The sequence below is a fragment of the Sinohyriopsis cumingii genome, unplaced genomic scaffold, assembly GCF_028554795.1.
Source record: "Sinohyriopsis cumingii isolate HCF-2022 unplaced genomic scaffold, ASM2855479v2 utg003322l, whole genome shotgun sequence".
NCBI classification, from domain to species: domain Eukaryota; kingdom Metazoa; phylum Mollusca; class Bivalvia; order Unionida; family Unionidae; genus Sinohyriopsis; species Sinohyriopsis cumingii.
Window position 1 is genome coordinate 293,325 of NW_028316456.1, and position 72,089 is coordinate 365,413.

At 36.9% G+C, this 72,089-nt stretch overlaps 1 protein-coding gene and 2 non-coding genes across 3 annotated transcripts; all 3 read left to right on the forward strand.

The window, feature by feature from the left end:
* Positions 1 to 8,083: 8,083 nt before the first annotated feature.
* On the forward strand, positions 8,084 to 8,155 carry Trnap-agg (transfer RNA proline (anticodon AGG)). The gene has a single exon. It is a non-coding gene; the product is annotated as a tRNA-Pro (tRNA).
* A 10,507-nt stretch (positions 8,156 to 18,662) lies between these two features.
* Trnap-agg (transfer RNA proline (anticodon AGG)) lies at positions 18,663 to 18,734 on the forward strand. Its single transcript has one exon. It is a non-coding gene; the product is annotated as a tRNA-Pro (tRNA).
* An 8,923-nt stretch (positions 18,735 to 27,657) lies between these two features.
* Positions 27,658 to 53,997, forward strand: LOC149769744 (density-regulated protein homolog). Its single transcript, XM_089949778.1, has 7 exons — positions 27,658 to 27,714; positions 36,781 to 36,903; positions 38,767 to 38,786; positions 39,925 to 40,015; positions 44,688 to 44,864; positions 51,264 to 51,403; positions 53,873 to 53,997. Exons 2-7 carry the CDS (start codon positions 36,801 to 36,803, stop codon positions 53,915 to 53,917), a joined length of 576 nt encoding a protein of 191 aa, XP_089805904.1. The 5' UTR covers positions 27,658 to 27,714; positions 36,781 to 36,800; the 3' UTR covers positions 53,918 to 53,997.
* The last annotated feature ends 18,092 nt before the right edge of the window (positions 53,998 to 72,089 follow it).

Below are 72,089 nucleotides of genomic sequence, written 5' to 3' on the forward strand. Positions count from 1 at the left end.
GGCTTATATCCAGCCCATCTTTTTAAACTCCGTGTATAGTTGGAATACAGTACTTAAATAACCCCAATGTATTAACATTTATTGCTATGCATATCTTTATTGAATTGGGATAAAGAGATGGTATTCTAATTGTTTTGAAAATATATGCTAAGGATAATAACCAGTTTGTTAATTGTTACGACGAAAATGTATTTATTTGTTCGATTGTATATTTGGATCATTATAATTTATATGTCTCGGCTATGATGAAAGCGTTTCGTGTTGGTCGAATTAAGCGGATATCTTCCGGCTTCTTAAAGTGGCTATATTTTGGTAGCTGACCCTGATGGAACTGAAAATCTACACAATGTTCATAATGGTTACGGACTGGTTCCTGAAACGTTAACTGTTAAGAAGGAATGTCTAAGCAACTTTCAAAAACAAATTAGTAAACGAACTAGTATGTTTTAACAGGATGAAGCTGGGATGGGGTTCTATTTAGCGAAGACACTGAAAGCAATTTCATGTATGATGTGTTTATTTATTATGGAATTGAGCGATAAATGAAATCAGACATAACCGTATGCATCACATCAAACAATGGAAATGATGCCCACCGAGTTAAAAAAACTCATATGATGGAATAAAATCGTTCCTAACTGAGCAAATCAGAACATGTAACTTCAACGAGTAATCAAACAGAAATCAACATATAGAACTTATAAATAAATATGATTGATATATATAGATTTATCACCATGGTTGATCAATGTTCAAGATGTAAATACATATGGACAATGTTTAATTGTACACAAAATATGCATAATGTTCCATTTATTACCAAAGGTATCAAAGTATGCAATTTCTATACAAGTATGAATACAGTTTCAACCACAGGTAGGATACATGTATTTTTTATTTCTACGCACATAGTCATTCTGAATTATTGATTTCACTCGTATAGTGATAATCAATTATTGATTCACTCGTATAGTGATAATGCATATTGATGTAACTCGTATAGGGATAATGGATATTGATTTAACGCTTATAGTGGTAAAGAATTATTGATTCACTCGTTTAGTGATACCGAAATGTTGATTTGACCCGTATAGTTATAATGAATATTGATTTCACTCTTATAGTAATATTGAATTATTGATTTCGCTCATATAGTGATAATGAATAGTGATTTCAGTCGTATAGTGATAATGAGCATTGATTTTAGACGTATAATGATAATGAATTATTGATTTTACACGTATGATAATAATGAATATTCATTTCACCCATACAGTGATAATGAATATTGATTTCTCTCGTATAGTGATAATTCATGTTGATTTAACCATAAAGTGATACTGAATTCTTTTTTCACTCACATAGTCATTATGAATATTGATTTCACTCTCATAGTGATAATGAAATATTGATTTCACTCATATAGTGATATTGAATATGATTTCACTTGTATAGTGAAATTAAATTATTGATTTCACTCGTATAATAATACTGAATTATTGATTTCACTCGTATAGTTATACTGAATATTGATTTCACTAGTATATTGATAATGCATATTGATTTCATTCTTATAGTGATACTGAAATATTGGTTTCACTCGTATAATGATAATGAATATTGATTTCACTCGTATAGATATATTGAATTATTGATCTCACTCGTATAGTGATAATGAATATTGATTTCACTCGTATAGTCATAATTCAAGTTATGAGGCTGCTTCTCCTCCTGCGTCTACAAAAGGAAAGTTGCTGGCCGCAAAAGCGGAAAGGAAGATCTGCGATATATTTTTCTTTAAAAGCGTGAAAGGCAGATAAATGCAACAAAATGTCATTAAAGGTTCGACGAGAACAACAAGACTAAAGATAAGTAGGATTTGACCTGTTTTTAGACATTTTGCTGACCGAAAACTCCATCAGTGTAATAACTTAATGAGAGTAAATATTCAATAATTAGATAATAACGATGGTGATGATCATTGTCGCCGATAGCACTAATTATTACAATAAAGAAATCTTATTAACAGTTGGCAACTTGAAATTTCTTGAGTGATATTATATTTTCTTGGGTTTATGACAGGACATTGCATATGGAGTCCAATTGTGGATGTTATGTTCAAATCATATATTGCACAATTATTTTACAATAAATTGTTAATTATCCAAATGAAGTTGGAAAAGGATAGAGAGAAGGATTCCATCGACTCATCAGTTTTATTTCTACAGTAAAAGTAAATAGTCGTTAAAAAAGCTGATTGTTTCATTTCTTTGTGGGGACAAGGAGGCCCGAGACTCTCATTCCACCTAGATTTTGTTTCCTCTACCTCAACATAATATGGCAAGATAAATTTTAATATGTTCAATTTATTTGGGGCTTGAACTTATTGTTCATAACCTTCCCCACCACCTTGATTGAATGGCCAGTGCCTACATGATTTATATCAAATTTGGTATGCAAATCATACTAGTGGACTATGTCTTCCATTTACTATTTTGAATTTTTAAGTTCGGTACTTTTAATACTTTTTCCAATCGTCTGCCTTCTCCTTCATTTATTTACTTTCATTTTTTCTACAAATCGTGCAAGCTTGAAGATATCTGTATGAAATTTTATTGACGTATGAAACAAACGCTGACTCTGTTATTTTTTTAGAATTTGTCATTTTTAATGGAAAATCCTTGAGAGAGTTTTCATTTCCTTTCTATACATTACTGGGAGAAATCGGGATACAAATGACGTTGTCTTCTTTATATCAAATATTGTTATTAACAACGGTTTGGAAAGGATATAGGTTTTCAAAGTACATCGCTTTATTTATTGGCAATGAAATAGAAGTTATCGTTTAATTTAACTAATTGGTCCATTGAAGATTGTTCGGCGTTTTATTTTAATTTCCTGTTGGATTGCACTCCTAATAGGCAGGTCCTTTCAGATTTTCTTATAATCGTTGCTAAAGTATTTTCATTCCTAATTACAAGTCCATGTGGATAGGTTTCCAGAATATGGGATGTTATGCTTTGTTTTTTTAAGATTTACGTTTATGTTGAGACATAAAATTTACAATTACTTTTCAATTGTTACACTCTGAAAATAACACGAACACAAGGTTATCAAACTTATTCAGTTTTTCAGCTAGTTGTAATTGAACTAATTTGTCACGCATCTTATAAAATAATGTATTGTTTGTTTTTGTTTCATTAAAATATGAAAACTATTTATGTGTTTTGTATATAATTAAGACAGTTGCAAATATTGAATTATTTATACGTCATTACACATATCATGTTTGGTCTTAAAATCATAAAGCAACATTGTATGTCGCATCAGTATTAAAACAACCCTATTAATTTAATAAATTAGTAACAGATCACAATACAAAACTAATGACTTTAGGAGAATTCACTAGTAAATATTTTTATATTTGAAGTTGACTTATATAAACATGAGATGTATTTCCACCATCATATTCTACGGTGTGACCACATAGTTTTACGTTTGTCCATCCACCATGTCAGTATTCACACTGCCATAATCTATGGCGAGGCTAAACAGTTTTACCCATGTGAATCCAACTTGTCACTATAACATTACATCATGCATTTTGTTCAGCTGCAGTACACATGCTGATATAACAAGATTACAAATCTTTTTGGCATCAGTACGGTGAAGTGCTTTCAAACATATAAATCGATCAATTAGGTACCAATGGTCCTTTCTACAGTTTGCCTGATTCCTGATATGACTCTGTTGTATCTCATTTGCTGAGCAGACAAGCGGCCACTATCCCGAAAAGGTGTTGGTAGCCAGGTATTTGGAGAATAAGCACTATATCCAACTTGAAACCCTTGCCTCATGATCTGGTTGTTTCCTTCTTTCACGTGCAAAGGCGCATTTCTGAGAACCCACGCATCATGCGTTGACCAAGGCCATTCATCAAATCCATCCATTATAAGTAATCTTTGGTCTACGACAATCGTGTAGCTCTGCTGATGGGAAGCCTTTTCTGTTAATATAGTCTCTTTCTCCAGCCATTCGATTGACTAATCTGATAGATACGCCATCAATAAACTCTGCAACATCGGGTATACCACTGACAGCCCGAAAAGGACGACAGACTTTATCGACGGCGGTCATGGTCAGGATATTTGAAAAATTTGTAGTCATTGTCTACAATAACCACGGCTGCAGTATCAACACAATAATGAAAAGTATTAGGGAAATACCAAATACCAAACAGATTCGCAGTCTCTTTAATACGTTCCAATTTACTAATACGAACCAGTATCTATTTAAGGGAGAAATTGCTTCCTGTTCACCGTCCTTTCTTAACGAAATATCCGCAAACTCTGGCAATAAGATGTTATAAACTGTTTAACCTATCAGCAAAGCCATTCACTTTGTCCATATCATCTGATCGAGCTAATATGCAAAGCAATATAATATCGTCAAATTTTTGCATTATCGCCGTTTCTTCTCTTTCTATGGCGAGAAGCCATTCACAGATTGGGAGTAAGACCTCGAAGTGCTCTGAGCCGGCATATTATAATGTACTCTACTAGTTTGAGAGCGTAATCTCGAATTGATCATATAAGTAACCTGGTTGTGGTGCAATCCACAACTGGATAGCTCAAAAGTAATCAGTTTTAACATTGCGAACACTTTGCTCGTGCAGCATTGATGTAATAAATACATCGAGGTATGCATCATTACAAAGTACAACCTGCAGCTTTAAACTTGACATTCATACAATTATCGGAACAGAGATTACTTTCATCACGGCTCGTTGGTCTAGGGGTATGATTCTCGCTTAGGGTTCAAATCCCGGACGAGCCCAGCATTTTATCATGTTTTACATTACCAGCTGTGTCGCTATCGATACAATAACGTATAATTATTGTTCAATAAAACTTATACGCCTACTTTCTTTTAATTCCTTCAAAGAGCACAAACGTCTAACAGCCAAGCCAGCTAAGCGTGCACTGATACATATATGCAATGAAATATACATTTCTTCACTAAGCTCTGAGTAAGACCTGTACACTATGACAATCTGGTATTGATAACAAAGACTTGATAAGGTGTTGTCATCGTAAATTGTCTGACTACATATATGGTATATTATTACACATGTGTCAGTGGAAAATAATTATGCGAATACGAGTTGGTGGTATACCACTTAGGGGACGTCCATTAATTATGTCAACAATTTTTAGGCAATTGTTACTCCCCCCTCCCCCATTTGTCAACAACTGTCAAACTTTCAGTGACCTCCCTAATAAATTTGTACCCCCTCCCCCACAAACTAACAATATTTCATACGGCTGGCTTTTATGCTAAAAATAGAATTATGGAAATTAAAAGGTCTACAAATAAATTTTAATACATTTTTTTTACTTGTTTAACAGATTTCTTGGAGGGATATCTCATGGACTTCAATATATATAGCACCTATACATATAAAATAGATGCTATTTAATAGACGTCCATGGATAGCTATACTATTTAGATGTCTATGGCTCAGTGCAGTCTTTTAATTTAGTAAGAGCTTCCCTTAAAAATCTGTCTACAGTCTACAATCTACATTGAATAAAAACAAAATATGATGATGAAAGACTATGACTTTCTTGGCAAGAACTCAACCGATTTAGGATTGAACTGGTGGGCTGTTGACGGGCGAGCAAATGTGTGCCATACCAACGCACCGACTAATTTCCTATTTTTTGATTTATTAAATTTATTGTTAAAAATAACATTGTTGACGTCAATTTATCCTGAATTCCCCCCTCCCCCATGTCAACAATTGTCACACTTGTTCAAACCCCCTCCCCCATTTTGTTGACATAATTAATGGACGACCCCTTATTTATAAAATAAAGGGTAACAACATATGCTTGAAAATTATCGTCCTCAATGTACATATAGCGGTTCCTATAATCAAGTATGCAAGCTAATATTTGTTAAAAGACATTAAAACTTGCATGCAGGAGATATAAAAACATTTCAATTGTATCAGAATTTACAGATGGTATGTCCATGGCCAACAACAAGAGTACACAGACAAGATGATAACTGATATAGCAGTTAGAAAACGAGAAGGTGTTGATTTCTAATCTATCTACTGTGCATGATTTTATCCCATGTATAACGTTATAAACAAGGAAATGTAGACAAAAAGGATGATCAGTGCTAATACTCAACGAGTTAAATATATGAATACCTATCCAAGATCATGCTACACGTATCTTCTTCCAAATATCTACAGCAATGATAGCCAAATACACGCCTCCAAATACAGACCCATAGTGTTTAATAAAGTCGTTAGGCACGTGGTAAAGATTATTTACACATATTGTCATGCGAAACCTATTGGTGCATATAACACCAGTGCACCATTCAAAGCATCGTTTATCTCCTCTGTTCCATTTGATACCACTCTTCTGGGACGTTGAATCGACAGCAACGAAAATCCTTCAGCGGCCTCAATTCTAGTTGGAGAGGTCATGCTTTGTCACTACTCGAAGGTTAATTCCAGCTTAGATATTTTTACTTGTTCCGAATGCCCGAGAGAATGACTCAAAGTTTCAATTTCCATGAAGGTAACTCTCTTTTGCCTTCATTGCACGACAAACGGACTTTCTCTTAATTAAAAGCGCTAAACAAAACGAAATGCCATTGTGTTTCAAAGTCCAAAAGCAACCACACCAAATCTTTTCAATTAGTTTCTTTAGTTTGAGAGGATAACGAAATACAAACGCTGGCTATCGTGCCAATCAAAGTTTCATCCCAATTAATGGAGGTATTATAGGATACGGCAATATGTATTTGAACTCTGTAGATCTGTGCAAACAATACAGCTATTCTGATAGAGAATGAAACTTGAAAAAACAAAAATACCAAGCAAAACGAGGAATTCAGTGCACTCCTATCAGCGACTCTTCCAGAAGCGAGTGCTATATAAACTTTAAGGAAACAATACCATTACCTTTTACCGTTTCATTTTACAGTGTGAACTTTTACGAACTTTTATTACTTTCCTTAAGAACTTTTAGAATGTTCACCTTAATTGGTATCTCTCTCGTGCTATATGGAAAACTCTGATGACTGTTAAAGTGATGTAAATGAAATGAAAACAAAATTTAGAAATTATAATAGAATTGCAAAGTAATAGCATACGGCTAACTTAGGTTCACTGACCCATGAATACATAATACTGAACCAAGTAAAATTACACAGAACACGAAATAGCTAAATTTCATTTCGTATTCAACAGCAAAGATTATGTGTAGCTGGAAGCAAAGACTGTGTAACTGTAAGCAAGGAGATAAGCAGCTGTAAGCCGGTGGATGAAGATGATATAATTCTGTTGATTTTGGAAATATAATATACAATATAATATAAATATGATTCATTAAAAAAGTACATATTTACCATTCGATATATATTATATTTATATTTTTTCCCAAAAATATGTATCAGTCTTTGTATGCAATTTAATCTAAAATTACTTTTACAAAATATCCATCCGCTCCTGTGCCCTATTGGTCAGAGCGTCCGCCTCGAATGCGAGAGGTCGTGGGTTCGATCCCCTGCCGAGTCATACCAAAGACTTACAAAACTGGTACTAACAGATGCCTCGCTTGGCTCTCATCATTAAGAGGTTAGAGTTAGGACTGGTCGGCCTGGTGTCAGGATAATGTGAATGGGAGTGACATCAAGCTACATGTCTGAGGCATAATGCCCCAGTGCTAGACATCACCATAAATTGTCATACTGCAGACATCGTAGCGACCTTAAAGCTAACTTAACAATCCAAATCACACACGCACAAACAAAATTTCCTTCATTAAACCTATCAGGTTAACTGACACGTTTATTGTGAGCACGTTTCATCAGTTCTTTCTTGACAGTTATCATCGGTTAGTGACAGTTATAAATTTTGCCAGGCTGTATCAGGACACAGGAGCGTAAGCTATTGAAGGACTACAGGGATGATGAAACCATGGAGGTATGATATATTACATTATATAATGTACAACCTACATTACCGAGCATGACATTCATTCAATTATCAGAGTAGAACGGCTCGTTGGTCTAGGGGTATGATTCTCGCTTAGGGTGCGAGAGGTCCCGGGTTCAAATCCCGGACGAGCCCAAATTTTATCGTTGTTTTTCGTCGCCCGAAATTTCTTTTACTGTTATTTTCAACTTCTATTTTAATTGCTTCAAACAGTAAAAATGTCTGACCGCTAAGGCAATTTTTGCAGTCACTGATAAATATATGACTTTTGTACTGAAATATATATTTCAACACTTGGTTCTGAGAAACACCAGTGTACGATACATATTCATATATATAAGAAAATAAATTATAAACGGAACAAGTTTATGCTAAAGTCTGACACGTATGTTTAACAAGTGTATCACAACACTTATTTATTATATTTTTCTGTAACAGAAATGCCTAATCATAACATTATTGAACTTCACTGACTGACATCGTAAATTGTGTGACTGCATATATGATATTTGGTACCACATTTTTCAGTATACGGAATTATGTCATCGTTAATGCGAATTTGTGTTATATCACTTATTTATAAACATATGAGTGACAACATACGCTAGAAACACGAGCTTCCTCAGTGTAGATGCATTGGGTATTACAAAACAGCCTGCAATAAAGCATTTTTCAAAAGACGTGAAGAACTATATACAAGAGGTATATTGACATTTGAATCGCATCAGACTTTATAGATGGCATGACTGTGGCCAATAACTAGAGTACAAAAAATGCCCCTGATTTTGTAAAAGGATGGGGATCTTGACTGAAACTGATTGAAAATTTCTTTTGGAACAACAAATGAACGGAAAACAAAACAACAACAAAAGACACAGCGATTCATTATATCGATTATACGTGATAACACCTTTTGTCTAGAAAAAGGGGGAAGATATTAATAAATTAAAAAATGATGGAAAAATATATTATGGATCCTTTTATAAATGTATACTGACTTTGAAACCTAAAAGGAAGAAAGTCAGTGTAAAACTGTGTGATACTATTCAACAAGTTACAGATCCGCCGACAAGTGGTTATTCCTATGTTGTTTCATGATAAGATGGAAAGTTTATGTTCATGGATTTATATCGTGAGGAACATGTGGTTGCAAACTTCCTTTATGAATGGTTCACGACATGAAAAAGATTTGTCATGTTTTCAAATCGAAACATTAGATGAAGACAAGATTAACTTTGAAAATGCAACTTTTATCCACATGTATAGTCAATAAATCAACGATGACGAAGTCAATGACCATTGTCACGTCAGTGGTCAATTTAGGGGTGCCGCACAGTGCCTATACTTTATTCTTAAAATATCTCCTTTTAAAACTCGATTTCAGTATTATTTTATAAACCTGAAGATTATGATCGACATTTGATAATGGCGGCTGCTGGGAAAACAAACTTAGGTTATGCATACATATTAATATAGATAAATGCAGTTCCTTTATTTTTGTGTAATTACGATTTTTTTTGATCGTTTGTAATTTCTTAATAGCAGATTGGATAAGCCATCGTCTAATCTACTTGAAAATTTTTTAAAGAAAATCCAGTGATTTTCCTGATGAATATAAAAATTGAACTGTTAGCTGAAAATGGGATTTAACCATTATGATTATATTGATAGGTTTTATTAATGAACCTACACTTAACTATCCCCACCCCATTAAGACACGGATGAATTTCATTATAGGATTAAAGGATCATGGTTGGGTATGTATCGATGTTTAAATTTTACCCAATCACTTACAATGTAAATTATGTCCGAAGGATTTCTTTCACACGAAAAAGTGTTTGTCGATGTGTAGAAAGTACCACATCAGTATCACGTTATTTTTACGTTCAATTCTATTGTAGAAAAAGCAGTCATTTTATAAAAATTGGAATGTTTCATGTTTAATTAAATATGTGACATCAGATGAAGATTATGCTCATTTTAAAAATGTATGAATTATATGTCAAATATACCTCTTAGGTGAATATCACGATCTATACTTAAAAACGACCGTCTTGTTGCCTGCTGGCGACTTTGATAATGTGAGGAATACAGACATGACACATTATGGCTTATATCCAGCCCATCTTTTTAAACTCCGTGTATAGTTGGAATACAGTACTTAAATAACCCCAATGTATTAACATTTATTGCTATGCATATCTTTATTGAATTGGGATAAAGAGATGGTATTCTAATTGTTTTGAAAATATATGCTGAGGATAATAACCAGTTTGTTAATTGTTACGACGAAAATGTATTTATTTGTTCGATTGTATATTTGGATCATTATAATTTATATGTCTCGGCTATGATGAAAGCGTTTCGTGTTGGTCGAATTAAGCGGATATCTTCCGGCTTCTTAAAGTGGCTATATTTTGGTAGCTGACCCTGATGGAACTGAAAATCTACACAATGTTCATAATGGTTACGGACTGGTTCCTGAAACGTTAACTGTTAAGAAGGAATGTCTAAGCAACTTTCAAAAACAAATTAGTAAACGAACTAGTATGTTTTAACAGGATGAAGCTGGGATGGGGTTCTATTTAGCGAAGACACTGAAAGCAATTTCATGTATGATGTGTTTATTTATTATGGAATTGAGCGATAAATGAAATCAGACATAACCGTATGCATCACATCAAACAATGGAAATGATGCCCACCGAGTTAAAAAAACTCATATGATGGAATAAAATCGTTCCTAACTGAGCAAATCAGAACATGTAACTTCAACGAGTAATCAAACAGAAATCAACATATAGAACTTATAAATAAATATGATTGATATATATAGATTTATCACCATGGTTGATCAATGTTCAAGATGTAAATACATATGGACAATGTTTAATTGTACACAAAATATGCATAATGTTCCATTTATTACCAAAGGTATCAAAGTATGCAATTTCTATACAAGTATGAATACAGTTTCAACCACAGGTAGGATACATGTATTTTTTATTTCTACGCACATAGTCATTCTGAATTATTGATTTCACTCGTATAGTGATAATCAATTATTGATTCACTCGTATAGTGATAATGCATATTGATGTAACTCGTATAGGGATAATGGATATTGATTTAACGCTTATAGTGGTAAAGAATTATTGATTCACTCGTTTAGTGATACCGAAATGTTGATTTGACCCGTATAGTTATAATGAATATTGATTTCACTCTTATAGTAATATTGAATTATTGATTTCGCTCATATAGTGATAATGAATAGTGATTTCAGTCGTATAGTGATAATGAGCATTGATTTTAGACGTATAATGATAATGAATTATTGATTTTACACGTATGATAATAATGAATATTCATTTCACCCATACAGTGATAATGAATATTGATTTCTCTCGTATAGTGATAATTCATGTTGATTTAACCATAAAGTGATACTGAATTCTTTTTTCACTCACATAGTCATTATGAATATTGATTTCACTCTCATAGTGATAATGAAATATTGATTTCACTCATATAGTGATATTGAATATGATTTCACTTGTATAGTGAAAATGAATTATTGATTTCACTCGTATAATAATACTGAATTATTGATTTCACTCGTATAGTTATACTGAATATTGATTTCACTAGTATATTGATAATGCATATTGATTTCATTCTTATAGTGATACTGAAATATTGGTTTCACTCGTATAATGATAATGAATATTGATTTCACTCGTATAGATATATTGAATTATTGATCTCACTCGTATAGTGATAATGAATATTGATTTCACTCGTATAGTCATAATTCAAGTTATGAGGCTGCTTCTCCTCCTGCGTCTACAAAAGGAAAGTTGCTGGCCGCAAAAGCGGAAAGGAAGATCTGCGATATATTTTTCTTTAAAAGCGTGAAAGGCAGATAAATGCAACAAAATGTCATTAAAGGTTCGACGAGAGCAACAAGACTAAAGATAAGTAGGATTTGACCTGTTTTTAGACATTTTGCTGACCGAAAACTCCATCAGTGTAATAACTTAATGAGAGTAAATATTCAATAATTAGATAATAACGATGGTGATGATCATTGTCGCCGATAGCACTAATTAGTACAATAAAGAAATCTTATTAACAGTTGGCAACTTGAAATTTCTTGAGTGATATTATATTTTCTTTGGGTTTATGACAGGACATTGCATATGGAGTCCAATTGTGGATGTTATGTTCAAATCATATATTGCACAATTATTTTACAATAAATTGTTAATTATCCAAATGAAGTTGGAAAAGGATAGAGAGAAGGATTCCATCGACTCATCAGTTTTATTTCTACAGTAAAAGTAAATAGTCGTTAAAAAAGCTGATTGTTTCATTTCTTTGTGGGGACAAGGAGGCCCGAGACTCTCATTCCACCTAGATTTTGTTTCCTCTACCTCAACATAATATGGCAAGATAAATTTTAATATGTTCAATTTATTTGGGGCTTGAACTTATTGTTCATAACCTTCCCCACCACCTTGATTGAATGGCCAGTGCCTACATGATTTATATCAAATTTGGTATGCAAATCATACTAGTGGACTATGTCTTCCATTTACTATTTTGAATTTTTAAGTTCGGTACTTTTAATACTTTTTCCAATCGTCTGCCTTCTCCTTCATTTATTTACTTTCATTTTTTCTACAAATCGTGCAAGCTTGAAGATATCTGTATGAAATTTTATTGACGTATGAAACAAACGCTGACTCTGTTATTTTTTTAGAATTTGTCATTTTTAATGGAAAATCCTTGAGAGAGTTTTCATTTCCTTTCTATACACTACTGGGAGAGATCGGGATACAAATGACGTTGTCTTCTTTATATCAAATATTGTTATTAACAACGGTTTGGAAAGGATATAGGTTTTCAAAGTACATCGCTTTATTTATTGGCAATGAAATAGAAGTTATCGTTTAATTTAACTAATTGGTCCATTGAAGATTGTTCGGCGTTTTATTTTAATTTCCTGTTGGATTGCACTCCTAATAGGCAGGTCCTTTCAGATTTTCTTATAATCGTTGCTAAAGTATTTTCATTCCTAATTACAAGTCCATGTGGATAGGTTTCCAGAATATGGGATGTTATGCTTTGTTTTTTTAAGATTTACGTTTATGTTGAGACATAAAATTTACAATTACTTTTCAATTGTTACACTCTGAAAATAACACGAACACAAGGTTATCAAACTTATTCAGTTTTTCAGCTAGTTGTAATTGAACTAATTTGTCACGCATCTTATAAAATAATGTATTGTTTGTTTTTGTTTCATTAAAATATGAAAACTATTTATGTGTTTTGTATATAATTAAGACAGTTGCAAATATTGAATTATTTATACGTCATTACACATATCATGTTTGGTCTTAAAATCATAAAGCAACATTGTATGTCGCATCAGTATTAAAACAACCCTATTAATTTAATAAATTAGTAACAGATCACAATACAAAACTAATGACTTTAGGAGAATTCACTAGTAAATATTTTTATATTTGAAGTTGACTTATATAAACATGAGATGTATTTCCACCATCATATTCTACGGTGTGACCACATAGTTTTACGTTTGTCCATCCACCATGTCAGTATTCACACTGCCATAATCTATGGCGAGGCTAAACAGTTTTACCCATGTGAATCCAACTTGTCACTATAACATTACATCATGCATTTTGTTCAGCTCGAACACTGCTGCATGACGTTATGGCTTGAAATCAGTTTGCAGAAGAAGCAAAGCCCATAACTGCTGAGTGACCGAGGCAATGCGGTGACCCTCAATTCTCATCAAACACCATTTATGGGAGGTGGTTCCTGTCTTAAGTTTCTTGCTGAGGATGCAAGAGGCCAGAATATCTTGCTCGCCAACGGAGCGTGATAGGGTACTAAAGAAGAAACATTCTCGTGAATTTATAAAACGACTTTATATGACCTAATATATATATATATATATATATATATATATATATATATATATATATATATATCATTGTTCTCCAATTACTGAAGTAAATGTTATGGCGCTGGTTGGCATCCTCTTAATCTTAAGTGTTGAACAAAATGTCCATATAATGATCTGTCGAAATATACAAGTTATGCAGTACACATGCTGATATAACAAGATTACAAATCTTTTTGGCATCAGTACGGTGAAGTGCTTTCAAACATATAAATCGATCAATTAGGTACCAATGGTCCTTTCTACAGTTTGCCTGATTCCTGATATGACTCTGTTGTATCTCATTTGCTGAGCAGTCAAGCGGTCACTATCCCGAAAAGGTGTTGGTAGCCAGGTATTTGGAGAATAAGCACTATATCCAACTTGAAACCCTTGCCTCATGATCTGGTTGTTTCCTTCTTTCACGTGCAAAGGCGCATTTCTGAGAACCCACGCATCATGCGTTGACCAAGGCCATTCATCAAATCCATCCATTATAAGTAATCTTTGGTCTACGACAATCGTGTAGCTCTGCTGATGGGAAGCCTTTTCTGTTAATATAGTCTCTTTCTCCAGCCATTCGATTGACTAATCTGATAGGTACGCCATCAATAAACTCTGCAACATCGGGTATACCACTGACAGCCCGAAAAGGACGACAGACTTTATTGACGGCGGTCATGGTCAGGACATTTGAAAAATTTGTAGTCATTGTCTACAATAACCACGTCTGCAGAATCAACACAATCATGAAAAGTATTAGGGAAATACCAAATACCAAACAGATTCGCAGTCTCTTTAATACGTTCCAATTTACTAATACGAACCAGTATCTATTTAAGGGAGAAATTGCTTCCTGTTCACCGTCCTTTCTTAACGAAATATCCGCAAACTCTGGCAATAAGATGTTATAAACTGTTGAACCTATCAGCAAAGCCATTCACTTTGTCCATATTATCTGATCGAGCTAATATGCAAAGCAATATAATATCGTCAAATTTTTGCATTATCGCCGTTTCTTCTCTTTCTATGGCGAAAAGCCATTCACAAATTGGGAGTAAGACCTCGAAGTGCTCTGAGCCGGCATATTATAATGTACTCTACTAGTTTGAGAGCGTAATCTCGAATTGATCATATAAGTAACCTGGTTGTGGTGCAATCCACAACTGGATAGCTCAAAAGTAATCAGTTTTAACATTGCGAACACTTTGCTCGTGCAGCATTGATGTAATAAATACATCGAGGTATGCATCATTACAAAGTACAACCTGCAGCTTTAAACTTGACATTCATACAATTATCGGAACAGAGATTACTTTCATCACGGCTCGTTGGTCTAGGGGTATGATTCTCGCTTAGGGTTCAAATCCCGGACGAGCCCAGCATTTTATCATGTTTTACATTACCAGCTGTGTCGCTATCGATACAATAACGTATAATTATTGTTCAATAAAACTTATACGCCTACTTTCTTTTAATTCCTTCAAAGAGCACAAACGTCTAACAGCCAAGCCAGCTAAGCGTGCACTGATACATATATGCAATGAAATATGCATTTCTTCACTAAGCTCTGAGTAAGACCTGTACACTATGACAATCTGGTATTGATAACAAAGACTTGATAAGGTGTTGTCATCGTAAATTATCTGACTACATATATGGTATATTATTACACATGTGTCAGTGGAAAGTAATTATGTGAATATGAGTTGGTGCTATACGACTTAGGGGACGTCCATTAATTATGTCAACAATTTTTAGGCAATTTTTACTCCCCCCTCCCCCCTTTGTCAACAACTGTCAAACTTTCAGTGACCTCCCTAATAAATTTGTACCCCCTCCCCCACAAACTAACAATATTTTATACGGCTGGCTTTTATGCTAAAAATAGAATTATGGAAATTAAAAGGTCTACAAATAAATTTTAATACATTTTTTTTTACTTGTTTAACAGATTTCTTGGAGGGATATCTCATGGACTTCAATATATATAGCACCTATACATATAAAATAGATGCTATTTAATAGACGTCCATGGATAGCTATACTATTTAGATGTCTATGGCTCAGTGCAGTCTTTGAATTTAGTAACAGCTTCCCTTAAAAAGCTGTCTACAGTCTACAATCTACATTGAATAAAAACAAAATATGATGATCAAAGACTATGACTTCCTTGGCAAGAGCTCAACCGGTTTAGGATTGAACTGGTGGGCTATTGACGGGCGAGCAAATGTGTGCCATACCAACGCACCGACTAATTTCCTATTTTTTGATTTATTAAATTTATTGTTAAAAATAACATTGTTGACGTCAATTTATCCTGAATTCCCCCCTCCCCCATGTCAACAATTGTCAAACTTGTTCAAACCCCCTCCCCCATTTTGTTGACATAATTAATGGACGACCCCTTATTTATAAAATAAAGGGTAACAACATATGCTCAATGTACATATAGCGGTTCCTATAATCAAGTATGCAAGCTAATATTTGTTAAAAGACATTAAAACTTGCATGCAGGAGATATAAAAACATTTCAATTGTATCAGAATTTACAGATGGTATGTCCATGGCCAACAACAAGAGTACACAGACAAGATGATAACTGATATAGCAGTTAGAAAACGAGAAGGTGTTCATTTCTAATCTATCTACTGTGCACGATTTTATCCCATGTATAACGTTATAAACAAGGAAATGTAGACAAAAAGGATGATCAGTGCTAATACTCAACGAGTTAAATATATGAATACCTATCCAAGATCATGCTACACGTATCTTCTTCCAAATATCTACAGCAATGATAGCCAAATACACGCCTCCAAATACAGACCCATAGTGTTTAATAAAGTCGTTAGGCACGTGGTAAAGATTATTTACACATATTGTCATGCGAAACCTATTGGTGCATACAACACCAGTGCACCATTCAAAGCATCGGTTATCTCTTCTCTTCCATTTGATACCACTCTTCTAGGACGTTGAATCGACAGCAACTAAAATCCTTCAGCGGCCTCAATTCTAGTTGGAGAGGTCATGCTTTGTCACTACTCGAAGGTTAATTCCAGCTTAGATATTTTTATTTGCTCCGAATGCCCGAGAGAATGACTCAAAGTTTCAATTTCCATGAAGGTAACTCTCTTTTGCCTTCATTGCACGACAAACGGACTTTCTCTTGCGAGTCATAAATCGGAATTAAAAGCGCTAAACAAAAAGAAATGCCAATGTGTTTCAAAGTCCAAAAGCAACCACACCAAATCTTTTCAATTAGTTTCTTTAGTTTGAGAGGATAACGAAGTACAAACGCTGGATATCGTGCCAATCAAAGTTTCATTCCACTTAATGGAGGTATTATAGGATACGGCAATGTGTATTTGAACTCTGTAGATCTGTGCAAACAATACAGCTATTCTGACAGAGAATGAAACTTGAAAAAACAAAAATACCAAGCAAAACGAGGAATTCAGTGCACTCCTATCAGCGACTCTTCCAGAAGCGAGTGCTATATAAACTTTAAGGAAACAATACCATTACCTTTTACCGTTTCATTTTACAGTGTGAACTTTTACGAACTTTTATTACTTTCCTTAAGAACTTTCAGAATGTTCACCTTAATTGGTATCTCTCTCGTGCTATATGGAAAACTCTGATGACTGTTAAAGTGATGTAAATGAAATGAAAACAAAATTTAGAAATTATAATAGAATTGCAAATTAATAGCATACGGCTAACTTAGGTTCACTGACTCATGAATACATAATACTGAAGCAAGTAAAATTACACAGAACACGAAATAGCTAAATTTCATTTCGTATTCAACAGCAAAGACTATGTGTAGCTGGAAGCAAAGACTGTGTAACTGTAAGCAAGGAGATAAGCAGCTGTAAGCCGGCGGATGGAAACTTATGTCAATGTAGAGATGAAGATGATATAATTCTGTTGATTTTGGAAAAATAATATACAATATAATATAAATATGATTCTTTAAAAAGGTACATATTTACCATTCGATATATATTCTATTTATAAATTTTTCTAAAACATATATTTCAGTCTTTGCATGTAATTTAATCTAAAATTACTTTTACTAATTTTCCAACCGCTCCGGTGCCCTAGTGGTTAGAGCGTCCGCCTCGAATGCGGGAGGTCGTGGGTTCGATCCCGACTGAGTCATACCAAAGACTTACAAAACTGCTACTAACAGCTGCCTCGCTTGGCGCTCAGCACTAAGAAGTTAGAGTTAGGACTGGTCAGTCTGGTGTCAGGAGAATGGGACTGGGTGTGACATCATGCTAAATGTCTACGGCATGATGCCCCAGTGCTAGACATCACTATAAACTGTCACACTGCAGACATTGTAGCGACATGACTGATAAATTGTTAAAGCTACCTTAAAAATCCAAATCACAAACACACAAATTAAATATCCTTAATTAAACCTATGAGGTTGTCTGACACGTTCATTGTGAGCACGTTTCATCGGTACTTTCTTGACAGTTATCATCGGTTAGTGACAGTTATACATTTCGCCAGGTGTATCAGGACACAGGAGCGTAAGCTATTGAAGGAATACAGCGATGATGAAACCATGGAGGTATGATATATTACATAATATAATGTACAACCTACATTACTGAGCCTTACATTCATACAATTATCAGAACAGAACGGCTCGTTGGTCTAGGGGTATGATTCTCGCTTAGGGTGCGAGAGGTCCCGGGTTCAAATCCCGGACGAGCCCAAATTTTTTCGTTTGTTTCGTCGCTCGAGATTTCTTTTACTGTTATTTTCAACTTCTATTTCAGTTGCTTCAAACTGCAAAAATGTCTGACCTCTATGTCAGTCTCTGCAGTCACTGATAAATATATAACTTTTGTACTGAAATATATATTTCAACACTTGGTTCTGAGAAACACCTCTGTACGATACAGATTTATATATAAAAGAAAATAAATTAAATAGGGAACACGTTTATGCTAAAGTTTGACACGTTTGTTTAACAAGTGTATCAGAACACATATTTATTATATTTTTCTGTAACAGAGATGCCTAAACATAACATTGCTGACCTTTACCGACTTACATCGTAAATTGTGTGACTGCTTATATCATATTTTGTAGCAGAGTTTTCAATAAATCGAATTATGTCATCGATAATGAGAGTTTGTGTTATATCACTTTTTTTATAAACATATGAGTGACAAGAAACGCTTGAAACACTAGCGGCCTCAGTGTAGATGCATGGGGTATTACAAAACAGCCTGCAATAAAGCATTTTTTGAAAGGACATGAAGAACTATATACAAGAGGTATATTGGCTTTTGAATCGTATCAGACTTTATAGATGGCAAGACTGAGCCCAATAAATGGAGTACAAATAAGGCCCCTGCATTTATAAAACGATGTGGATCTTGACTGAAACTGACTAATAATTTCTTTTGGAACAACAAATGAACGGAAAACAAAACACCAACAAAAGACACAGCGATTCATTATATTGATTATGAGGGACAAATTATTTTGTCTTGAAAAAGGGGGAAGATATTACTAAATTAAGAAACGATGGAAAATGATATTATGAATAATTTCATACATTTATACTGACTTTCAAACCTAAAAATAAGAAATCAGTTTAAAAATGCGAGATACTACTCAACATGCTAGAGATCCGCCGACAAGTGATTATTCCTATGTTGTTTCATGATAAGATGGAAAGTTTATGTACATGGATTTGTATCGTGAGGAACATGTGGCTGCAAACTTCCTTTATGAATGGTTGACGAATTAGAAAAGATTTGTCATGTTTTCAAACGTTCCATGGAATTGGAAACTTTAGATGAAGACAAAATTAACTTTGAAAATGCATCTGTCAACCACATGTATAGTCCAAAAATAGACGATGACGAAGTCAATGACCATTTTCGCATCACTGGTTATATTGGCGGTGCTGCACAGTGCCTATAATTTACGTCTTAAAATATCTCCATTTAAAACTCGATTTCAGTATAATTTTATAAACCTGAAAGTTATGATGGACATTTGACAATGGCGGCTGCTGGGAAAACAAACTTGGTTATGCATACATATTAATATAGTTAATTGCAGTTCCTTTATTGCTGTGTAATTACGATTTATTGATCATTTGTAATTTCTTAATAGCAGTTTGTATACGCTATCGTCTAATCTATTTGTAGATTATATAAGAAAAACCAGTGAGTTTCTGACGCATACAAAAATTGAACTCTTAACTGAAAATGGCATTTAACCAATATGATTATCTTGATAGATTTTAGAAATGAACCTAATCTTAATTATCCCCACCACCTTAAGAAATGGATGAATTTCATTATAGGATTAAATGATCATGTTTGGGTATTTATCGATGTTTAAATTTTACACAATCACTTACAATGTAAATAAAGTCTGAAGGATTTCTTTCACACGAAACAGATTTTGTCGATGTGTAGAAAGTACCACATCAGTATCACGTTATTTTTACATTCAATTTTATTGTAGAAAAAGCAGTCATTTCATAAAAATTGGAATGTTTCACTATTAATTAAATATGTAACATCAGACGAAGATTATGCTCATTTTAAAACTGTATGAATTATATGTCAAATATACCTCTTAGGTCAATATCACGATCTATACTTAAAAACGATAGTCTTGTTGCTTGCTGACGACTTTGATAACGTGAGAATACAGACATGACACATTATGGCTTATATCCAGTCTATTTTTTAACACTCCATGTATTATTGGAATACAGTACTTAAACAACCCCAAAGTTGAATTACAAGTATTAACATATATTGGTACGCATCTCTTTATTGAATTGGGATAAAGAGATGGTATTCTAATTGTATTGAAGAGAAATGCTAAGGATAATTATCTATTTGTTAATTGTTATGACGAAAATGCATTTATTTGTTCGATTGAATATTTAAATCATAATAATTTATATGACTCGGCTATGATGAAAGCATTTACTGTTTGTCGAACTGAATGAATATCTTCATGTGTCTTAAAAATGGCTATATTTTGGTAGCTGACCCTGATGGAACTGAAAATCTACACAATCCTCATTATGGTTACTGACTGGTTCCTGAGACGTTAACTGTTAAGAAGGAATGTCTAAGCAACTTTAAAAAACAAATTAGTAAACGGACTAGTATGTTTTATCAGGATGAAGCTAGGATGGGGTTGTATTTAGCGAAGACACTGAAAGCAATTTCATGTATGATATGTTTATTTATTATGCAATTGAGCGATGAATGAAATCAGTCATAAACGCATACATGACATCAAACAATGGAAATTACAGAATGATGCCCACCGAGTTAAACAACTCATATGATGAAATGACATCGTTCCTAACTGAGCAAATCAGAACATGCAACTTCAACGAGTAATCAAACAAGAATCAACATATGGAACTTATAAACAAATATGATTGATATATATAGACTTATCGCCATGGTTGATCAATGTTCAGGAAGTAAGCACATATGGACAATGTTTAATTGTACAAAAAATATGCATAATGTTCCATTTATTACCAAGGGTATCAAAGTATGCAATTTACATAAATGTATGAATAAAGTTTCAACCACAGGTAGGATAAATGTATTTTTTATTTGTACTCACATACTGGTGCTGAATTATTGACTTCACTCGTATTGTGATACTGAATTATTGATTTTACTCGTACAGTGAAAATGAATTACTGATTTCACTAGTATAGTGAAAGTGAATTATTGATTTTACTCGCATAGTGATACTGCATATTAATTTAACTCGTATAGGGATAATGGATATTGATTTCATTCTTATAGTGATAAAGAATTATTGATTTCACTCGTATAGTGATACTGAATATTGATTTCACTCGTATTGTGATAAAGAATTATTGATTTCACTCGTATAGTGAAAATGAATTATTGATTTCACTCGTATATTGATAATGCATATTGATTTAACTCGTATAGGGATAATGGATATTGATTTCGCTCTTATAGTGATAAAGAATTATTGATTTCACTCGTATAGTGATACTGAAATATTGATTTCGCTCGTATAGTTATAATGAAAATTGATTTCACTCTTATAGTAATAATGAATTATTGATTTGACTCATATAGTGATAATGAATAGTGATTTCAGTCGTATAGTGATAATAAATATTGATTTCACTCGTATAGTGATATTTGATATTGATTTAACCGATATAGTGATACTGAATTATTGATTTCACTCGTATAGTGATAACGAATTGATTTCACTCGTATAGTGATAATGAATATTGATTTCACTCGTATAGTGATACTGAATATCGATTTCACTCGCATGGTGATACTGAATATTGATTTCACTGGTATAGTGATAATGAATATTGATTTAAATATCAAACCCTTATATGTCATGGCGTCTAACTGACCATCAAGACGCATTTCCCGTCCAATAGCTCTTGTGGAATAGCGATAGAGCCACCAAGCATGACCCTCCCGCCATTCTGCTGAAGAATCCCTCAAGAGCCTTCCTATTCCCTGCAGACGTGCCTGTCCCAAAGTTTTGATCCATCATTGCGAGAAAACCAATAACGTCCTCCAAGCCAACTCCACCATCGAATGCAACGTTCGCATTAGCAGTTGCGTCGCCTGGGAGGGGGAGGGGCCAGACCACAACGAGCTACAGCATCTGAGGGGGTGACACCAAAATGACTGTCTATAACAAAATTTAATTTGTGTGCAGGAAGTAGGTCTTCGGGGGTGACACCATGAGTTACCGCACATGACTGTCTATAAAATGTTTGAATTTTTATGCAGGAACGAGGTCCATGGGGGTGACACCAACTCTAGTGACGCCACTGCGCATTACGTGAAACTCCAAAAGAGTTTTACTACTCCCCAACAAATATCAGCTATAAATATAATGACTAGAGCGTGTAGCCTACACAAGACACTGTCCAGTACGATTTGCAAGGATATAGGTTATGCATGCGGAAAAATAAATTTTCTTCGTTACATATTATACCATTCGTTCATACGCTACAACTGAAGATTACTCTCGTAAAGGATTTTGGTGCACGTATTTTTTAACGACTAACCAATACCTGGTTTGGTTGGACAGAGCCCGTTTTTTTTTTCTTTGTTTTTTGTTCAGGAAGCCATTCGTAAAGGTTATGGGTGGATATGTTTTTTACAATACACCATCCACACCTAGTTTGGTTGGGCACAGTAAAGTGGACTGCTTCTAGACAAATCTCGTGTTGTGATAATAAAGTCAGACTTTATTGTACCTTAGTTATGTAATCGGGTTTCTCACTGCAAGCACTTTGATCATGCAACATTGGCTTATCTTACCTCAGTATTATGAGACAGTTAAAGCCTCTTGCCGCCGTCATGTGCAGAACGTCGAGTATACCAAATCATCTGTATAATACTGAATTTTGAAAGATATTGGTCCTAAACATAGTTCGTTCTGTTAATACACGATAACATCGACGTTTCATCACATTGAAAGTCGTGCAATTACTCCCTCGAACTGAGAAACACAGACATTTTTCATCAGATTTCGGTCGAAAGCTGATACACAAGAAATGATGGCGTCACCGTTGTAAACATAAGAAGTCAACATCACACCATGTCGGATTGTCTTCACACCAGGTTCGCTTTAAAGTATTTCAGCGCCACAGCTGATCACCAATATTCATCTGAGTCTTACTTTTATCTAATGCACGTTTTTTTTTTTGTTTGTTTTTTTTTTCTTCTCTTTCTTCTCAGATTCTGTCACCTCTTTGTATACCCTCTCTAATCAATTTGTGCAAATATTGTTGTTATTAGACTATAGTCTGACTATACCAACCCGTTTCTTTTTACCCCCTACCGATTTCAATAATGGAAACCTTTGATGTGATAAAAAATGCAAGGAACTTAGTCAATTCATTCACTGATTTATAATGTCTAACCTGACTGTGAGTAGATTGGCCCTAACACTGTATTCATCTGCGCGTTTCATGCTTAACGGAAGACAAACATGCAATTACAGATGTACATACACATGTCGTCTGCCTCCGATATTTACAATATTGAATCAAGCAAAGGAAAAGAATGACAACAACAAATTTGCCTCTCACGTGGATTTAACAAGCGGTTTAATTTTTATGTTCATGCGTGCAAAGGTATGTAATTACAAACTCTCAACGTTATGTAATTTACGGAATATTTCCGGCAGTTACCGAATAGAATAAACTACGTCATTATGTTGTCTGATCAAAATAAACTAGCCTATAGTGTACGCAGTATGGCGCCGTGTTAATATGGAAAGTCCGTTAAGCATGAATGGTGCAGGGGATGCCAGTATTAGTGCCATTCTGATCACAGGTTAATGATTCAGTTGACTTAGTTCTGAGCATTTTCTTTCAAACCACATTAAATTTTTTCGTTATTGAAATCGACAGAGGGTACAAACAAACGGGGATGTATAGTCAGACTACTGTCGGAATTTGTCGAATGTTTCACATCAATACTTTTGAAGCTTTCCCGAAAAAGAACGGATTTACGAGCGACTTCAGTGGCTGTATTAAGGGGTGACACCTCTGATTTTAAACTGAATATATGAAAGTCATTTAAACCTAACATCTTGATTATTTCAAAGAACATTTATGTCAGCTTTTATAACAAATAATTTCCTTCCTTCCTAGCTTTAGTTAGAATGGCGAAATTTATGATAAACAGCGGTATTGGGGCTTTGGTGACGAAATTAAGCCACCCACGGGCAACTTGTACACGGTAACGAAACCCGAGTGAATATTTGTTCATATATAATGTATAAACTTTAAATACACACAATTCCGTGACACGCATAACTTTATTAATTGTGACGAATGGGTTCCTATTATAGTGAACCAAGAAAAGGTATGCAGTGCACTGCCTCAATCTACAGTTATTTTTAGATTTGGCTCTGAAAGTAACAAAGATGCATACAACAATACCATTTAATCAAGAAAAACGCTGGTTGTCTTTGATTTTCAATATTAGTTTTATGAATCAAGATAGAAATGTGTTACAAAAAGATTTACTCAGGTTAATGAATCATTTAGTATTAGGTAAAATAAACCAAAGCCTAAGAAAAGGTGTTAATGTTGAAGTAGATAGGGCTCATTAGACTGTTAAAAGCGGATGATTAGTATCAAAACCTGAAATTAAAACAAGAAAATATATTCGGTGGTTGGCTATCCACAGCGTTAAAACACAATTAGTGTTAAACATTCCTATTTATTCAGGCTATTCCAGATTGCATCTTTCATATTACTCATGGGCCCTGGGTGGCCGCGTGTCCAAGGCACTTGCCTTTAACGATCATTGCCATCTTACCTCTGTCCACGTGGGGTCGAGCCTCGTGCTCAGCCAATGCTGGTATGTGAGAAACCTTGCCAGAATCTTCCATTGGGTCTGTTGTTCTTACCGGGGTTTCCCTCCACCAGTTGTCCTGGTCGCCATTTATAGCCATTCTTGCGATGAGAAATGGCGTTTAACCCAAAAACAACAACAACAACAACAAAATTACTCATGCACGACTTATAAAAACTTGTGATTGAAACAATGTTGATTATTATTTGCTGATACTGATAGATGGAGAATACAAGAACAACATCTAAGACGATATGAAAAATGATAGTACGCTATATGGTACAAATGAGCATCCTTATTTTTTACAAGCAAGTATCTTTATGATACAAGTGAGTATCCTTACGTGATACGAGTATCCTTATTTGATGCAAGTAAGCATCCTTTTTTATACAAGTAAGTATCTTTACGTGATACGAGTATTCTTATTTGATACAAGTAAGCATCTTTTTTTGATACAAGTGAGTATCCTTATGTGATACAAGTGAGTATCCTTACGATATACAAGTGAGTATCTTTACGTGATACAAGTGAGTATCCTTTCGTAATACAAGTGAGTATCCTTACGTGATACAATCGAGGATCCTTATTTAATAGAAGTAAGCATCCTTTTTTGATACAAGTGAGTATCCTTTTGATAATCCTTAAAAAAGTTGTAGGAAAATTTACAGATGAATGAAATGGCCAACCTATACAAGAATTTGATGGTTTAAGACTTACAATTTATACGCGTATAATTCTTGAATATGACTTGATCAATCAAAGTGTGTTTCACAACCAATTGTTAAAAAATTTGAACAATGAACTTTTTATAAAGAAGTCATTTTTTTTAAAGTGGAGATGAAAAAAACCTTTGTAATATAATAATTGTCATATGCGTTGACACAACAATAAAAGTTGTTTTTCACCACTGGAAAATATTTTAAATGATGGAATAAATACACTAGCAGATGCTTATAAAGATAATCTAAACTAAAGATTATTTGGCACAACTATTATGGGCATCAGTCCATTTTTTAATTTTACTTGATATGATTAATCGTTTTTTACATTTATAAAGTGCATCAATTTCATTTCATTTACATTTTAATGTATTGGATTGTCTTTCGTTATTCTAAAATTTTAAAGATATTAAAAAACATCATTAGTTTTGTTAATATGAGAGAAGTTATACAAACGCCAAATTCAAATTTCAGTAAGTTCTTTTCCCGTACATTGTACTCCTGTCTTATTTAGAAAAACATGAACGAGTTTTCAAAAATAATCTAAACAACTTCTGAAGAAAGTTGTAATTACAACACCGATGGCATCTCTTTCTGTAATCTTTCACTATTTTGTTTTACAAAATGCGATACTTTGAAAACTCCAAAAGTACAGTCTTTTAAATTTTTACCTATGAAAACGAGACCTGCTCCATTCGATCTTCAAATGATCTTCGACTGGAGTGTGTAGAACGACCCTGTCCTATAATTCATTCTACCTTCTACATTTAAAATACGGAACTCGCTACCCGTTGAAATACGAAACAAAAACAACTTGTTCATACATAATGTCTCAGGTTATGCATAGTAGGCTAAGAACAATTTGCAGGAACTTCAGTTACGATTTATATACGAATCACAGATCTAATAATATGAATTGCTCCTGTGGTGAAATTGAAAGTGCAAATCACTTTCTTCTAGACTGTTCCGAATATTCAATCCTTAGAGATCAAATCATATACACAATCCCCTTTGCTCTTACGATTGAAACATTATTATTTGTCACCCCTACCTTAAATGTAGAAAATAGTATACAAATATTTTTAATTGTACACAACCATATTAGGATTACTAAGATATTTAATTATTTGAACTGAACCTTTTGAATCGCAATTAATTTATTCTTATTCATTGTTATACCTTGAACGTACGTTCATGCAAATTATTCTGTATAACCGTTTGTACATGCATCAAAATCACTGATGTTATAAATTTTTTTTGACTGTTGGGGAGACAATGCTAATAATATTTTTTATATTGAATTCTTAAAAATCATGTTTGTAATCGCATTTAACAAAGTTTCTCAAATAAATATGGTTTAAACTAAACAACGTTCACGCATTCATACCCCGATATTATCAACTACTTATGATATTTGAATATGCTCGCTATGACCATTTTTGAATACATTTCAAATATTTTACTACAATGGGACCTTTCTTAATAATTATTTCATCATCCGTACCGCAGTGTCGTGGTCCTCTATGAAATACGGATCCACTCGTAGTAGGAAATACGTAATTTCGGGAACTGCCTATAACAACTTCCGGTAGGTATTGCAAGAGAATGGTTTATCGTATTTCTTTCATAGTAAACCAGCAATTTATGTACATTTTACATTTGAAATAATAAAAGTAATTATCAGCAGTATATCTGATTGCAAATCTTTGGTGGAAGTTGCGGGTTAGTGCCATTGTTTCCACATTCTCAGTAACCATATTGTACAGTCATCTATTTTCGATACGTATACACTCGATCCAAACATCATGTTAAGCCTTTAGTAGAGACTGGTATAGGGCAGCTTTTGAATTTTATATTTTGAGTTATCTCCCAGTTGCAAAGGCGTTATCCATCATGAACTGATCAACTTATTCAGAAGTACACACTGTATTAACGAGATAGCTCAGTCAGTGAGATGGGATAGCATAGCACAATACACCATCATCTTGTTTTCATAGTTCATTTGCCTCTGAATAAATAGAGTTAGCAGGTCAAACATGAGTAGTCATTTTTGTTAAGGTTGTCCACGTAATAGTGATATTGTTTTAATTTAAAATCATGGAATCAAGGGACCTGAGTTGAAAATGTTAAAAGTTCTAGTATTTTGTAATTGTTCCCTTAGCTTTATGACAGATCTGACTTATCATAATGACATTTTTGTGATGCACATCATCAACCTTTACAAGAAGAACGTGTTTTAGAAATATGTTTCCTTACTAATTTTGAAAAGTGTTTAATTTGATTTTTTTAAAATAATTCAGCAGTTGTGATTATTATTTGTTACTATCAGTTCATCATTATGGTCTCAGATAAATATGTTCAGAGTTTGGGAACACCTCTTTGCCCTGACCAGGTGAATGTTGTCTGGACCAACTAAAACATTACTACATACTTATTCCATGGCAGAATATATGCAGGCCATGGCAGAATAGATGTAGGTTTGCATCGTGAGAATAAATATGTGCATTTTCTACCCTTACCAAACACAGAATTTCAACATTTCATCAGATTTGGCATGTGTCAGCTATAAATAACCTTTGCCTAATCTATTTGTCAGTGAAGAACATGTTGCAAAGGAAACAACTTTTTTTTTTACACAGGTTCTGGATGTAAGCTTCATGTTAAAAAATATAAATATTATGTTGCAGCTTTTCTCTTAGACCTTGATTTCTTCATGATGTTTGCATTTACAGTAACATTTTTAATTTAGGGTTGATTTTGATGTGGAGAAAGTGTCTTTTTTGTGAGTGAGAACTCTGAGACAATAAGAGGTAGAAAATGTCAAAATGTTTTGATCTGATATTACCAAGGTTACCAGCATTTTCAAGACTGTCTTTATTGATACATTGTCATGCCAAGGGGAGGATGACACAAGAAATTTATATTAGAAATGAGTATTTTAAGCATCTTAGCCAATTCCTACCAACTTTCATACAATGCATGCTGTTGCAATCTATTTATAAAGCAGATAAAATGTTGATCGGAGCTAAAAGAATCTGATAGCTAGACACCCAGGTCCCCTCCTGTATTCTATAGAAATGCCCATGCAGATGAAATGCAGAATTTTATTTTCTAGTGATTGAAAGACTACTAATTACCAATATGTATCATCATGTATGCCCCATACCCTTAAGAAGATTGTCTACTTCAGGGGTCACACTACGAGGGGCAGTGTGCAACTAAGTGACCTAAAAAAATATGTAAACTTCACCTTCTTCTGCTAGGTAGTGAAAAGAACTTTGCCTTTTGATATTTTATGTAGAAATGTATTGCGTACATAGAAAAGCTGGCATTATATTATAATAACTCTTGCACATTCACAGGCATATTTTTTAATAGCTAATTGACCATTAACCCATTTCCAAGCAAGTTATTGCAACCTGATTTCTTCAAGTTATCGTTTGATGATGAAACCATAGCTTGTGTTTCAAAACTTAAACATCAGTATGTAAATGTCCTTTGTGTTGTAAGAATAGAATCACTGAAAAGCACTTTTTAATTTCTTTATGTTGTTGAAGATTTTTAGCTGCCATGTTAGCTGTATTTTCTTCATAAAATCAGTTTGAAAACGTTAGTGAATATATCTTGCGGTAATAATCGCGAATATCGCTGGTCTTGAAGGTAGCTTTTCATTTGATTGTCTGTTTTTGTAAATCATTGGGCAGATAAATTAAGGAAAATATACTATTCACAGAGAACTAAGTGTAAATAATATGTGATGGAAGATTTAGCCTGAAAATTTAATTATGTGGGTTATAAACATTGGGACAATGCTGTGTTCTGGAATTCAAGAAGCTCTGTAAGGTAAGTGTTGTTTTCTAACATCACTCACATTTGTGAAAATTCAAACAAAGCACCGAAGCAAATAAATTTTGACCAATACACAATACACAATATTACTACAAGAAAGTAGACAAATATTAAATCCATAAATTTACAGTCTTATCAATGGATTTTGTAACAAAACTACAAAGTGTATGATTATATGAAGAAAATCCTTCTTTCTAAAAATACATGCACTTGTATGTCATGCATGGTGCCATAATTGTTCTTGGCTGTGTCGATTTGGATGGAAAGAAGGGTCTTGTTCATTCTTATTTTAATCTTAGTGCTTCAGTTTGTCATGTATGAATAGTTACTTTATTGTTTTAGTAGGCAATAATGAAATTAGGATGAACAGTCTGGTGTGAAGACACATGTACATGTGCTCTCATGTACATGTTATATGGGTTGTAATAAAGTAGTTTAGTAATCTTTCTGTCGTGCATTTTATAGTGAAGTTTTTAGAAAGTTGAAAATAAAGTCTTGTGTAAGTGGTAGTTGATTTTTTACCAGTTTGCAATTACTGTACCTCAGGTATTCATATCAGTTAAAATTAATTACAGTGTATAGTTTCTACTACGTTCTTTTAAGGTCATTGGCCAAATACATTGCATATATCATTCCATCCAACATACCTATTCTAGACTTACCAGATGTGTTTATATCTTGGCATTCATCCATCAACAGGAGACAATGGTGTAGCTCCAGAGTAAGTTTTTGTTTCTCCTTCTTTCTGGCTCTCTTTTCAGTTTGCTTTATGTTTCTGTCTTGCTCGTCTTTTTGAACGCCCTGTCTGACAGCTAGGTGCCATGTGATATGGTCATTAGTACAGCTCTCCCAGTGGTTGACATTGATGTTGGCTGTCTTCATGTCCTTCTTGCAAATATCTTTGTAGTGCAGACGTGGTCGTCCAGTTGGTCATGCACCTTCTGCTAACTCCCTGTATAACAGGTCCTTGGGAATGTGGCCTGGGTCCATTCTCTTGACATGGCTGAGCCAGCGAAGACACCTCTCCCTGAGAATGAAGAACATGCTGTTCGTATTGGTGCATTCCAGAACCTTTGTGTTGGGTACTTTGTCCTGCCACTGGATGTGCAGAATGTGCTTCAGGCATCTCAGGTGGAAGCTGTTGAGTTTCCTTTTGTGTCTCAAATAGGTGGACCATGTTTCGCTGCTGTATAAGGGTGAGCTGAGCATGCAGGTCTGGTAGACACGCAGTTTGGTCTTCTCAGTGAGGTTGGAGTTATTCTAGACACTCTGGTTAAGTCTGGCCATCACTGCTGCTGCCTTGGCAATCCTTTTCACCTCAGAATGAATGGAGAATTTGCAGGAGATGGTTGACCCGAAGTATGTGAAGTTCTCAACAACTTCCAGGTTGTATCCATCAGTGGTGATGGAGGGAGGGGAGTCTGGGTCCTGCGCCATGACATTCGTTTCTTCAAACTGATGGTCAGTCCAAATTCCTTACAGGCGTGGCAGAGTTGGCACACCAGCTGATGCAGTCCATCTTACGTGTGTGATGGCAAGGCTGTATCATCAGCAAAGAGCAGTTCACAGATGAGTACCTTTGATTTTAGTCTTAGCACAGAGACAGGTAATGTTAAACAGCTTGCTGTCAGCCCAGGTATGGATGTACACTCCCTCGCTGCAGTCCTTGAAGGCATACTGGAGAAGCATGGAGAAGAAGATGGCGAAGTGAGTCCATGCAAGGACACAGCCTTATCTGACTCCGCTGAGGACTGGGAAGGCCTCCAATGTTGCGCCATTGAAGCACACTGTGCTGTGCATGTTCTTGTGGAATGATATGATGACAGCTGGCAGTCATAGGGGGCAGCCGATCTTCTGCAGGAGTCTGAAGAGTCCACTCCAACTGACCAGGTCAAATGCCTTCGTCAGGTCTATCAAGGCAATGTAGAGGGGCATCTGCTGCTCGCAACACTTCTCCTGCAGCTGGCTTAGTGAGAAGATCATGTCTACAGTTGACCTGCAGACTCAAAAGCCACACTGGGACTCTGGGTAGACATGTGAGGCTAGGATCTGCAGGCACCCCAAGGCAACACAGGCGAAAGCCTTTCCAACGTTGCTGAGGAGGGAGATACTTCAGTAGTTGTTGCAGTTGCTACGGTCTCCTTTGTTCTTGTACAAAGTGGCGATGTTGGCGTCATGCATGTCCTGTGGGATGTATCCCTGTTAACAGCAGAGACAGAGGAGTATGTGTAGGGATTGGAGCAGTGCTGATTTCCTGCTTTTGAGGACTTCAGGCAGAATGCCATTGCTTCCAGGAGTCTTGCCACAGGCAAGGCAATCAATGGCTTTTTTCAAGCTCTTCCAGGGTGAGTGGTGTGTCTAGTTCCTCCATGACAGGCAGGTCTAGGATGGCATCCAGGGCAGTGTGTTGATACCCTCATACATTCCTCTTGCATGCCCGGAGTCAGCAGCTGTCTGTAATACTGGTGCAAAGGTTCAGCCAGTAGGTGTTGGCACAGTGGCAGTCAGTCTTCTGGGCATTGTTCCTGGCAGTGCTGAGGGCTTATAGTGTTCTGGCGCTGGGTGCAGCCTTCTATGCCAGGAGGGCTTTCCTCTGGTTTGAACCAGTGACCTCCTGCATCCGATGTGAATGCTCTAACTTCTTAGGCCATCAAAGATGTCTGGACTTGGAAATCGGGCTTGGGATTTGATTAGCCCTGATCTTGACATGATGATGGAAATTGAAGATTCTGATGTATTAAGAATAAAGTGTCTTGATCAAGGACTTCAATAGCAGTCAGTCTCTGCAGACTTCATGAGTATTGAAACTGCACCCTGGTCATGAATCCAACACCTTAACTACCCATACCCTGGCCATGAGTCACATGATCCACTACGCATACTCTGACCATGAGTTAAACAACTTAACAACTATCCACACCCTGGCCATGAGTCCTTGACCTCAACCACTATCTATGCCTTGGCCATGAGTCCAACACCTTAACAACTATCCATGCATGGCTACAAGTCCAACACCATAATCACTAACTACACTCTTGTCATGAGTCTCTTGGTAGTTTCAAGCTGAGGAAGACAAGTGCGATTTCATTGACAGTAGATGCATATGTGGCTCCAGAGTCCAAATTCCAATGCATACCGGTGGTTGCAGGTGGGGAATGGGACACCGGTGGTTTGGGGAGGTTAGGATACAGATCTGTGACGTCTCTCACGAGCTGCGGCAAGATGCTGGCGGCAGTCAACCTCGAAGGTGGAACAGGCTTTTCTGGTCAGGGCTTGTCAGTAGCTTCTGTCTGAGGCAGCGAGCTCGAGCTGGTGGGGTTGAAGGTCTGTCCATTTGATGTACATCTTGAGATTGTCTTTGTACCTCTTGCGAGGGTGGCCTTGGTTTTGGTTGCCCTGGGCTAGCTTGACAAAGAACAGCTGCTTTGGGATTCTGTTTTGATCCATGCGGATGACATGGCCAGTCCAACGAAGCTGGGCCTGAATTAGTTTGCCTTTGATGCTTGTTGTGTTGGCTCTATCAAGGACTTCCTGGTTGGTGATTTGGCCCTGCCATTTGATCCGCATGATGGATCTCCGGGAGTGCTGGTGGAATTGTTGCAGCTGACTGATATGCCTTCGGTAGACAGTTGATGTTTCATATCCATACAAGAGAGATATAAGGACAACTGCATTGTACACTTTCATCTTTGTTGACAGGCACATGTCCTTGTGCTGCAAGATCTTGGTTCGGAGTTGTCAGAGTGCTTGACTGGCATTTTGGATCCTCGCAGGCCATCTTGAGTCTGATACATTAGCAACTACACACCCTAGCCATGACTTCAACACCATAACCACCACCATACCTGACCATGAGTCCAGCATCTTAAGTACCAATACCCAGGCCACAAGTCCAACACCTTAGCCACTACCTACACCCTGGCCATAGAGACCAGTATTTAACCACTACCCACACTTTGGCCATGAGTCCACCACCATAACTATACATATCCAGGCCACAAGTCCAACTCCTTAATCATAACCCACACCCTAGCCATGAATCCAGCACTTAGCCACTACCCACATCCTGGCCATAAGTCCAATACCTTAACCACTGCCCACACCCTGGCCAGGGGTAATGCTACAAGGCGGAGTGGGTGACTAAGTTGTCAAGAAATTGTAAACTTCAACTTCATCTGTTAGGAAAGCGAAAACAACTTTGCCCTATGATTTTTTTAGAGGAATATTGAATGGTTGTCCTTTTTGAGATGATCCCTGGCCTTGGCCAGGTTAGTTCAATTGTTGTTATTGCTCAAGGCAAAACCAATGCTTCAAGCCATTAAATAATTGGTGTTCATATCAACTGTGCAGACAAAGAAACTTTTGCACATTCACAGGCATGTGTTTTACAGGTGACTGACCATTAACCTGTTCCCAAGTAAGTTAGCAACTATTACTGCCCGATTTCTGCAAGTTATCCATTGATGATAAAAACATACAAACTTGTCTTATGAAACTTAAACTTATGTAAATAGCAATTTGTGTTTTAAGACTAGAATCAGTAAGTTATTATTTTAACTGCCAGGTGTACTTTATTTTTTTCATAAAAATCAATTTGGAACCGTAAGTGAACCTGTTATAAGGAAATAATGACAGACATTGCTGTGTCTGGGAATTACCACTTTATCAGACTGCCTCTTTTCATAGACCCTTGGGTAAACATATTCAGGAAAAAAAAGTCATAGAAAACATAGTCTAAATATTACGTTATTGAAGATTTAGCTTTAAATGCTATTATGTAGGTCGGAAACATACGGGACAATGCTGTTGTGTGGAATTCTTGAGACGCTTGTGAGGTTAATCTAGTTCACTCATTTTTGTGAATATACAAAGAACAGTAAACACAAATACTATTTAACCAATTCCCTAGTGTTACACCAAGTATTTAAACAAATAATAAACTCTTATATTTGCAATCTGATCAATGGTCTGTTCTAATGAAGCTATAAAGTAAGTGGTTACATTAAAAAAAAAACACTCTTTCTAACAGTAGATGCAGTTACTTGTTGGCTGTGTTGATTCGGTTCAAAAAAGGGTTTAGTTCATTCATATGCTGGTTTTAATTATTCAGTGTGTTGTCTATGAACAGTTGCAGTAAAGTTTTATCAGCAACAAAGAAATTAGGATGAACAGTACGATCTGAAAGATGTGTGAATTTTTACTCTCATGTACAATGTACAGGGATTGCTTAAAACAAGTTTAGAAATCTTTTTGACTGCCATTTTATTGTGAACTTTTAGAAAGTAAAAAGAAAAATTATTGATTAAAAGTAGTTGATTAAGCATTTGTACTAACTTGCAATTACAATACTGTTATCTAATTACTTAGTTAACATTCATTACAATGTATAGCTTCTGTTGTTCTCTTGTTAAGTCATTTTGTCAGAATACACTGCATATGAATATGATAGTTTTTAAACATGCACTAAATGTGTTTATAATATAGATTGAACTCTGAAAATAGAGGGCATGATTCAAAGAATGAAAACAACACACACACACACACACATCCCACTTCTCCCTGTTCAGCTCTTACTTCTTCCTGTTCAGCTGTCACATCTCCCTGTTTTGCCCAAAAGGAGGAGTCACTTCTCACTAAAATTCAAGTCTAGCTTGATCCCTGCCTGGCCATGGGTTCAACACCTTAACTACCAAGCTGCTGCAGCCCATTTGGAGAAATAAATATTAAAAACTATAAATGAACAGTTCCTGGTCTTGCTACAAATTGAAATTCAAGTTGAAGGTCAGATTTTAATTGCCTTGCAAGGATTAGAAACATATCTCTTGCCTTATTGAAATAATCAATGATATGCACATATGGTTTCCATGTATTGCTCTTGATACAGAATAGCTCATATCTTCCCCCCACCCCCAAGCCAAAATTGATCCCTTCAATAAGACTCGCATAGTGTTAGCTAATCATGTTGCTAACACTTCATGCAGCAACATATATTAGTGTGATTCGGGTAGTTTTTGAACTTCACTCAAAGGCTGCTAATAACACAATATTACTGAACTTGATTGATTTAGGGTCTTCCTGGCCACTTAGGGGATTGCCTTGTCTTTTTGATTCCATCTTCAATTCTTGACAGCACCTGGTGATAGACCAGTCTGTGATAAATCTCTCAGAATACCTTCACCACAGTGATATACCGGCTTGATGTCACCTGCTATTGTGAACTTGGGTCTAACTAGGTAACAACTACACCTGAGTGAGTGAAATACAATCAGTTCACTCTGTGCACATTGCACCTTGACTAAAGTTTGGTGGTGGTTTGCACTAGGGTAATAAATACAGCTATGGATTTAGGGGTTAAATGTCAAAGGTTAGGGTCACATTTCAATGAGAAAATGATTTATGCACAGTAAGTTAACTACATATTTTGACTAAATGTTTTGGATGGGCAAGGAAGAAACCTACTGATATTTGTTGTGGTAAAACGGTTCAGGTATCAAGGCTGTCAGGAAACTAGCATAACCCCAGTAAAATCATTTGGCTATCTACAACATCTGTTTTAAAAAGTCACAAATGGTTTGTGTCTTAGGCAAGGAAGCAATTAAGTATTTGTAATGTTCAATTGGTCATTATTATCCATCAGTCACTGCTGTCGAGTGTTGGCCATGCCCTGTTGGTGCTTACCTAACATGTAGTGGGTATATAACAAACCATTGAATGTACCCTTGTCTCACACTGGTACATACTTTCTTAAAGGGAATAAACTCTAAAACATCTGAATTGTGCTTTAGTTTTACTTATTACTTTTTAGGTAACAGTTTGGTAAAACAAATGGCAGGTGCAGAGGTAACAGAGTCTGTAACCCGTGAATTCCTGATAGACGATGGGCCAAAACCAGGTGTTAAATACCCTATTGATATCAGATACTGTGGAGGTGAGAACATTATTTTACAAGGTGTATTGAAATGTTCTGAATATTTGTTATAACTTCTCTGGTTCTTTGAAGCTGTCAATAAATTTTTGCAGATTCAGGTAACTGAATAGCGTTCTTTATAATGATCTTCAGCAGCTATACAAGTAGCATGTTACAAGTGTGAAAAAGTATATCTTAAAATCCTTACATATTTAGAGTGCTCTCCCATTAATGTCAAGATCACCTTGGATAAAGTTTACAGATGTAATTCCCAGTCATATCCTACAGCAAGATGGTATGATTGTTTTAAAAGTGAGCATAAATACATGAAGATGACCTACATTCTGGAAGACTGTCGTCTGCATTAGGTGACTGGGAAGTCACTGTTGCGAAGGAGGGGGAAACAGTTGATGATGGGCAATACACAGTACAAGATATTTTGTATGTTACTACAGGCATTAATTCATCAGCCATTTTTAATATATTAAAGAATCATTTGAAGCACAGAAAGATTTGAACAAAATGGATGCCACATTTGTTGATGGTTGATCATACACAGACTTGAGTTGAAATCGCCAAACAGCTCCTCACCAAATAAGAGTCACATTTCCCCAAAATGATAGTTCATTTGAGTTGAAATTGCCAAACAGCTCCTCACCAAATAAGAGTCAAATTTCCCCAAAATGATAGTTCACTTGAGTTCAAATTGCCAAACAGCTCCCCACCAAATAAGTGTCACATTTCCCCAAAATGATAGTTCACTTGAGTTGAAATCACCAAACAGCTCCTCACCAAATAAGTGTCACATTTCCCCAAAATGATAGTTCATTTGAGTTGAAATCGCCAAACAGCTCCTCACCAAATAAGTGTCACATTTCCCTAAAATGATAGTTCACTTGAGTTGAAATCGCCAAACAGCTCCTCACCAAATAAGTGTCACATTTCCCCAAAATGATAGTTCATTTGAGTTATAATTGCCAAACAGCTCCTCACCAAATAAGTGTCACATTTCCCCAGAATGATAGTTCACTTGAGTTGAAATCACCAAACAGCTCCTCACCAAATAAAAGTCACATTTCCCCAAAATGAGTTCACTTGAGTTGAAGTCGCCAAACAGCTCCTCACCAAATAAGAGTCACATTTCTCCAAAATGATAGTTCACTTGAGTTGAAATCACCAAAACAGCTCCTCACCAAATAAGTGTCACATTTCCCCAAAATTATAGTTCACTTTTTAGCAATATATAATCCAGATTTTTAAAAATCACACATATCTATTGGCTGAGAAAGCAGAGACTCTCATTATAGAGCTTTGTGAATGCTGTGTTGACAAATGTTGTCCAAAGAATATCTCCATTAACTGATCCATATAATTTTGGACAAATGTTGTCCAAAGAATATCTACATTAACTGATACATATAATTTTGGACAAATGTTGTCCAAAGAATATCTACATTAACTGATACATATAATTTTGGACAAATGTTGTCCAAAGAATATCTTCTTTAACTGATACACATAATTTTGGACAAATGTTGTCCAAAGAATATCTTCTTTAACTGATACACATAATTTTGGACAAATGTTGTCCAAAGAATATCTTCATTAACTGATACATATAATTTTGGACAAATGTTGTCCAAAGAATATCTTCATTAACTGATACATATAATTTTGGACAAATGTTGTCCAAAGAATATCTCCATTAACTGATACATATAATTTTGGACAAATGTTGTCCAAAGAATATCTCCATTAACTGATACATATAATTTTGGATGATTTGTTGTCTTCAGTTGATAATTAAATGTGATGCATGATGTATGCAGTCTGTTTCTTTTAGCAAATGTGTTACACTGTATTTCCTCTTTTTTGTATTTTCAGAATGCAGTATGCCCACTGAGGTAAGTTTGTACTTCAGTTTTGCTTGATTCTTTTTGCATCAGTGAGACATGTATGAGTTTGTTTTTTCATATTGTTTTTTGTAACTGTAAAAGTACAGTGTTACTTTTATCATGATTGAAATATTTATAAATGAATGGGGCTTGACAAAATTTTTGATCATTCATGCAAGACTCGTACAGTGTATTGACCATTTTCTACTCAAGCCTGTGCAGCATCCACTGAAGTACACCCTGCTTCACAGTGATATCTCAAGTATTTTCAGGTGTAGTCAGGCTTGGGGTTCACTGTGCTGCTGGGTAGTAGACATTACCACCTGCAGTGAGTCCTTTAGTGACATAGAACTAACCCCCACATTGGTCAGGTAGAATCCACTCTTGAAGTGGAGTTGAGTGATTGTTTAACCTAGTGAGGCCAATTCAGCCTGAGATGAGATTTTTACAGTATAGTTCACAGAACTACTCTCAACTTACCCTCCAACGGTACATGTGAAATATGGTCAATACATTTTGTTTGTACTACAACAGAGGAACAAAATTATCAGGTTTTTCATTTTCCATCTCAGTCATTGCACTTTCAAGTCACTGTAATTGCTCCATGACGGGCCAATACTAGATAATAAACTAATACACATTTTTGCACGAGCAGCAGATGTAGAAAATTCTGATATAATATAGCTTTTATGAATTATCATAGGAGAAATACAGTATGGTGTTGTATATCCAGACAATAAATAATGCTGGTATGAATTGAAGATGTAGTTGGATAACAGACTGAACATTCTGTAACATTGATTAGTTGGTCCAAGCATGTTGAAAATGGAGGAGAAAAATGTGAAATAGCATGTAAAATTGGATGAGATCACTTGAGAATTGAATTAAATGGTTTTCCACTTTATCCTGGCAGCTAAACCAATACAAGACACTGATGCCTTTATAAGTTTAATATTAATTAGATTTATATCGACATAACTTTTATTTCTATGGGCTATTTGTAAACCCAAATAGAGAGGCTAATTTGAATTGTTTTGTTAACAAGGTCATTTACTGCACCACTTAAAACCTTTTGCATCTTGAGATGTTATATTTTTATGTTTTTGTTATTCATGCTCATAAAAATGTATATTGTTTATTTTTCCAGTATTGTGAATACTACCCTGGCTATGAGAGATGTAAGAAATGGCTTGAGGATAATTTACCAAAGGAATTTGAAAAACTGATGTCAGGAAAAGGTAATTGTTAACAAACTGGACTAGAAAGGTATTTGTTATCACACTGGACTAGAAATGTAATTGTTGTCACCATTGACTAGAAAGGTAATTGTTTATCCACTGGCCTGAAAAGGTAATTATTATCAGAATGGACAGAAAAGGTAATTATTTTTAACTGGATCAAAAACAATGTTTGGTTATGGTGCATTTGTTTGAAAAGTACTGTGCAATGTTTCTTTCAAAATGAAAATATATTTTGACATTGCCAAAACTTTTAAGTTCAGTCAAATTATATGGGTTGTTCCTTATTTTAAGGGCTGATGCTAAATTTGTGTTGTTGTTTTTCATGGTTTTCTTATTAATCAGAAGTAAAGCGTACTGTTGGCGTCAGCCCCCAAACCACCTTCTCGTTGAAAATAACCTAATGGAAATGTTGCACATTTTCCAGGGGTCACGCTTGCAGGCAAAGTGGGCAACTAAGTCACCTAAAAATGTAAAGTTCACCTTCTTCTGTTAGGAAAGCAAAAATGTCTTTGCCCTGTGATTTACTTTTAGAGCTACATTGACTGACAATACTTTTTTGAGAAGCCCCCCTTGCCTTAGCTAGGTTAGTGTTTTGTTGTAGTGAAATGTATTCATCAAGCCATCAGTAGCTAGGCCTAGTTTTCATATCAGTTACGCTGACAAACTCTTGCACATTCACAGGCATGTATTTTGATAGCTGATTAACCACTAACCTTTCCCGAGTAAGTAGGCAGCTAATAGATAGTATCACTGTCCAATTTTCGCATGTTATCCCTCGATGATAACACAGACAAACTTCTGTTTTGAAGCTTTAACAATAGTATGTAAATAGCAGTTTGTGTTTTAAGATCAGAATCGGTGATCTGGATATTTTAACTGCCTCTTGTACACATCTTCATCATAAAATTAGTTGGAAACTGTCAGTGAACCAGTAACAGGAAAATTAGATTATCCGATTTCGTAAATCATCAAGCAGATATATTTAGAAAATATGCAATTCAAAGAAGCAAAGTCATATTACTATGTTCTTTAAGATTTAACTTTAAAATGCAATTATTTAGATCAGAAACATATGAGACAATGCTATGTTGTGCAGTTTGCAAAAACGGAGAAGTGTTGTAAGGTCAGAGTTGTTTTCTGACTTCACCATTATTTGTGAAAATACAGAAAAAAGTGGCAAAGCAGATACTTGGGGCCTATTTAACTAATGCATATAATTACTAGAAGTACGTAGACAAATAAATAAACCATGAATTTGCAATCCTATCAATGAACTGTTGTAATGAAGCAAAGTGAGTGATTCCACATTTACAAAACCCCTTTTTCTAAAAATAGATGCACTCATGGCTGTGTTGATTGGTTGGAAAGGGTTTAGTTCATATACAGACTATAAAGGAACCATGTCTGTAGTTTTATGCATTTTAACGTGCTTTGTATGAATAGTTTATGACAAATGTTTTATCCGCAACAAAGAAATGAGGAAGAACAGTATGATCTGAAGACATGTGTGCATTTGCCCTTATGTACATGGTACAGGGATGGTTTCAGATGCATTCAGAAATCTTTGAAAGTACCATTGGTGAAAAAATATTTAAAAAATAAAGAAAATTGTAAAAAATGTATTAGGGGTAGTTGATTAAGCATTTTTACAAACTTGCAATTACAATAATGTAATCTGGTTACTCAACTAAAATTTGTTACAAGGTAGCTTACATTATTCTCTTTTCGAGTCATGTGACCAAATTAACTTGAATAATTTTCAACTTGAAAATAAAGTATTGCTTAAATCTAAAAGTTAAATGCAAATAGGCATACTGGCAAATAGAAGGTATAATTCAAATAAGAGAACACACATATGCATTTCTTGCTTTGCATCCACTTCTCCCTGTTGAGCTCTCTCTTCTCCTTGTTCTGTCCAAAAGGAGAAGTCACATCTCTCTAAAATTCAAGTCTAGCTTGACCCCTGATGGTCTAACCAAGTTTTTGTTTATGCGATTTTCTTAGCAACCAGATGGAAAGTGTTTTTAATTTAAAACTCAGTTTCTATGACAGGTTCTTCAAAATTTGTTTTTTAGCCTCCCAAGCAATATTTGACTTTTAAAGTAGTGAATGGAAAAAGTGTGGATTTTTCTTCTTCTAATATTTCCTTAGATCTGGTTAATTTATTTATATCTTGGTGGGAATATTACGTTGATACACTCTGCCTGTGATTTACAAAGACAGAGCTTTTGATGGACTCCCTTTCAACTGTTTGGCTTAGCTAGTAAGCATACAAAAAATGACATACTAGGCCAATCTCCACTACACTGACTGCTTCAAATAATGTTGCATTTTGGCCACATTATTTGTCTGCTTGTCCATCCAGCATTCAGTGTGGTTGTATATTGGTTGTAGAATCAATAAGCCTCTTCACACATAACCATGTACCCCTAAAATACCTATACTACAAAAGCCAAGGTCATTTGAAAATCACCCTGTCCCTTACATGTCTAATTTTTTGCCGGAGCGACCTATTTTTGCCCAGATTTGAAATTTTTAGCACTATTAAAATAATTTTACTGAAATTGATCAGCCAAACTTCTAAGAATTTTTTGCATTACAGTCAAAAATTTGTTTCAGTCACGACTGCAACCAAAGTGAAAAATCATCCCTGATCCATTTCTTTTGAAAGCCTTCAGATTCTGTTTCATTGTCAATAACCACTGTTGAACAATGCATGAACAAGGCATCACCTTTTTGGGCAACTTAAAGCATTGTTTAATGCATTATTATCATTGGAATCATCAACTGTAGTATCACTACCCTCACTGTCCATGTCCAGGTTGTCAACCCTCACTGTCAATGTCCGAGTTGTCATACTTGATTTCATTTTTAATAAAAAAAAGTACTTTTCAAACTGTGTTTTTGTGCAGATGTATGCTTTGATGAATTCTTTATTATGAAATACTATTTGTGATTTATTACATATGTTTGAATAGAGACAGACAGATAAACAGTAGATTACAGTTGCATTCAGGATTAAATGAGATACATTGACCATAGTGGGGCCCCGAGTGGCCGAGTGGTCTAAAGCGCTCTCCGTTACGGATCACTGCCATCTCACCTCTGTCTGCGTGGGTTCGAGTCTCGGATTCGGCTAATGTGGGTATGTGAGAAAGCTTGCCAGTAGCTTCTCGTGGGTCGGTGGTTCTTTCTGGGGGTTTTCCGGGTTCTTCCTCCACCATTAATACTGGCCGCCATGTATAGCCTATCGTGTGCTGAAAAATGGCGTTAAACCCTACAACAACAACAACAACAAAGTTGGATGCAGGTAAAAGGGATAAATTTATATTGCATCCAAGTGATTTAAGCCTAATGGGACTTTGAAATGTGGGACAGTCTTATTTATGAATGTTGCTTGCAGTGTTCATTAGTGTTTTCACTGTTACTGCAGTGTATCTTTCTGCTAGACATTCAAACAGTGTAGTACAGTGGTTCTCAACCTTTTTTGAGCATGAGAACCCTTACTTAATTTCAAAGACAATATTTCTGACCACCACATTCTACTATTGTAATTTTAGGCTTGGTTAATTCAGAAAATACATAATGACAAAAAACTATTATGAACTCAGTCACCATTCTAAATGAATTCACATTTTTTCCATCACAACAACTACATGCATATGAAAAATAGTAGTATTTGTGATGGACATATTATTTAGACAGTTGCAGACCATTTGGAATAGCCCTGTCCCTCCCCCACTCCCTGGGGGCCCACAGGTTGGGAACCACTTGTGTAGGACACAACTTTGTCTTGGCCCTAAAACAGAGAGGAGTGAAATCATGCTTATCTTAAGTGTTATTTAAAATTCAAATAAACTTGTTAGCATAGCAATTATGTTGAACTGTACTAGTTCACTGGTGTCTTCCATGAAGTTAGGCAGCCATGGATTATTCAGCATAATTGTTTTCCATGATTTAGGCACTCATGCATTATTGGCATAATTGGCGGCCATGAATTTAGGCACTTCTGCATTAATCAACATAATTGATGTCCATTATTTTAGGCACTTTTGCATTATTCAACATAATTGATGTCCATTATTTTAGGCACTTTTGTTTTATTGAACATAATTGATGTCCATGATTTTAGGCACTTCTTCATTATTCAACATAATTGACGTCCATGATTTTAGGCAGTTTTGCATTATTCAACATAATTGATGTCCATGATTTTAGGCACTTCTGCATTATTCAACATAATTGACGTCCATGATTTTAGGCACTTTTGCATTATTCAACATAATTGATGTCCATGATTTTAGGCCCTTTTGCATTATTCAACGTAATATTTTTCCATGATATTAGGCACTCATGCATTATTCAGCATAATTGTTTTTCATGATTTTAGGCACTGTTGCATTATTCAACATAATTGGTTTCCATTATTTTGGGCACTCATGCATTATTCATGTTTGTTTGAGGCACTTGTATATTTTTCAGTATATTAGTTTTCTTGATTTTAGGCACTTATGCATTATTCAGAACAGTAATTTAATTGCAAATGTGTATAAACCTACAAGGACTAAATTACACCAATATCTGACCTAGTGAGAGTATTTTATAAGTTGATGGAATGTTCTATTTAAGTTTTAAAATGATGTTTTTAGTCATGACTCTTGATTTGCAGGAGGTGGGGATGTTGAAGAAGAGAAAGATGGAGAAGATAAGAAGAAGAGACAGACACGGGGAGGAAAGGGAGCTGTCAAAGCCAAGAAAAAATTAGAACCAGAAGGGATTAAACTTGCCACAGCCACAAGAGGCAAAAAGAAAAAAATCACTATTGTAACTGGGCTTGCATCTTATGGTATGTATCATAAATTTCAACATAAAATAATTAAAAATTAATACATAAAGAAAGGTTTTGTGAAACCTGAAACCTACTCATAAAGGACAAGATTTATTAATCCCTTACATTTACAGATATATTTCATTGTTTATAAAGAGCACATGTCTGTTAAAAAGAAATCTTTTGAGTCCCAAGAGTGGTTTTTGTTGTTGAGCCTGTCCTCATGGAAGCTTTAGGCAATGGTCACTTTGGTAACCATGAGTGTTTGTCTGTCCATACATCTGTCTGCCCACACTGCAGATTAACCCCATTGTTAACAGGTTTACTTCCCTTTCACTTCACTATAGTCTTATTCTGAATCTGTAATTATGAACTACTCTGGAGGCTGTATTTTATGAATTGCTGTAGAGGCAGTATTTATGAGCAACTGTAGAGGCTGTATTTGTGAAATAGTCTGGAGGCTGTATTTTATGAATTGCTGTGGAGGTTGTATTTATGAACTACTCTGGAGTCTGTATTTTATGAATTACTGTGGAGGCTTTATTTTCTGTAGATCCTCTGTTTATGAGCAACTGTAGAGGCTGTATTTATGAACTACTCTGGAGGGTGTATTTTATGAATTGCTGTGGAGGTAGTATTTATGAACTACTGTAGATGCTGTATTTATGAATTACTGTAGATGCTGTATTTATGAGCAACTGTAGAGGCTGTATTTTTGAACTACTCTGGAGGCTGTCTTTTATGAATTGCTGTGGAGGCTGTACTTTATGAATTGCTATGGAGGCGGTATTTATGAACTACTGTCGATAGTATTGCTCACACTTCTATCTTGCATCCATGGTTCAACACTAATGCAAGTCTGCTGGCCCGAGGTCACCAGATTTTCTGAAGGCCCACCACTTTCCTAAAGCTGGGTGGTCTGTCAAGCCTGCTATTTTAAACTGTGGATATTAAAAAATATATCTGTCCTATGTTATAGGATTGTATAAATCTTTCTTTTAATTATAGTTACGTCAGACATGGCAAAAATCAAAAGTGAATTGAAGTTATACCAAAACAAAGATCATGTATACACCATTTAATCCAAATTATTGTTGTTTGGGCACTCAGCATAAATTGGTATCTGGACACTCAGCATAAATTGGTATTTGGGCACTCAGCGTAAATTGGTATTTGGGTACTTACTTTGTTAATCATATAGGAGCATGAAGTGTTAGGCAACTAACATTTTGTTATGTGGTTTTGTGTGTTTGACAAATGTAGAGATTTCTTGATAATGTCTCTCCGCCGCTTCCACCCCACACCCCCAACAAGACAAGAAACTCGAAATAAATGTGTACAATAAAACCAAAAGAAAATGGAAATTCCAAGATACCTGGAAGCAAGAATTAAAGTGGTTAACCCAGAACAAGAAGAAGAATGTTCGTTCTGTGTATGATATGATCTGAAACATTTGTAGTTGGCTGCAAAAACTTTAAAATTACAATCAAAATCCATGACTCATCAGACAGCCACAAAGTGATTAGCTTAAGAGAGAAAGCTGTGAAGGCAACCCCATGGCACTTCTGAAGGTGAGAAGTCTGTTACATTGCTGAATAAGGCAGCTTTTGAAAAAAACTACCTGTCATGTTTAGCATTGCTCACATTGTTGCAGAAATGGACATCCATATACTGTATGAAATTATGTAAGCTGGAAAATTTTTGGAAATAGGCAGTACCAACATGACAGACAAATATTGTCAGAAATTTATCAGGGTTATTGTCAATACTTGTAGGGTCAGAACAGGACCATGTTATTTCCTCCAGTCAGTTTTTGTCAGTTATTAGCGATGGCTTCAATGATACTTCTAACAAAGAGGCAGAAATTGTATGCATTCTTTTGAGTGTAAGGTAAATGTTATTAACTTTTATATTGTATTATTGAATTTTAAACAATTAAACCAAAATTATAAACTATTAAATCAGAAATCTAAATTTTGATCCATTCTGTTTATAATATTGTAAACTTTTAATCCAACAATTTAACTTTAGATCCCTTCTAGTCTATTTAATATTGTTAATTCAGTAATTTATTATTTCATCTTAGTTTCAGACTAACTTTATTGGCATAGAAAATGTACCCAAGGTAGACAGTGAAACCATCAGTTGTGATATAGTGTGCTTTATGTCAGAGAATTTTCTGGGAATTAAGGACCGTTTCGGTGGCCTAGTTGTTAGAGCATCTGCCTCGGATGCGGGATGTTATGGGTTCGTTCCCAGGTTGAGTCAAACCAAAGACTTACAAAAATGGTACTAACAGCTGCCTTGCTTGACGCTCAGCATTAAGAGGTTAGTTTTAAAACTGGTCGGCCTGGTGTCAGGATAATGTGACTGGGTGGGACATCATGCTACATGTTTGCGGCATGATGTCCCAGTGCTAGACATCGCTATAAACTGGCACATTGCAGACATCATAATGATATGACTGAAAAATTGTTAAAGCTATGTTAAAAAATCCAAATCACACAACACACTTCTGGGAATTAATGGATGAAAAAGATTGTTGCAATTGGAATGGATTGTGCGTCGGTGATGTTGATGCTGCAGATGACGATGATGTTTATGCTGATGACAATAAATACCACACACAAGATTTGTCAGCATTATAAAATAAAGCATATAAACTGTTGATGAATTTAATGTAAACTGTAATAAAATAACAACCTTGTACACGTTTTTTTTTTTATTGTGTAGATTACACATTTTTTCAGTAAGTATAACCATAAACGAGAAGGACCATCTATCACTCAGAAGGACAACCAGTTTTCAAAAGCAGGAAGTCCTGTGGGCTTCTTACTTAATAAAGTTAATATCAAACCCTGGCCTCAGTTTTGGGGGGCTGGGGTATGCATCATTTTCTACAGCTAATTGGCTTATTAAGCTATAGCATGATATGGTACATATCACAATAACGTTTTGGGAACCCTGATCATCCTGCTATATCGGGATTGCACATTATTCTGCGTGTTTGATCACTGGTATGCATACCAATTATTAACACATTCTGCACACTTGCATACTCAAGTTGTTCAAATTTGTGGTTTTATTGCAGTAATATATGAAAGTGTTCAGTACAAGACTGTATAAAAATGCATTTGCACAGGATTTCAGTCAAAGACTTTATTATGCACAGTATTGTGTGCTGTATGATACTTTGCAAGATCAAGTTCAGTATGAAGAGTGATTATAAATGGTTTAATATTTTCATAACCTGGACCATAGATATGGTAGTATCAGAATCACGTATGGTTTTAGTGTTGTCTTAGGTGTGTAAACAGTATATGAGCTACATTTTGTGCACAGAACAAGTTTACATATTGTTAGAGCAAATTGCCTAATTTCATATTAAATCATTCAAACAGAACAGATTTAAATTCTTTTACAGGGGTATAAAAATTTTGAAAATCCATCTGGCTGCTTTGTAAATTACTGCAGTTGCCCATAAAATTGCAATAATAAAAACATTATTCAAAATTTGTGTATGTATGTGTATACATGCATGCATGCATACATACTTACATACATACATACTGCTTCCTGGCCTAGTGGTTAGCGCAATCACCTCGGATGCAGGAGGTCTCCGGTGTGAACCCCGGCCGAGGCATACCAAAGACTTATAAAAATGTTACTACTAGGAGCTGCCTTGCTAGGCACTCAGTATTAAGAGGTTAGTGTTAGGACTCGTCTGCCTGGTGTAAGGATAATGTGACTGGGTGTGACATGATGCTACATATCTATGGCATGATGTTCCAGTGCTAGACATCACTATAAACTGCCACACTGCAGACATCATAGCGATATGACTGAAAAATTATTAAAACTACGTTAAAAATCCAAATTACACATACACACATACAGTGAGAGAGAGAGAAACAAATTTTAAAATAGTATGGTTACCCACTGAACCAATAGACCAAAATGTTATCATGTTGCCAGTAAAATCATGTGATAGTCTGCCTCAGAAATTCTATGATGCTATTCCACTGAAAAATAAGATTCAACACTGGTAAAACTAATTTTCCTTTAAATGGACAATCAAATTATTAACAAGATACCTAATTAAATGTATGACTTAATCAAGATCTATGTTTTACTATTGTCAGTTTCTTTAAATGCCTTTGGAGCACAGAGGAATTCTAACATCATAAGAAAACAAATTTCAAAGAGTTTAGATAGATATTATCCTGACTTTCAATGAATTATAATTGTTTTTGTAATGTTTTTATATTGTTATTATCAATCTCTCAGTGTATTATGCCAAAAGTTGTCAAATCTCTCAGTGTATTATGCCAAGAGTTGTCAAATCTCTCAGTGTATTATGCCTCCTCCTCCTCATCAGTCTCATGACCTAGTGTGGTCGTTGAGGCGCTGTGCTGCTGAACATCTGACCAGGTCAGACATAAAACACTGAGAGATTTGACAACTAGAGTTGTCAAATCTCTCAGAGTATTATGCCTAGAGTTTTCAAATCTCTCATTGTATTATGCCTAGAGTTGTCAAATCTCTCATTGTATTATGCCTGGAATTGTCAAATCTCTCAGTGTGTTATGTCTAGAGTTGTCAGATCTCTCAGTGTTTTATGTCTGGAGTTGTCAAATCTCTCATTGTTTTATGCCTAGAGTTGTTAGATCTCTCAGTGTTTTATGTCTAGAGTTGTCAAATCTCATTGTATTATGCCTAGAGTTGTCAAATCTCTCATTGTATTATGCCTAGAGTTGTCAAATCTCTCAGTGTATTATGCCTCGAGTTGTCAAATCTCTCATTGTATTATACCTAGAGACAGTAATAGTTATAAGTTCATAATTACTATGAGATTTAAATGTATGCAAGATTTTTTTCCTGATGTGAATATTTCATGTTAAACAAATAAATTTTATTGGCCTTCAGAATAAAAAGGTTTTTTTTCTCATTTAATAAACTTTTCTTTTATTGCTAATACATTATTTGACTTATTTCCTTTGGTGGAATTTTTTCCTACTATACTATATTTAGTTGTATCATGCATGTTACCAAATCTGTTTTCAGAGGTTAAATAATCAGTCCTCCTTTCAAAACAAGAAAGAAAACAACAATTGGCATAGCACAGTATAGATAACGGTCTTATTAATTTATCTGCATATCAAAGTCTTCCATAGGCTGCTCTGCATGTTGTAGAGGGACTGAAAACAATTGTTGTTGGGTTCAGTACCATCTTTCACATCACACATATTGGCCAGTTTGGTGGTGGAAGAACCACCAACCCATGGGAAGCTTGCATGTCTAGGTTTTTCAGGTTAAGACTTGAACTCACACAGAATGAGGTTAGATGTGTGAGTGATCTGTAGAGACTAGAAAGTTAAACGACTCAGTAGGATAACAAACTATCACCACCTCAACATATGTCTGTGTAAGTATGGTCCCTGTAGAGTACATGATTATTTAAATCTGGATTTGTTTCTGGTGTCTCCTACTTGGGTACTTGGGTAGTTGGTGGTTTTTTGTAATACCCTAATCAGTGTCAGAAAATAAACATAACCATTACAGTGATCTTAACATCTGCCATTTGACAACTCTGAATTGCTATGTGATGGTAGGAAATTGACTATCACCCATGATAGACTCAGCCAGGTATTTGTGAAACCATTAGTAACACCCTGAAAACATAACAACTATCACATAGAAAATGATTTTTATCACACTGATCAAATTCACTATGAACCATAATCACATTCTAGTTGCCCAACTGGTGATGACTCATGCACTTCTTTGCCTCAAACTAAAGTTTATTTGTTCTGGACTGTCTGGCATTGAATTTTTCCACCCCTCTAATATATTTAATGTTTTTATCGACTTCATACAATCTAAGTTTCAGTTTATTATTCTGTTTTGTTGTTGTTATTGTTTAACGCCATTTTTCAGCACACGATAGGCTATACATGGCGGCCAGTATTAATGGTGGAGGAAGAACATGGGAAAACCCCAGAAAGAACCACCGACCCACGAGAAGCAACTGGCAAGCTTTCTCACAAACCCACATTGGCCGAATCCGAGACTCGAACCTAGGCAGATAGAGGTGAGATGGCAGTGATCCATAATGGAGAGCGCTTTAGGCCACTCAGCCACTCGGGGCCCCATACTGTTTTGTAATTCCAACTCAACATGTGTATCATCTTTACTGCGAATACTTATTTTTATTTGTTTCCAACTATTTTCCTTTTTATTAACATTACTTAACTGATAAAAGATATAATGCAGATAAGTAAAATGCACTGTATTTAAAACAAAATTATGATTCAAACCTTTATCTTGTAATCTTGTACATGTACATTTTGTTTTTTTTAGAATTTTTTTATAAGGAAAATACAAGTAATTGTTGGAAGTTCTGTTTGTTTTTTGCAGAAATTGACTTGAAGGCTGCTAGCAAGTTTTTCTCCAATAAATTTTCATGTGGCTCATCTATATCAGGAGATGATGAAATCGTCATACAAGGAGATGTAAAAGATGATCTCTTTGATATCCTGCCTGAAAAATGGAGCATTGTGAGTATTGGTTGCAGACATTTTCAGAATCATGAAAATGACAGATCAAATCATTATTAAGTTCCACACATACATTTTTCAGTTTTCTACAAATCATACTTTTTCCCCAAGGAATGGCATGAAATGGTTATTTAAAAGTTCTTTGCTATGAAAAGTTAGGTAACTTAAATGATGCGTACTTATTTCAAGTGCTACAGTTATAGTTACCAGTAGGAGTTCTGTACTAATTTCCATCTGTCTGTACTTGTCTGTTTTGCTGAGAAGATCTGTAAGTTCTTGAAGAGATATGGGCTAACCTCATACACAGACCTGAGGTATGTTCATTTACAGACCTAGATGGGGTAACCTCATACACAGACCTGAGGTATGTTCATTTACAGACCTGGATGGGGTAACCTCATACACAGACCTGAGATATGTTCATTTACAGACCTGGATGGGATAATCTCATGCACAGACCTGAGGTATGTTCATTTACAGACCTGGATTGGGTAACCTCATACACAGACCTGAGGTATGTTCATTTACAGACCTGGATTGGGTAACCTCATACACAGACCTGAGGTTTGTTTATTTACAGACCTGGATGGGGTAACCTCATACAGAGACCTGAGGTATGTTCATTTACAGACCTGGATGGGGTAACCTCATACACAGACCTGAGGTATGTTCATTTACAGACCTGGATTGGGTAACCTCATACACAGACCTGAGGTTTGTTTATTTACAGACCTGGATGGGGTAACCTCATACAGAGACCTGAGGTATGTTCATTTACAGACCTGGATGGGGTAACCTCATACACAGACCTGAGGTATTTTCATTTACAAACCTGGATGGGGTAACCTCTTACACAGACCTGAGGTATGTTCATTTACAGACCAGGAACTAGCTCGTGTATAGTTCTGGGACAAAATGATTTCTAGGTACAGGGCAAGTTCATGTACAGACCTGGAGTAAACTCGTGTACCACATCTGGGGTAACACTGTGTACAGACCTGGGGTAAGCTCATGTACAGCTCTGGGGCACTGACATATACATGTCTGGGGTATACACATATATAGACCTGGGGCAACACCATGTCCAGGCCTGGGATAAGCACATATGCAGACCTGGGGACAGCATCTGTCATATGATAATAGAAAAGTGATTTTAAACAAATGTACATATGATAAACCTCCTTATAGTCTGTTTCAACAAATGTACTTGTGAGAAATGATGCTTAATGATTAAAGATAAAAAGTATAGAGTTGTTATATCTTATTGCTACAGTAATCATGTGTTATGACTGTGGTACTTCATTATATACATTAGAATTGCATGTTATAGCAAACATTACCACCGAATACCAAAAACCGAATGACTACCATTGTACAACCCTTCCAAGTACAGTTGATAAAATGCTTTGACTAATTAGATGGTGAAAGTATCACATCACTCAGTTGCCAAATATAACTCATTAAATATGTTTATTATACTAACATAATCAAAATAAGCCTGTTACAATTAATGTTGCAGGTTTCATTATTTTTAAAAGGGGAATTTATTAAATTTATCGGATCCATGCAATCACACATTATGGAGAATGCACTGAAAGTCAAGCAATACATTTTTCAAAACTTGTTTAAAATACTTAATAATATACATGAATTACTCATGACTAATTACCCATTTGGTATTTCAGAATAATTAATAAAATACATGAATTATTCATGACTAATTACCCATTCTGTATTTCAAAATACTTAATAAAGTACATGGATTACTCGTGAATAATTACCCATTCTGTATTTCAAAATAATTAATAAAATACATGAATTATTCATGACTAATTACCCATTCTGTATTTCAAAATAATTAATAAAATACATGAATTACTCATGACTAATTACCCATTCTGTATTTCAAAATACTTAATAATATACATGAATTACTCATGACTAATTACCCATTCTGTATTTCAAAATACTTAATAAAATACATGAATTACTCATGACTAATTACCCATTCTGTATTTCAAAATACTTAATAAGGTACATGAATTACTCATGACTAATTACCCATTCTGTATTTTAAAATAATTAATGAAGTACATGAATTATTCATGACTAATTATCCATTCTATATTTCAAGATACTAAATAAAGCACATGAATTACTCATGACTAATTATCCATTCTGTATTTTAAGATACTAAATAAAGCACATGAATTATTCATGACAAATTATCCATTCAGTATTTTGAGATACTAAATAAAGCACATGAATTATTCATGACTAATGATCAGTTCTGTATTTCAAGATACTAAATAAAGCACATGAATTACTCATGATTAATTATCCATTCTGTATTTCAAGATACTAAATAAAGCACATGAATTACTCATGACTAATGATCGATTCTGTATTTCAAGATACTAAATAAAGCACATGAATTACTCATGACTAATTATTCATTCTGTATTTCAGATTGATGAGGAGAGCATTGAAGATTTAGGAGAATTGAAAAAGTAAAGTGAAAGAAGTTTTGTATGTTTATTTAATGTTATGCATGTATATTTAAAATGAAATAAAATCAACTTAAAAAAATAAAATTAGCTTGGTTTATTGTATTAAGACTTTATTTATGGTACAACATCAATTACTTCCACAGACCAATTAACCCTGGAATGCCATAAAAAATATAATCTAATGAACAGCTTGATCATGCAGAAGCTTCACATGAAAAGTTATTTCCAGTTTAAAGTGTCTGAAGTAGAGAAGTAAGGTTAGTCTGGTTCTCTAACTAACTCCACTAAATCTAATATGACACCTTGATGAGAATCAAAGACGGATTTTACCACAAGAATCATATTTCTATAGCCTTTGTTTTTATTTTGTAAGTACGTATTTTAAGGGTCATAGCTGTAAGACTTATGGCAACATCCTATGAGTTAATGGGTCTGCGGAAGTAACTGATGTTAATTACATGTTTAGCAGTACATGATATTTTTTACAGCTTGCTGAAACTGGTCAAACATATGGAAAAAATAAACTGCCTTACTGACATGGTCATGTTAGGGTCAAGTTCAGATCTGCTTGCAAAAAGATGTAAACAACACACAACTTCTACTTCAAGTACTGATGGTGATCGTACTTCTATTGCTATAACTGCTACTGATTTCTTTTGGACTTCTTTCTTCTCGTCTATTTTTTCTTTAAAGCAAGAGTGTTAATTATTCTGCCACCACCCCAAGTTACCATCCCACGTATAAGTTATATGGGTATTAATTGAACATACATGTTTGCACTTGTTTTTCAATAAAAACCATAATATAATGTCAAAATAAAATGTATCACTTGCATAGCTTGATTGTGTTGTATCCCATACCTTTCAGATGTACAGAATTTGAAAAAATTCAAAATTTAGGGTCATTATTTTTAAAACATTTAATCTCCAAACAATCTGTTATTCTTATTCAGTTTTTGGGATGTGAGGAGGCAAATATTGAAAATGTTCACACAGGTGATTTGGTAGTTGCTTTCAATTTTATCTGCCTTGTTAAGTTATATGGGTATCCCTTCATTTAAAAAAAAATCCTGTTTATATTGGTCTGTTATTTACCTTGTGTTTAAGAAAAAAATCCTGTTTATATTGGTCTGTTATTTACCTTGTGTTTAAGAAAACTTCTTGTCTGCTAGAATACACTTCTACTAATTACTCCATGATTGTTGCATATCACATAGACTGGGCTAGACCATTTTGTCTGGTGGGTGCATGAACTTATGTATGACCGTATGTACTCGCTTATAAGTCTTGTCAAACTGTAAATGACAAAGCTCCTGATCTTCTGTTGCATATTGTGCCTGCAGATCAGGGTCTATCTTGTTTTTTCTACTGATTACTACTAAGAAACAGCACAGACCCAGATCTGCAACCACAGACCTGGGTCTGTACATTTTGCATTTGGACTTGTCTTGTAAGCAAGTACATATGGTATCCCTTCATTTTAAAAAAAATCCTGTGTTTCTCTGCTCATTGAATTTCTGAAAATTATGCGGAAAATCTTGCAAATTTATGTGAGCATGTTACTATGAAAAGATTTTCTTTTTATGGGGTTCAGTTTTTGAGGCTCTGTTACAATTGACATATTGGGGCCCAGAGTGGCCGAGTGGTCTAAAGCGCTCTCCGCTACGGATCACTGCCATCTCACCTCTGTCTGCATGGGTTCGAGTCTAGGATTCGGCCAATGTGGGTATGTGAGAAAGCTTGCCAGTAGCTTCTCGTGGGTTGGTGGTTCTTCCTGAGGTTTTTACGGGTTCTTCCTCCACCATTAATACTGGCCGCCATGCATAGCTTATCATGTGCTGAAAAATGGCATTAAACCCCACAACAAACAAACAATTTACATGTTAAGTGGTTCTAACTTTAATGGATTTGGGTAAGAAACATTGTTTCCGGGACAGTTCGTCATTTTTTCATTGGGTACTTAAATTTATGCTTTAATTTGAGAATTTCTATCTTTGAAAAAGCTTTGCATTTGTTTCTATAGTCTATTTTTTTATATATATATTTTTTTTAAATTTAAATTTTATCTTGAAATCTGAAGTAAAATTTCAGTACATTCATCAACTTTTAAAAATTCATATCATGCATTTTACTGAAATGAAATTTAAATACCAGTATAGCAATCAATTTTTATTTAACAGAGTTAGTAGTATTAATGGAAAGAAAGGATTGTAATTTGTACTTAGACAGCTGTCACAAAGCAGTAATCACAAGTGTGAACTATAAAGTATTAGGAGATTTACACTGTCCAAGAAGAAAAGCATCTGGCTGACACTGATGAGGACAAGAAGAAAGTATATGACTGTCACTAATGAGGACAAGGATATTCTGGATGGAATATGTTGCTGTGTATGCATATCATTTTTCTCCCTGGAGTCTGTTATCGCCATAGCTACATAGTTATAATGATGCTGTTCATTGCCTGATTTTTCCTCCAACAGGATGTGATAAATATATGGGTGCAAAGTTTTCTTGAGTCAATAAAAGAATGAAAAGAGGAACTGGATAGATGTTTATCATCTTCAGCATCCCAGCAGAAGGAATGGACAAGGGAATCGGAATAATAGAATCCATGATGGGGTTTGCACTGAGACAAGGAAATCCCAGTCAAGGGGTTGTATTATTTGTCTACCCTCGAGGCTTGCCGAGGGGTGAAACATATAATGTAACCCCAAGACTTGGATTTCCTTGTCTCAGTGCAAACCCGAACATAGATTTTTTTTTCTCACCAAATAATTTCCTTTAAAGTAAAAAAGAACTTCTCACTTGTGCAATATAGTTTAGACGCAAATGTTTACATACGGTGCATTAATACAAATATGTTAATTATGACTGTTTTGTGACTGTGTTATCCAAAGTACACAGCTTTTATGCGTGAGCCAAAAAATAACATAAAACGTTGCATATTATTAAGGTATTATCAGATTTAATATATGGATGATATATGAAACTAACAATGAATAGTTAATATTTATTGCAAGAAAATGCTTCATTTTCATCAGTTGCAATTTAGAACATTATATTGTAAAGAATGAAACAATACTGGACCCACACCTCTATTGTAGGGTATAGACTATTATTATAATGAAAAGTTACATGTAGCATGAGTGTCCATGCTTGGGTTATTCACAGATAGATGTCACTATCATATATAACTCTCCTCTTTGGAGGTGGTGAAACTGTTTGTGACATACTTGTTTTGTAATTAATATTGATTGTAAAATTACCACCCGCAATGAAAGACCCTCCAAATACAGACCCTAGCTGATAACCATGTGATAAAGTTTCAGATTCACGATTTCTTGGAAAATTTAGATTTTCTGCCTTGGAAATATGGCAAGTTTTGCTATTAGTAGTGGAAGGATCAGCTACAGGGAAATTTGTTTGTGAAATAGCATGTGGACGGATAAATGATTCCCTCTGGCTGGTAGGTGCATTATCTGTCCTCAAAGATTGCATGCACATGTTTGATTCAACTGGGGCACATTGGGGATGTTTAACAAAATTAGAAAAAAAGATGCTTGACATAACACATTTCTGGCGGTTACTAAGTTTTCTGTAGTTGTTGAGAGAGGTGGGGTTTTGTGTATCGCCTGAGTGTCAGAAACATTGTGTTCTATTAGTTTCTGACGTAGATTTTTTCTCACACTAGAGTTTATAATGCGTTTAGAAGCCAAATCAGGCAAGTTTACTTTCATATCCATTTTTTTCATTAGCGAGTTAAGTTTTCGGGCACCAACTGGTGTACTAAAAACCATTGCTCATTTTGCCCAGGTGCAGGCACGTAAGTTACAGGGGCAAGGTAAAATGGATGGTCAGTGTTACAAAAATCATTTGGATGTTTGTTCATGAAACATTTGTAGATAGAGGGTAAGTGTACATCTGTCGGTTTTCTTTTCTCGTGTTTTTTATGTTCTCCCCTGTTCTCGTCTTCAGCTGTCACTCGTTAAACTAAATATTCTAGTTTAAGCAGCAGGGAAGTTTAACAGACCTTTGCGTTTCGACAAAATAAAGCTCCCTACGAGAACTTTCTCCGTAGAAGCCTCAGAAAGCAGAAATAACGCCTTCTACGGAAGCTAATTTTCATGCATTTCAGACCGGATGCATCGGGTGGTCGCGCCGGTGTGTTAGTAAATATAGCATTCGAGACAGGAAAAATAAATTACGGAGAAAGTTCTCCTGGGATAAGATTTTGTGTTAATTTTTTTGTTGCAACGTGGGGTTACTTTGGTCAATTTTACGTCGCATTAAAATAATATACTTGAAAATAATATGAGTCAGAAAACTAGCACAGTTGGAGAGCCTCATTCTGCTAGATTAGCGCGAGAACAATTAGCGGCGGTAAAGAAACTTATCCCGGCAAAAGAATTATATAAGAAAAAGGTCCGAGCACACGAAGACACAGAATTTGGAATTACCGAGATATCGTCAAAATGGTTAAAGCCAGTTACCGAAACAACCGAGCGAGTCGTATATGGTGAGAAAAAAGATAAGGATATCATGAAAAGTGGAATTTATCCCATGGTGAAAAGCATTGAGGAACAATCACGAGTATTACCGGAACGATTAGCAATACTAGCACAACAACGCGGGCAACAACCAGGAGGAGGAAAACCTGCAATTGGTTTTAAAATAAGTAAAGGAAAACCTGGAGAAGGAAAACCTGGAGTAAGAAAACCTGGAGTAGGAAAAAAAGCGTTCCATCTCGAGGATTTAAGAGGAAATTTTACCGAGGCGGGATGGGAAATAATATCACAGCCGCTCTCGACGTTGTATAGTAATATAGATCAATTTGGTCAATTTGCGGAAGATTATTTTGATGGTCGAAGAGAATATCTGACTGATGAAGGAAAAAAAAGATACGCAAACCGTAAAAATAGGTATAATATGTTATATAAAGTTTACACGGGAAAATCACAGGCGAGAGAAACGGATCCATATTACAGAAGATTTTTAACAGCCGCAAAGGAAACGTATAATTATAATGTGCAACAAGCGAAAGAAGAAAAGCAACAAACGAAAGAAGAAAAGCAACAAGCGAAAGAAAAAAGACGACAGGAGAAAGAAGAAAAGGCTAAATCTTCACGGAAAAGAAAAGCAAAATTAAAAGAAGATATTCAACCACAAGAAGAAGATATTCAACCACAGGAATTGGAAGAAAAATTAACTGAGGAAGAAATTGAATCTCGTTTAAGAGGAAAAGTTGATTATACTAAACCCGCTAATATTTATTTGAGAGAAGACAATATCGATATACTCAAAGATAATTTTTCAAGATTAATTGTAGCTGCGGATTATTCTCCAGAAAATAAAAAAATATTCGTGAAAGAAGAGTACATTGATTCGTTTGGACCAGGAACATGGCCGCAGTTAATTTATTTTGGTAGTTTGGGAAAACCGATGGATTTATTCGATATCGGATATTCAAATTTTAAAAAGGAGCTCGATGAATATCAAGAAACACTTGGAAGAAGAAGATCGTTTCCACAACATCCTAGCGGGGTACCAGGGGATCCTTATCCTAGACCAGGTACCCCACCACCACAAAATTCTAAAATAGGAAGCGGATATACCGTTTGCCCTGACAGCGTCGTCAACGACGTATCTCGACTTGAAATATTAATAGGAGGAAAGCGAGCCGGAAATAACTCTCGTGAAATAATCAACGAGGCCTCAGATATTTGTCAGCGATTATTCCGCGGCGGTGTCATCGATTCCTACATTTACAAGGAGCTCGTTGACGAACTCATCGATTAAAACAACACAATTGAAATAACATGATTGTTCACAAACATCAACGCAGACCTAGACAGGTCCGCATTGTTAACTCTCGATTGCCTGTATATAAATATATTCACGGCAATGGACTCGGCGACATCGTTAAAAGTTTTGTTACAAGGATAGTCCCTAAAATAGGACCCGCAGCTAAGCAATTCGCGTCAAAAGCAATAGGAAAGATCGGCGAGACTGTTATTTCTGGCGTTGGTAATTTGGCCAGTAAAGGCTTCGATGTTGTCAAAGGTAAAATATCGAATTTAATGCGCAAAAAAAAAGCAGCCTATCAAATTACCTAGCACCAGCGAAATGCCCGCTGATGTCAGTAAAGTTATAAACGACGCAGCAAATAAAAAAATAAATGATCTAGTACAGGAAGTTGCAAATACAAGTTTTATTTCGGGTAGCGGTCTTCGTTTTAGATGAAATTCTTATTAATAAATGTTCGCACAAGTGTCAAACGAAGTGTTCGACATGGACGAGCCTGTAGGCAAGGACACAAGTAGTTAAGTGGGGCACATTAGGGACAATGGGACTTAGCATTAAAAAGACCCCTGGGTCAGATTAGGGACAATGGAAATTTAACATGGAGAGAAATCGTGGGTCACTTTAGGGACAATGGGAATTTAACATAGAGTTTGGGTCTGTCTAGGGACAAGGGAAATTAACATGAGGAATAGAGTTTGGGCTTTTGGGATTTTTTTTTTTTTTTTTTTAAATTTTTTTAAATTTAAATTTAAATTTAAATTTTAAAAAAAGGGGTAGGCAATGGAAAGGCTATCTCTTTTCGAGAAATATGGCTGGCCCTGAAAAGGGCCTTTGGGTTTATGTTAATGTATTCATTAACATAAATGGTACCGCATTGGTCTTCTTCTTGTCCTTAGGCTACGTCTCACTGTTGGTCCGTAAATCAGCACTCTTTTCAGGCATCCTTGTCTTTCTACGTAGATCCTACGTATCCACAGGCTGGTGTTTGTCCTGTGGACAACGGTCCACTTGGATCGGACATACATGGGTATGTCCGTCCGGAACATCATGGAAGACACAAGCGTAGAAGATTGCACATCGGTCCACATCTTGAAGCGACGAGAACAAGTGAATCAATGCACTGAACTGCGCTTATTTATAGGTAGAGGCAGGATTGAAACGGATTGAGTTCATTCACCAATCCAAACACGCGTTACAAAATTCAGTCAGCCCGCATCCAATCCGAAGAGAGTAGTCTGTGACGTCAGTTGGTCTATATAGGTTCGCTAGCGCTTGTGTGCAGTCAATCTATGCGACAGTGATTCAACATGACGGAAACTCAGAAAACGATCCATTGGGGTGCACCAGCAGGGGAGACTGCCCAAGGGAACCCGGACTTACTTTCAGAAGAGGTACATTGGGATTTTGTGGATTTTCTTACCTCGCAAGAATTTGTTCCGGAACCTTCGTTACCTTCTTCATTACCGCAAGTGGAGAATTTTAGACAGAGACAGAAAGAAGAATTGGAGAAATTTATGCAACGACAAAAGGAAGCGGAACAAGCTTTTCTCCTACAGCAACAGCAACAGCAACAAGAAGAGGTAAGAAAAAAAACAACAGCAACAACAGCAAGAAGAAGTAGCAGCAAAGAAACAAGAGGGTGAAAATCAAACGGCTACGGTACTGTTGGACATTTTAGCGGAGTTAAGAAGTCTAAAACAAATGTATCAGACTTCTTTATCACGACCGAAGAGAATACGACCTTCCCGAGCTAAACACGCCAACCCTGTGACTAAGCCTGTCGTACCACCCTTAGTGATTTCAACCCAATCATCAGAAGTAGGCCTTGGCCGTGGCAAAGGCTTAAGGCAGTTAAAGTTGATTGGTTAAACTCACCCCTACACCAAAATAAAAAGGCCCTTTTCAGGGCCACCCACATTTCTCGAAAAGAAATACAATTTCAATTTGCCAATAACTCAAAAATAAACCCCACCCATTTTACCCTTATAGTACGTGTCTGTGTATGAGTGCGTGAGTGTAGCTTCTTATTTTAAAATCAAAACTCAAAGACACTTACCTTATATCATTCATGTATTCTTTTATCCATTTTTTACAATCCAATTCACAATTCACCACAGAACACTTTAATTAAAAGTTCATTGACTTCTTCTTTCTCCTTGTTTAGTCTCTCTGTTTTTTGAATTTCTTCACCGTTTTTTCCTCATTTTCTTCCCTTCTTCTTTTCTTCTCCTGTTTCTTTGCTTCTTTTAAATAGAATTGTCTTCTTTCTTCCTCTTCTTCCTCTGAAGAATCCCTCTTTTCTTTCGAAGAATCCCTCTCTTCCGAAGAATCCCTCTCTTCTTCTGAAGAATCCTTCTTTTCTTCTGACTCCTCTTGTTTCTTTTTTGGGCAATCTGGAGACCAATGTCCTTTTTCTTTACAATAATAACAGGTATCTTGACTTTTGTCTTTTTTAGCCCCTGTTTTTTTTCTTTTTTGACGGTCTGGACACTCTGAAGACCAATGCCCTTTCTTCTGACAGATATAGCAAGTATCCTGACTCTTATCTCGAAAGGAAGGAGAGTAGTCCGTCGGCTGGTCTGAAGAGAATTTTCTAATGACCCCTCGCAAAGCTCTGACGAAACGTTCCATCTGGGTAGTCTCTTCCATCGTTCTCCTCGGTTTGAGAGTGAAATGAATAGTGAAAGGACAAGACACAAACTTTTTATATACGCTGGTTTGCCATGACTATAAATTAGTCTATGGTGTTTGAACTTGAGTCATTTGACGTTTTGCACTCAAGATGAAACGATCCCATTCATTCGAGAAGAAAGAAGAAGAAGAAAGTAAGAGGCAGAAACGTGATCTATCGCCTCGTACCAGGGCCGAAATCTTGGCACAAATTCATGCCAGTGATTTTGAAGAGGACATGAGTGAACCAGAATCCGAACCCTCTAAACCAAGTTCACCACCCTTAGTCAACCCTGAAAAGTACTATTCCATTCGAGAGACGGAAAAGCGCTCCTCTAGAAAATTTAGAACCACGGCTTACACCTACACGGTGAAGTTTAAAGATTTCAAGGCCGACGTACCCTTGGAGAAAGCAGAAGGGTTTATCACCGAGATGTGGGATTCTTTGCTCACCGCACTCAAGCGACAATGTCAACCCAAAGAAGACGATCGCTTGACACTATCCATAGATCACGACGGTTTGAAATCCCCTGTTTGGATCGAGTTTAGCAGACCCGCAGAACTAACCCCTTCCAAAGTCATGGACAAGATTCAACACGTACAACAATCTAATGACCAGTTTGACATCACCGATGGTAAAGCCACACTGAAAATGGCTCACGTCTCTCTTCCTCAAGGGACAGGACGCAAAAAGGTCCTACTGGTGAACGACCTTCGCAACACCAAAAAGAGTCTCGTCCGAATTAACAACCCTCAAGACCAGATGTGCTTAGCCCGTGCCATCGTGGTGGGACGAACCTATGCCAACAAGAACGACACGGTAGAATGGAAAAGAACCTGGGAGAACATTCGAAAATCGATCCGAACCAAACAACGAAACGAAGCAGAACTCCTGTTGCAACAAGCTGGCCTGTCCAAAGACACACCCTGTGGCATTCCTGAGATGCAAAAATTGCAAGATGCCCTAGCTCCACGCTACACCTTGAAAGTGCACCCTCAAGAAATGCGCGGGTCACTGTTGTTTCGAGGCCAGGATTTTAAGGACGGAAAATACATTCACCTTTATTATCACGATGACCATTTCGATACCATTACCAGTATCACCGGATTCCTGGGATACAGTTATTATTGTGAGAAATGTGATTATGGTTATAACAATCGAGAGCAACTCAAGAATTGTGGATTGAAATGCCCAGGATGTTTGGCCTCTCCACCCTGTCTGAGCGAAGAACCAGTGCCTTGTTCGACTTGTCTGCGCACGTTTGTCAGCCCTGCCTGTTACCAGCAACATTTGAAAACACAAGGTTCACAGAAGAAATGTGCTTGTCAACTCCTGAGATTGTGCCCTACGTGTGGACAAGGCATACTTACCAACAATGCCAAGGCACACGTATGTCGAGGAAAGAAAAAATGTCACATTTGTCACCACATCGTGGACTTGGAACACGAATGTTACGTGCAAAAATACCAACCCCCACCAGAGAAAGAGGACGGTCACAAGAAGAAAGGCAATTTCATCTTTTTCGATTTCGAATGCATGCAAGAGACTGGCATTCACATTCCTAATTTCTGCGTGGCTCATCGAGCGTGCGAGAAGTGCATTCAAGAACCTATCTTCAGTCATTGCCCTCACTGCAGCAAGATTCCTGGAGGGCGTGAAAAAATCTTTCGGGGACCGAACACGTTAGCCGATTTTGCCCAATGGGTCTTAAACCCCATCGACAAGACGTGGAGCCAAGAGGACATCGAACGTTACGGAGATTGTCATCGTCATGCCACGGTGATGGCTCACAATTTCTCCGAATACGATGGACAGTTTCTTTTGAGGTACTATAGGGAACATGGCACCGAACGTCCTAAAGTGATTTTGAACGGAGCCAAAATCATTTTCATGCAAGTGGGACAAGTGCAGTTTAAAGATTCGATGAGTTACTTCGCCATGCCTTTGAGTCGAATGCCTAAAACGTTTGGAATGACAGAAATGGCTAAAGGGTACTTTCCACACTTTTTCAATACGGAAGCCAATCAACACGCCGTTCTACCCCATTTGCCTGAGGCTCACTATTACGACCCCGACAACATGCGTACCGAACAACGAGAAGCTTTCTACGCTTGGTACCAGGCTCATGCCTCTGACCCCTTCGACTTTCAGGAAGAAATGTTAAAGTATTGTCGTTCCGACGTGGACATTTTACGACGTTGCTGTGGAAAATTTCGAGAACTGTTCATGGAACACGGAGGGGTCGATCCTTTGAAAGAAGCTTGCACCATTGCCAAAGCGTGTTCCTTAGTGTACCGCCAACAATTCATGCCTGAAAACACCGTGGCTGTCATCAGTCCTCAAACGACCCACTATGTCAAGCGTCAATACTCGGTCAAAGCCCTACGTTGGTTACATTACTTGTGCGACAAGGAAGACAAATGGATTCAGCATGCCCGCAACGGAGGAGGCGAAAAGACCATCGGAACGTATTCGGTAGATGGCTGGGACTTAGAAAACCCCAAGATCGTGTACGAGTTTAACGGTTGCTTATTTCACGGATGTCCCGTCTGTTACCCTGACCGTGACACTAAAAATCAGTTTTTGCAACGAACCATGGAAGACTTGTACCAGGACACTTGTCAGCGACGCCTAAAGTTAGAACAGCAAGGATACCAAGTGGTGGAAATGTGGGAACACGAGTACGATCACCGTTTGAAAACCGATCCCGAGTTTAAACGCCTCGTGGAAAGTTACCAGTTCATGGACCCGCTGAACCCGAGGGATAGTTTGTACGGAGGAAGGACCAATGCCACCTGTTTGCTGTACCAAGCCGACGAAGAGAAAGGAGAAGAAATCAAATACTTGGACGTGTGTTCGCTGTATCCCTACGTGTGCAAATATTGTCGCTTTCCTGTAGGGCACCCGCAATTGTTCACGGAAGACATCGACCTGAAAAACATTCGACAATACGAAGGCTTGATCAAGTGTAAAGTTTTGCCTCCCACGAACCTATACCATCCCGTCTTACCTCACCATTGTCAAGGCAAACTGATGTTTCCCTTGTGCCGTACTTGTGCCGAAACGTGCAACCAGGACCAACCTTGCCATCACAGCCAGGAAGAACGTGCCTTGACGGGAACCTGGGTCAGCGTGGAATTGTTCAAAGCTCTGGACATGGGATACCAACTGTTAGAAGTGTACGAAATTTGCCACTTTCCCAAGACACAACAGTACCACAAGGGTGACCCTACTCAGAAAGGCATTTTCGCCGACTACGTGGATGCCTTTTTGAAACTGAAACAAGAAGGCAGCGGCTATCCTTCCTGGTGTCACACTCCCGAAGACCAAATACAATTCAAAGAGAAATACTACGCACAAGAAGGCATCTCTTTAGACCACATCGAAAAAAACGAAGGCAGGCGATCGTTTGCCAAAGTGATGCTAAATTGCTTGTGGGGTAAAATGGCACAACGACCGTGTTTACCCAAGACGGAATATTTGACAGAACCTTCCCCCTACTTCCAGATGATTCACGACAAAACCAAATACATGAAACACGTGGACGTCGTTCGAGAGGATTTGATCTTGGTCAATTACGAAGAAGAATCTGGACTTTGTACAAGACGACCCTTTTGGAAATGTCATCATTGCGGCTTACGTGACAGCTCATGCTCGCTTAAAATTGTACGAAGCTTTAGAACTGTTAGAAGAACGCGTCCTGTACTTTGACACGGACAGTTGCATTTACATCCATCACCCGATTCAACAGCACCCTGACATCGAAGGAGACCGTTTAGGAGCCTGGACAGACGAGCATCCCGACGACAAGATTCTAAGTTTCGTCAGTGGTGGCCCCAAAAATTACGGCTACGAATACCGGGACAAACAAGGAGAAGTGCACACGACGTGCAAAGTGAAAGGACTGACTCTGAATCATCGTACCAGTCGAGTGGTCAACTTTGGGGTATTGAAAGAAGCCTTGCAATCGGGAGAGGATGGAAACTTTAAAGTGACCACCTATCAACCGAACAAGATTGTACGTTTACCCACTCACCACATCGTCAGTCGACCCTTGGAAAAAGTCTATCAAATTGTATACCAGAAGCGAGTGCGACTTCCCAATCACTTCACCTTACCGTACGGTCACGTCGGTATTGGTCTGTATATGAAAAGGAACCCTAGGCAAGATCGATAGTTCATTGTTCATTGAAGTAACTTACCATGTCGTTGACGAAGAAGAAACCAGATTGGTTAGGAGTCAAATGTTGGACATCACCGAGACCAGGGTTTTGAGGCTTGGACACAAGAGGTGGCCCAGTATGCACGAGAGTTATTCAAGGAAAAAAGTTACTTTTCAACCTGTGTTAGTGACGGTGCCAGAAGAACCCGTCACCCAGGACAGGACTGTCGTGGACAGGCCTGAAATACCCTTTCGGGAGGACACTTGTGTGACCTTACCCCTACTATAGAACTGGTTAGAACTTTACCCAAAACATGTTGTACAGACACTTGTGTTTATTCCACGTTCATGGTTATCATGTGCCTTTTATTCTTGTACTTAAGCCTTTGGCTTTTATGCATTTTTGTCTTTCGTATTCATGTTTGAAACATTCAATAAACGTGTTCTGAAAAAGTATATAAACTCTTGTCTTGTTTGTTTTTCGTGTCACAAGTGACATTTCTCACACCATGGCTACCTCTGCTGTCTCTGCTCCCTCTTCCTCTACTGTCAAAGTCATCGACGAACACTTAGATCGTGCCAGTTGGGAGGCTTTGTATCATCGCCATCCCTTTAACATGCTCATTGCTGGACCTAGCGGTTCAGGCAAAACCGAATTCGTCAAACGTTTGATCGAACATAAACATCATTTGATCGATCGACCCCCTCAACGAATCGTGTGGTGTTACAAAGAGTGGCAATCGGCGTACAGCCTCTTGCGAGAAAGTCAAGGCGATTCCATCGTGTTTGTGGAAGGCATTCCTAAAGAAGACGACGGCATCGTCTCTGACTCCCGTCTAACCCATTTGGTCATTTTCGACGACATGTTAGGAGAAGACGAAGAAGAAATTAAACTGTGGTTCACGCGCAAAGGGCATCACCGTAATGCCAGTGTCGTTTACATCACCCAAAATTTGTTTCAACAAAGTAAAGCCCATCGCACCATCAGTCTCAATGCGCATTACGTGGTCTTGTTTAAAAGCCCTCGAGATAAATCGCAAGTGCAAGTCTTAGCCAAACAGTTAGGAACGCCTTGGCTGACTCAGGCGTACGACGATGCCACTCAAACTCCACACGCCTATTTACTCGTCGATTTGAAACCTACGACTCCCGAGGATTTGCGATTTCGTATCCACTTGTTTCACCACTGGTGCCAAGACGGAGGGCCTGTCCTGTACACGTCTCCGTCCTCGACTTCATTTCACTCCCCATAAAAAAATCTATAAAAACCTCAGACCCTTTTTCGTCTGTCTCACTCTCAGTGCGAACATGACGTCCCTTCAGTCGCATCTTCCCGTCAAATTGATTCGTGCCTTGTATGGCATCAGTCGAGAAAAAGATCCACAAACACGAGCTCGTGTCTTAGAAGCTAGTCTCAAAGAAGTCTTACGATGGTTCACGGTGACGGCACGTCAATTACTCCAAGGAATCATTCAGATTCCTCATCAAACCAAACGCTTTTTCGATCGAAACAAAGTCGCTTTGGTCCAACTGGCCGATCCCCGCATCGACACTCAAACCAAAAAACAAATCATTTTGAAACCTGGAGGGAGCGGAACTCTAGGAGGGGTCATCATTCGCTCACTCTTAAGATGGGATCCTAATGCCCTCAAAGTTATACCCAAGACAAAAGTCCAACAAATCCCCAAGAAGAAAAAGACCAGGTCCCCAAGGAGAACTTCTCCAGTGGCAGGACCCTCCTCTGACCAGACACCACCACCACCCCGGAAAAAGAAAAGAAGCCCCCAGAAAAAGAAAAGTCCACAGAAAACTAGCCGCAAGAGAGGCACTTCGGCCAGGACGCAACCTTACACTCGCAAATCACGACCTGCCACGGCAGTGACTGCGTCTCCGGCAGCTTCACGTTTGTCCACTTCTCCGTTAATGACACCCAGAACTGAAGAGTACTTGGAGACGTTGATCACACCAAGAACTTCTCCGTTGATGACCCCCAAAAGAACTTCCCCAGTGGCAGGACCTTCCAATTTAGTGGCAGTGGCTGCTGCTCACAAAGTACCTTCTCCCAAAATCAAAGTTCAAGAAAGATCGGGCATGTTACAAAGTTTACTGGATTTGTCCAAGCAAGAACTGGCTCGATTTAGTCCGTTACGTACCCCTGCACGACGTGTCATGCCTGTCCTCAAACTAATACGACGTCAAGAGAATCAGTGGCGACGCGTTCCAGTATAAAAAAGGCCTGTGACCAAGTCGGGTATCAGTGTTTTTTGGTGCTCCTGAAGACTCAAAGATGTCACCCTCCAGAAAACCCCAAGGAAAGAAAAGGAAAGGACTGCCACCACGTTTAGCCAAACATGGGGACATGTTATCTGTCCTGTCCAAAGCTTCTCCACCCCTACGAAAAAAACTCATTCAAACAGCCTCCAAAGAGGTCATCGATACCGTGTGCGAATGTTGTTTGAACGTTTTGAAAGGCACGATCCCTTTGTCCAAACACCAGAAACAATGCTTAGGCAAACATCGTCACGTTCTTCGCCAAATGGTTCAAAAGAAAATTCCCATTCGTCAAAAAAAGAAGATGTTAGTGCAACGTGGAGGTATTTTACCTGTCTTGTTAGGCCCCATACTGAAAGGAGTCTTGGGAACCATGTTGGGAGGACTGGTGGGAGCAAGATAAAAAGGCCTCGGAAGTTCCAAGATCTCAGAATCGACCCCTGACAACCCCATGGAAGGACGAAAACTAGCTTTAGTGCCTTACAAACGATGGATGGAATACCATCGGTGGCAAGAACAACACACCCCGCATTTACCTCCCAATCCCCATTTGAGCGAGATGTCCCAGTTACAACACGAATTGCAGTCCTTGATGGATCGCCAAGATTTGTCCGAAACAGAAAAATCACAAAAGTACGGTCAACTCTTGCAACGACTGCAACTCTTTCACCAGAAAGCTTTAGACGAAACAGCTCTACCCACTCTGAAAGATTTTAAGACCTTGATGAAAAGTCCAGCACCAGTACCAGTACCAGTACCACCAGTACCCGTGACCAAGACAGAAAAAGGAGAAGAAGAGGAAGGGTTTCAAACTCCACCAGAAAAAGTACGCAAGTTAACAACACCACCTACCTCCAGAATTGGATGGATTAAAAAGATGATGGCCACCCCTTCTTCCTCACAAGAGAAAAAGAAAGTGAAGACAGAAGTGAAGACAGAAGTGAAACAAGAACCGATATCCCCCGCTCAGACATCCTTCTCCTCTTTGACACCTATTGCTGGCCGCACACGCAAAGCATTGCAATCCAAGAAAGTACCCCAAGAGAAAAAGAGTAGCATCCTCCAAGAGTGGGTGTCTTATTAACACACCAACCAACACAAAAAAATGGAAAAAGTCTTAGCCAGCATTTACTACGATCCCTCCCATCCTGCAGGTTACGCAGGAGTTCAAAAATTGTATCGTGCTGCCAAAACGCGACTGAAAAGTCTCCGTTTACCACAAGTGCAACGATGGTTACAAGAACAAGCTAAGGTAGCTTGTTCTTGTAACCATCGTTGCCACTTGTGGTAAACCCGGAGACCTTTTCAGTCGCGTTTTGGCAGCACGATACAATTTTGAACTCCTGCGTAACCTGCAGGATGGGAGAATCGTAGCTACAAATATTTGTTTTGCTGTCTAAGACTCTTTTCCAATTTGCTTGGGTCGTACCCTTGACTTCCAAATCGAGCAGCGAGTTAGTGCGAGCCCTGCAACGGGTGTTGAAACAAAGCGGTCGTCACCCTCTTCGATGGCAAACGGACAAAGGCACCGAATTTCTGAACCAAGCTTTCCAAAAAGAATTAAAGAAACGTGACATTCATTTTTTTACCACCGAGAATCCCGAAACCAAAGCCAGCATCGTGGAACGTTTTCAACGCACTTTGAAAGAACGCATGTGGAAATATTTTACGCATCACCACACTCTGAAGTACATCGACATCTTACCGCACCTGGTGCAAGCGTACAACCAATCTTACCATCGAAGCATCGGACGTGCCCCGCAAGACGTGACTCCCGACAACGAAGTGCTGGTGTTTGAGCGCCTGTTTGGTACGTCCCCGACGAGGGCTGTCCCCAAGAAAAGTGGAGTGTTGGCCATAGGAGATTGGGTGCGCATTGGCAAAACCAAACGCACTTTCGACAAAGGTTACTTACCTAACTGGACGACCGAATTGTTTCGCGTCACTGGACGAGTGCATGGCCGTCATCCTGCCGTCTATAAATTGGAAGACATGAACGGAGAAGTGCTCAAAGGAACGTTTTATTTGCCCGAGTTACAACGTGTCACCAAAAAAGAAGACGACGTGTACGACATCGAAAGCATTCTCGAACGCAGAACCCGTAAAGTGGGCAAACGACGTATCAAAGAAGTCAAAGTACGTTGGAAAGGATATCCACCCAGTTTTGATTCTTGGATCGACGCTTCGCAAGTCATCGACTATAAAAAGAAGTGACCATCATGCCCTTTCACACAGCAGACGCAGCTACGTCGACCACTCCTCCTTCACCTAGTTCTTCTGTGCAAGATTTACAAAAACAACCCTTGTGGGTGTGGTGTGGAGAACGTGTGCCTAAAACGCAAATCGTCTTTTTCTGCCAAATCTTCGTGGTGTATTGTGTCATCGGGGCAGCCATCGCCAATTTGAGTTTGCAACAAGGAGACAAACAATTGTGGACCATTTTATTGAGCAGTTGCATCGGTTACCTGCTTCCTAATCCCTCCCTGAAATTCACCTCGAACGGGAACCCCGGGAACCTTGTGTCCAGTGCCAGTGCCAGTCACCACTTCAATCACAACCAGAACCCCATTTTAGACGGAGACACGCCTCTGACGTCCAGTAACCCCTCGGACAGCCACAGAACTCTGGAATTATGAGTCACCAAAACCAATTTTACTTAACCTTACCCAGTGACAGTTCCATGGAGGTGTTTCCCAAGAACACGTTGTGCTGTTACACGGCCAAATTACCTCAAGCCATCCAGTTAGATCAATAAGCCCATTGGGAAGTGGCTTTAGTAGAAATGATTCACCCGACCCAAGTCCTCAATGTCCTTCCCAATCAAAATTTGTTTGATGTGGAAGTTCATGACGAGCAAATGCAACAGTGGATGGATAGCAATGTCAAATATGACAAGAAAACCCGTACACAAAAGTACACCACCTATCACTTGTTCATTCCCCCAGGCTATTATTTTAGTGGACAACATTTGGTCAGCACCATAACCTCCAGGTTTAATGTCGTGTTTCTGAAAGCTTTGGAGCATGTCAACAAAAATGTCACCATGGAGTACCACAAAGCAGCTCGTCGCTTCTTGATGAAATTTGAACGGAGTAAAATCCTGTCCATTTTATTTTGTCCTGAATTGTTTGACATGTTGGGCGGAGACATGGACATGAGAAAGACCATGATCAAGAAAAACGAATTACCCATCGTTTACGACAACGAGTCTTTTAGCAAGTTATTTCGTGCCCCGGTAGAACTGAACCAAGGACTGAATTTGATGTTCGTG

Excerpts from the sequence above, each read along its gene's own strand:
- LOC149769744 (XM_089949778.1), top strand. The coding sequence starts at position 36,801 with ATGGCAGGTGCAGAGGTAACAGAGTCTGTAACCCGTGAATTCCTGATA. Across the intron at positions 36,904-38,766 it reads TGATATCAGATACTGTGGAG|AATGCAGTATGCCCACTGAG; the intron begins GTGAGAACATTA and ends TTGTATTTTCAG. Across the intron at positions 38,787-39,924 it reads AATGCAGTATGCCCACTGAG|TATTGTGAATACTACCCTGG; the intron begins GTAAGTTTGTAC and ends TTATTTTTCCAG.